Raw genomic sequence first — 72,089 nt, forward strand, 5'->3', positions numbered from 1 at the left:
TAATTTTAATTTATTTGTTAAATGTATTTTATAGGATTCAGAATTTCTGTGTTACCTTAAATTTTGTTCAGCTTCCTCAATGCAGCTATTTTGAATACTTTGTCTGGAAGATCACATACCTCTGTCACTCTGGGATTGGTCTCTGATGCCTTATTTAGTTTGGTGAGATCATGATTTCCTGGATGGCCTTGACACTTTGGGATGCTCATCGATGTCTAGGCATTGAAGAGTGAGGTGTTTGTTGTATTCTGAGCTTATTTTGTACCCATTCTTCTTAGGAAAGCTTTCCAATTACTCAAAGGGAATTGAGTGCTGTGATCTAAGTCTTTGGTCATTGCAGCCATATCTGCATTAGAGGCCTTCCCAAACCCAGTAATGCTGTGACTCTTGCATACTCATAGAGATACCCCTTGGTTGTCTTGGGTAAGATCTGACAGAATTACCTGGATTACCAGGCAGAGACTCTTGTTTTCTTCCCTCACTTTACCCCAAACCAACGGAGTTTCTGTCTCTCTGAGCTGAGCTGCCTGGAGTTGAGGGAGGTGTGAGAGAAGCACCCCTGTGGTACCACCACTGGGACTATGCTGGGTCAGACAGAAGTCAGCACAGTACTGGGTCTCACCGAAGGCCTGCAGTGACTATTGTCTGTCTTCCACTGATGTTTATTTAAAGTCCAAGGGCTCTTTAGTCTGCAGGTGGTGAATCAAGCCTGCCTTGTGTCTTTCCCTTTAGGGTAGAGAGTTCCCTTCTAGCTCAGTGTGTGTCTAGAAATGGTGTGCAGGAGCTACAACCTGGAGGTGAGAATGTCAGGAATCTACTTAGTACTTTATTTTACTGTGACTGAGCTGGTACTCAGGTTGTTAGACAAAGTTCTTTTTTTTTTCCTCTCTTTTCCTCAAGCAGGAGTCTCTCCTCACGGCCACCACTGCCCATGTGGTAAGTACTGACTGGCTACCACTGATGTTCTTTTCAATGCTCAAGGGCTCTTTAGTCTGCACGTGGTGAATTTTGCCAGGCTTGGGTCTCTTCTTTCAGGCAAGTGGGTTCCCTTCTGCCCCAGGATGGGTCTAGAAACGCTGTCCAGGAAGTAAGGTCTGGAACTGGGGATTTTAGAAATTTCCTTGGTGTTTTATTTTACTGTAGCTGAGCTGCTACAAGCTGCAAGAAAAAAAACCTTTTTACTCTTCCTTCTTCTTTCACGAAGCAGAAGGAGTGTCTCTGTGGCCACTACAGCTGGGAATCCACTGTCACACCGGAAGGCAGCACAGTACAGGGTCTCACCCAAGTAAGCGCCCATGGCACTGCTTCTTGGATACTGCTGATGTTTATTCAAGGCCCAATGGCTCCTTAATAAGCAGGTGATGAATCTTGAGGGAACTGGCTCCTCCTGTCCAAGGCAGCAGTTCCCTTCTGGCCGACAGTGTGTCTAGAAATGTCAGGTAGGAGCTAAGGCCTGGAATGGGGGCTTCAGGACCCTGCTTGGTGCCCTATTCCACTGTGGCTGAGCTGGTAGCCAAGTTGCAAGACAAAGTCTTCTTTGCTGTCCCTTCTCCTCTCCTTAAGCAGGGGGAAAGAGTCTTTCCAGGAACTGCGAGCTGTGCCGCCTGGGGTTGGGGGAGGGGTTAAGCAAGCACTCTGTTGGCTGCTCTAGCTGTGTCTCACTAGGTCATGTGTACCCCAAGTACACTATCTCTGAGCCCAGAAGAGCACCAGGACTTGCAGTCCTTGTGGCGTAAACTGCCTTTCAAGTTTACTTAGGATTCTTGATCACTTGGATCACTTAGGATTCTAGCCCATGGTAGTGAGGCTGGCTGGAACTCAGTTCCCAAGCACTGGAACGGGTGATTTCCCTCTGCCTAGGGCTGGTCTAAATCCTCCCTCCATGGGCACCAGCTGTGTTCTGCCCTGTATTGCTTTCTGCTGTAACAGGTGGTACTGAGTTCCAATGCAAAGCCCACAATCACTGCACTTCCCCTCTGTCAAGCACACAGATTCTCTCTCGGTGTTATACTGTGCAGCTGGGAGATGGAGGAGGGATAGTTCAGGAGATTCAAGACTGTCTTTCCTACCCTCTTTAGCGTCTCTTTCCTTAATGTGATGTTAAAACCAAGTACTGTGATAACTCACATGCTTTTTGGTTCTTATAAAGGTGCTTTATGAGACAGGGCCTTGCTTTTTCACCAAGGCTGGAGTGTAGTGTCACAATCTCAGCTCACTATAACCCCTGCCTCTGGGCTCAAGTGATTCTCCCACTTCAACATTCCAAGTAGTGGGGACTACGGGCATGCACCACTAAGCCTGGATGAATTTTTTATTATTTGTAGAGATGGGTTTTTGCCATGTCGTTGCCCAGGCTGGTCTCAAACTCCTGGGCTCAAGCCATCCACCTGCCTTGGCCTCCCAAAGTGCCAGGATTACAGGTGGGAGCCACCACACATGGCATAAAGGTGCTTTCTTTTGTGGATAGTTCCATCTGGTGTTCCTGCAAGGGGTGGGGGATGATCACTGGAGGATTCTATTTGGCCCTCTTGCTTCACCTCTAAATCTCCTAGCACAAATATGTATAGCCATTCACTTGAATCATTGAAGTTAACATATTTTTAAATTATATTCCCATTTTTTTCTTTCTCACCCCAGATTGCCTTTCTAAAACACGAATCTAATCATGTTCCTCTCTTCCTGATAAACAGCCATCAATGTTTCATATATATGTCTACAAGAAGTCTGTGTTCATAAACCACTTGGCATTCCTCAGCCTCAGTATGTGAACTGTGTAATACATATTTTCAAAAAACATCTTCTGCTTGTTTCTGTGACAAATTAGCTTACTGTTGATATACTGAATCAAGAACAGTTTATTTATAAGCTTCTTTTTATCTATTATTGAGCATTTAGGAAAAATCAAAACCTGAACTGAGAAAAATCTTTTTAAGTGCTTGGCTGCCTCAGAAATGAGGACAGTATGAACAATTTGCAATAGAAATGGGAGGAGCCTATGTGAAGATATAGATTTCTAACATGTTATATGTGATTAGAAAATATGGTCTGGTAGCATCATTAATCAAAGCTAAAAATTTACCTAACAGAACCCAGCAGCCCCAAACTCTAGCCATTTCCTCGCTGGTTTCCTATAAAAACACAAACAGTGTGAATTTGATTAACACCTATCCCTAATCTGTCTGTTCAGCCCTACCACCTGTTTTACAAATTATTATCAATCAGGGATTGGGATTGGTTTGTCTTCAGGAAAGGCAGAACCAAAAAAGTGGAGTTTTCTGGCCTAATTACTTGTTTTTTAAACAGGCACACCCACACATTTTGCCTACAAATTGTGACGCTTTGATATGCAGTAAAATTATTTTCACTCTGAAGTAATTTTAGATTGAGCCATTTATCACAGAACATCAAGGGTTGTCTTAAAAAGATAAAATGAATTGTGCCTCAATTGCCTAGTTAATTTCCTAAAAATGAAGGTTCCTTGTTTGTATTTACCGTGAGGATTACTCATGCAAACACTTAGTCTTCCTCACTGGGTGATTCTAAGCCCCTTAAGGTTAGGATTCCTGCCACACTAAAGACACACACACACACACACACACACACACTCACACACACACACCATCTAGCCCAATGTCATGGACTTAGTAAATACTCAGAATATCTGAGAAATTAATAATTCAAGTTCCCTACCTTGTCTTTTTCTTTAGCATGTGCTAGATATTGTATACAATTCCAATGCCCGGTTAATTTTATCTTTCTGGCAATAGCTTGTTAGATTTGTGGAATTATAGAGTCCACAGGAAGCTTCAAGGTTTATTGGATGCACCTCTTTATTTCACAGATGAGAACACTGAGGTTATATGGAATTAAAAGATTGTCTAAAGTCATGCAACTAGGGAGTAGCAAATCTGGAACTAGTCTCATTCCTGAGTTCCAGTGATCTCTTCTCTGAATCACACGGAACTGTCTCCTATCAGAGCAATCTAATTGGAGGTTAAAATGCAACCCTATGAACCTTGCTATATATCTGTTTATTTCCTAGGATACATCCTTTTTGCCTTTAAATGGAAAATATGAATATTTATCCAAGACATACATGGAACAATCTGAATATCCCCAAAGAATGTCATTCATTAAAAAACACCAACAACTTTTGGCATTATCACAATAAATGATGGAGAGAGAGAAAGTCCTTGGAATTTTTCTCAAGTTGATCAGTGCAATGATTTCTTAGCCAAATTTACTATCTTACATATAATTTGCATTAAATACAAAGACAGGAGTAAATAAAAATAATACATTGGCTTCATCTAGTCTTTCTGATACCTTGACAGAGAATTAACTTTGCCAGACTCTACGTGGAACAGAGATAAAGAAACCGGTTTTCATTTTCAAAGAGGTAACATGAGATTTGATTGTTCATACTCTGTGAAGCACATAGGGACATTCATCACAGGCCACTAAAGAAAGAGCGATTTTTGCATTGCCACACCTTGAATGCATAATAGCAACTGAACATTAAACATTTCAGTGTTTAAGTAACTGATAAGCTCCTCCTACTCCCCAAAGTGTTTAACTGAGAAGATAGAAAAACAAAACAAAACATGTTTTCAACTATGGTTATAATAATTATAAAAATCAAAGACAAGCCTCCAGAGCCCCTTAAGCTGGATATCACAGACAAAGCAGACAGTCCTCTGATGAGCTATGATGTGATCTTTGTGCGGCTAAGCTTTAAGAGGAATGATGGAGTTCACAAGCTGGAAAAGTTTGCTGTGAAATTCCTCAACTTAGGGAGAGAGGAATGTCAACAGGAACAATGAAGTCTCTAGGAAAACCAAGGAAATAATTTTCACTCCCAGATACGTTTCTTCTTTTGGAAATCCCAACAAACCTGAAGAGGGAGTTTCTTGTGGAATTCAGAAGAGGTGGTGATAGCAACAAGCAGGTACAACTAATGCACTGTAGGTGTTAAAAATCTACCATGCCGTACTTATGTATTGATTTGAAATCAATATAATTGATTTAGTCAGCTCTCTAACCCAGTGAATTCAAGGCGATCAAAATAGCAAACGCAGATAGCTACACAAATGTGATCATTCTTATTTAAATAAGCTACACTGGAAAATAAAAATAGCAGCAACTATAAAAATGAAAATAACGATAGCTAATATTTGCTGAGACTCTGTCTCAGTTGCTCCCTCTGGATTATATGTTGCATTTAATCCTTACAATACCCCCTCTGAGATATATATTATCTGTCAAAACTCATGCTACTACCTTTTTCTGTTTGCATAAGCATTCTAAAGCACTCTCTTGGTAATCTTTTCCAAGGCATTAAGCATATTCTGCCTTGATTTCTGAGTTATGTGCTTGCTTATCTCTTTTTCCTCATTATAAACACCTTGAGAGCAGGAAGCATAACAGCAAAATAACAGTGCTTGCTATTTAAGTGAGAATCAACAAATATTTACTGGATTGAACTGAATTAATTTGCATTGAAATGTAGATTGCAAATGTGCAGGAAAAATCCAAGTTACTTGGGAGTTAATTAGCAAGTCACTGCTCAAACTCCAGGTGTTTATATCAATTACTAGAACATGGATGTGGTTTTAAATTTAAGCCAATTTGCTCTTTCTACATTTCTATTCTACCATAATTTGAAAGTTTGTCAATATCATCAACTATTGCTATCCTGTTAAAGGATAGGATGACTAGAAATCTGAGACTATCAGGGTATGAAATGAGGAGCAGACCCCAAAGCATATAATTCCATGTAGCCAGATATTGCTATGCAAGATTATTGATGCAGTAATTAATGCAAATATCGCAGGTCATGGGAAAAATTTATTATACTGAATTCATTAAAATGTTACTCTAACAAGCATTTTTGATGTTCTCTTTCTTATTTTTACTTTCATTTTGTAGGTATTGTCCTGGATCATAGTTTTTAATGACTTTGTGTCATAAAATATAGTTTGCTTTGGACTGCATTGAAAAGGTGGATAATTAATTTGTTGGCAGAGAAACATACATAAGGAACAAACGTAACTTTCTCAGGAACTTAACTGAAGCATACTGCTGCGCAATGCTAAATATGCTGTACCCACAAGTCATTCTAGTCATTTTCTGTCACATACTGCAACAATATTCTGAAAAGATATTTACTATTACTTTTTTCTTATATAGTTTTAGATAAAGAGACCTGGATAGGAAGTGTTGATATTGTTATCCTAAGGTCAATAATTATATCATTTTTGGAGCTAATGTTGGAATTATGAACTTTTATTTTGTACATAACTACAGGTCATAGAACAATTTACAGGAGTGTGAAACTTCTTGTAGCTACTTATATAATCTGTTTCCATTTTCTATTACCAACTATTTCTAATTTGGGAGAAAAATTATTCAGAAAATTACTACTTAACTGGAAAATCTTTTTTTTTTTTTTTTTCTGGCAGAGCTACCTGAGGTTTTATTTTGGACAAAAAAATAAAGCAACTAAATTGTTTTGCAGCTGGAGAAATGGGCAAGGGGGGTCCCCAGGCAGTAAACTCCCTGGCAGGTGAGCTGAGGACTAGGGCTGACCCTCAGGTGGGTCCCCCGTTCCCTGTGCTACTCTGCACAACGGCCTCCCTCCCGGGCTCTGGGGCAGCCGCAGGAGCAGTAGTCTGGGAGGGGCTTCCGCACCTGTCACTTGGGCAGGACGTCAGGACGTCAGGACCTCAGAGGACTCAGACACCAGCTTCCCATCGCGGGTCTCAATCTTCCTCACAACCACGCCCCTCGTGGAGCCTGTGCGGCTGAAGGAGCTGAAGCCCGCGCCAGAGCCAAAGCTGGAGCCCAGGCGGTAGCTGCGGCTGGGAGTTGTGAGGCCCCCATAGGCTGAGCTCAGCCCACTTGCATTGCCGCTGGTGGTCTTCCTATGGATGAATACTCATGTTCTGCATCCCAGACTCCAGCCAGCTCTCCTCGCCCTCCAGCAGCTTCCTACAGGTGGCAATCTCAATGTCCAGGGCCAGCTTGACGTTCATCAGCTCCTGGTACTCACGCAGCTGCCGCGCTATGTCCTCCTGCTGGGCCGGCTGCGGGGCAGCCTCCAGCTCGGACAGCTTGCGGTTGGCATCCTTAACGGACAGCTCCCCACTCTGCTCGGCATCTGTGATGGTGGCCTCCAGGGAAACTTCTGGCCTTTGAGGCCCTCAATCTCAGCCTGAAGCTAGCTGATGTTCCGGTTCATCTCAGAGATCCGAGTCTTTGTGCGCTGTAGGTCACCCCCATGCTTCCCAGACAGCGTCTGCAGCTACTCATACTTGATCTGGTACATGCTGTCAGCCTCAGCCTGGCTGCGGTTGGCCATCTCCTCCTACTGCGCCTTTACCTCAGCCATGATGCTGTCCATGTCCGGGAGTGGCTGTTGTCCATGGACAGCACCACAGACGTGTCCAAGATCTGGGACTGCAGCTCCTGGATCTCCTCTTCATATAGCTGTCTAAGGAAGTTGATCTGGTCAGTCAGCCCTTCCACACGAGACTCCAGCTCTACCTTGTTCATGTAAGCTTCATCCACATCCTTCTTGATGAGGACAAATTCATTCTCCGTCTCTGTACGCTTATTGATCTCATCCTCGTACTTGTTCTTGAAGTCCTCCACCAGCCCCTGCATGTTGCCAAGCTCCGCTTCCAGCTTCAGCTTCTCCTGGCCCAGAGTCTCCAACTGCCTCCTAAGGTTGTTGATGTAGCTCTCGAACATGTTGTCCATGTTGCTCTGAGCCATCTTCTGCCGCTGCAGGAGGCTCCACTTGGTCTCCAGCATCTTGTTCTGCTGCTCCAGGAATCGTAACTTGTCTATGAAGGAGGCAAACTTGTTGTTGAGGGTCTTGATCTGCTCCTTCTCCTGGGTGCGCACGGCCTGGATGTTGGGGTCCACCTCCAGGTTAAGGGGACTCAGCAGGCTTTGGTTGAACGTGATGGCGGTGATGCCTCCCATGCCGCTGGCCCCACCATAGCCTCCACCCAGACCACCCAGGAAGCTGCTGCTGCTGCCCACTCAGGAGAAGCTCAAGGAGCTGATGCGGGCACTGGGCCCACTTGTGTAGGAACAGCTGCTGAAGTCCTGGGAGCCAGAGGTGGACACCTTGTAGGACTTCTGGGTCACCCTGATGGACAAGGTGGAAGCAGGAGTGGAGGCAGGCGGGTGGGCTAAACCAGACGGAGATCCCAGAAAGAGCAGAGAAGCTGCTTCTTGGTGGAAAATCGTTTTATACTTTAGGATTTGTATTCCAAAGTATCAGTAGTTTTCAAAAATGTTAACTATGACCCATGATAAGAGGTAATATTACAGCGTGGCCCACACAAAAACAAACATATATAAAACATGAATCAAAAGCTTTATTACATAGTACCTATCCTTGCCGTGCTCCACTAATTTTGACATTTTCTGTTAAACACTATTTTATTTCATTTTAAAAATGCTTATAACACTAAATTAATTTCACAACCATTAATAATCACAGCCTTCAAATTTTTTTAAATGTCATGAACATTAGAACGATTATATAAATTAGAAGTGAGCTTTCTTAAATATATCCTTTTCTCTAGAAATTCCTTACAGATTTCCAAAAACTGCCACTTAGCACCTCAGCTAAATGATTAGATTTGTGGTTATAGACATGAATACTTTGCCTGTAGAGGTGATATAAGTACTTCATCTTTTGGGTGTGTGGTATGTTAGTTTTCATTCAGAGCTGTAGACCCAGACAACTGTTAGGTATGGGCACAAATATTGATATTTTTTCCTCCACAGAGATGAGAGTTCTTGAGAAAAACAGTGAAGTGCAAGATAGAAATAAAAAGGAAGACTATGAGATGCAGCTGAATAAAGATAGAAGTAATAATTAATCTCTCCTTTCCTAGTTCCAGCAAATGGGATTATCTGGCCAGGTCAGTACCTATCTTGACAGAGAAAAGTGAAATTCTTTCTCAGACACCTGCTTGCAGTTTCAAAGCAGAAATTAACAAACAACAAAATCACTGAACAAAACTATAAAGGAGAAATACTTTTATGCATTTTCTTAAAATTTTTGTCTATAAATTCAGAGGATAATAAATTATTTAAACTATTTAAATTAATAATTGCCCCCATGTTGCTGACATTGTGTAAAGAAAGATTAATTGTAATATTTGTTGAATTAAATTTATTAATAATATCTGTCCAACTTACTAAAAAATAATAAAAAATAATATTTTTTAATGAATGAATAAAAATCTTCTAAGTCAAAGATTTACAAGAAATGTTTAATATTACTTGGTCTTCTAAAGTAAGGTTATATTTGAAAATATGTAAAGTCCAGTTTCTCTAATGTATTTGTTTTTTAGTTCATTCATATTTACCATCTGCAATTATTAAATTATTCAAACAATTTATTCATTCCAATGTCTTCTTGCTTCTATTTCATTCAATTCCTAATCACCAGATGAGACAGTATTCTGGAAAACCAATATTTATTTCATTATTCTTCTACCTCATATATCCAGTGCCTTCTAGTTTATATCCAAGGCCCTAAAATTAGAAATAAAGGTTTCCCTAACCTGGATCTAGCCAATCTATCTCACCTAATTCCTTGCTTCACTGTATGTTCAATACTGTGGACAAATGGAAGCCAATGATAATCCCGAAAGACACACCCACGAACACCATAAATCCAAATGTTGAACTCACAAAAGATCAAAATCCTGACACCATAACTCTGCAAATAGTAATTTTAAAAATATTTAAAAGATATTTACATTTTTAAAAGGAGATTTATTTGAGAAACATACAAAAACACAGCAGAACACTTCATAAGCCACTTTACCCAATAACAGGCAATAATAACACAAATTTCAAGTATGAATATTCAGGTATACTGATAGTCACACTGATACAACAGTTATGAGCAGATGAACTATATTCATAAAAAAATAGGTCAAAAGCGAAATGTATGAATACCTATCACTGTGGTTGGTAATAGCGTGTTTTAGGACTGCTGTCCTAAATACTGTGAGGGATGAACTAAGTCTTTTGACATGATTGATCGAAAACTGGAATGGGTCACCACTGTACCAATCACCCAAAGAGCCAAGATCTCAAAAAATTTTATCTTTCACAAACGCAGATGTACAAAAATTGTCTTCATTTACTGAGGAAATTCCAATATTTTTACATACGTGCTCCAATGCTTACACTCGAAGTCAATGTTGTGATAATGCACTTTCATGGAATCATATTTACAAAAAATGCATAAAACAAATTAGACATTTCTAGAAGTCTCTACATGATTTATACTTCCAGTATTGGAAATGATGCAAAGATAAAATACATATCACAGAGAATTGAAAAAGAAAAAAAATGCTGAGAATGTAAAATACTGGGAAAAAAACTGAAAAAAAGAAAAAACCAGATCTACAATGAACTCAAACAAATTTACAAGAAAAAAACAAACAACCCCATCAAAGAGTGGGCGAAGGACATGAACAGACACTTCTCAAAAGAAGACATTTATGCAGCCAAAAAACACATGAAAAAGTGCTCACCATCACCGGCCATCAGAGAAATGCAAATCAAAACCACAATGAGATACCATCTCACACCAGTTAGAATGGCAATCATTCAAAAGTCAGGAAACAACAGGTGCTGGAGAGGATGTGGAGAAACAGGAACACTTTTACACTGTTGGTGGGACTGTAAACTAGTTCAACCATTGTGGAAGTCAGTGTGGCGATTCCTCAGGGATCTAGAACTAGAAATACCATTTGACCCAGCCATCCCACTACTGGGTATATACACAAAGGACTATAAATCATGCTGCTATAAAGACACATGCACACATATGTTTATTGCAGCACTATTCACAATAGCAAAGACTTGGAACCACCCCAAATGTCCATCAATGATAGACTGGATTAAGAAAATGTGGCACATATACACCATGGAATACTATGCAGCCATAAAAAATGATGAGTTCATGTCCTTTGTAGGGACATGGGTGAAATTGGAAACCATCATTCTCAGTAAACTATCGCAAGAACAAAAAACCAAACACCGCATATTCTCACTCATAGGTGGGAATTGAACAATGAGATCACACGGACACAGGAAGGGGAACATCACACTCTGGGGACTGTTGTGGGGTGGGGGGAGGGGGGAGGGACAGCATTGGGAGATATACCTAATGCTAGATGACGAGTTAGTGGGCGCAGCACACCAGCATGGCACATGTATACGTATGTAACTAACCTGCACAATGTGCACATGTACCCTAAAACTTAAAGTATAATAATAAATAAATAAATAAAAATAATCAAAGTGAAAACAAAAATAAAAAAAAAAAAGAAAAAAAAAAGAAAAAACCTCCAGAAAACTAAAAAGAAAATTTAGCATTTGAAAAATTTGTATTACAAGGATAGATTATGGGCAATTGCACTGAGATGATAGTTCATAGGAGCTGGCTGATTTTCACAACATTAACAATATTTTGAACCCTAGCATCACAATGAGCAGCTGATTTGTTTTCTTTCAGGACATGGCTTTTCTCAGACAGAATGTTCACCTTCACTTCCTGCATGGTGCTGGCTCTTTTTGAAATGCTTCTATGATTTGATATACACAGACATGAAGATTTTCTATTACATTTTCCCATCTTCTGTGCCATGCTTCTGTGTTGTTTTGCATACACAGAAATCTATTCCACATGCACTTATATAAGACCACAAATTTGGCAGACACAATACTGGTGATCAAACAGCAACACCATTGCTTAAGTGTCTTTTTATCCTACCATTCATATAATTATTTATGCATCAGTCAGCAACCTCACGAGCTTCTTCAGGCAGCTTCAATTCATTAGAAGCTCCTGGAATATCATCAGCTGAAGGAAATGCCAACGCAGGCAATGACGCATTTTTAAACTGAAGTTCTCATTGTTGCTGTAACATGTGGCCAATCCTCTCATCTGAATTTTCTGCCAAATGCATTGGCTGAATGGAAAAAAAACAAACTTTATTGGTAACACCTTGAAATTCACTTTTAAAGCCTTGATTGCACCTAGTTCTAAATGTGTCATTATAGCTTGGGGATTCAAGTGAAATTCATTTTCTTCTGCAAAAAGACAGTAACAAGGTAATTGTTCTGCCTAACAATGCAACTATCCTGTGATTGTGATTTTCAGGATTTTAGATGTTAGCAATTTTAGACTTTAGGAATATTGATCTTTAGGAAATTTGATCTTTTGGGATCTTATGGCACTCAGAATTCTGTCTTTCAGGATTATGACCCAAACCTGAACAAATCTGTCCCTTTGAATATAGATGTATCTGTGTTTCTGCCTTAAGCAATATTCATCCCTCTTTCAAGAAAGTCTTCTCATTGTTTCAGCACCCAGCCAAATCCCACCCTTTACTTAAGGAGCAATTCAAGTCTTACCCAAACTCTCCTCAGGTCTTTCTATCCTGTGAGTAAAAATGGAGTTCATATTTTTGCATAGCATATTATTCTATAACTTAGTGACTTTTAAAAAAACTATTAATCACACTTATTAGTATTTCTCTTTGTTTCTTGTATTAGGAATTTGGAAGAGGGTTGTCTGAGCAGTTCTGGCTCAATATCTCATGAGGCTGCAGTCAGATATGGGTCAGGACACAGTCATCTGAAGACCTGACTATGTGTGAAAGATATGCTTACTCACATGGATGGCAAATGTGGGCTTTTGGTGGGAGGTCTCAGTTACCCTCCCTGTGGGCCTTTCCATACAGCTGCTTGGTTTTCCTTAAGGCATGAAGTTTAGTTTCTCCCACAATAAAAAAAAACCAGGTGGAAGCTGCAATGCCTTTTATGTCCTAACCTCAGATATTATACACCATCGCTTCCACAGTATTCTACTGGTCACATGGGTCAGCACTAATTAATGTATATGGGCTCTACCCAAGGACGTGAATATCAGAAGCCAAGGACTGCTGGGAGGCCTTTGGGAGGCCAGATACCACAGTTTTAATTGTAATAAATGGACTCTTTAGGGCCTGCTTCTACCCACTATTTGAAATACCTGGAGTCCCTCAAAGTTTCCCTTTATTATTTCTAAAAGTATCTCATATGGATTGAAGCACAGAGCTCTCTCAGATACCACGCAATCACTGCCATTTTTTTCTCTCTTTTGGCTTCAGGCTTATAAAATCCCATGAAGGCCCCTTTCTTCAATATCTGGCACAAATCCTGATCATTGTGACTGAACACGCACTATGCACATGCCCCACTGGGCCAAATCCTCTCTGCTGTGCCAAACATGATGCGGTGCCCAAAGCTGTGAACCTTGGGCGGCCTCCCGTATGCTTGATGCCATCAGGTGGCAGGCACTCTCTGTTGTCTGTTCTCTGCACATGTAGGGGAGAATGAATCCCAGGGAGTCAGCCCACATGGCACAGTACATTATATGGTTATGGAGCTCCCAGTGATTTCAGACCTTTTGATAAGAGAGCCCTTTCATGTGTTACCTCAGTTTTCCTAGCACTTGACCTAAGTCGTTTCAGGCTGAAGGATGAGCTGAGTGATAGGCATTATTCTATATTAAAAACAGCTCTTCACTTCCAGTATCTATCATGTTATTGGGCATAGCTATGTGCCAAATTTCTTTCTCCCCTGTAATAGTTATTTCCCAAGAGGTTTGCTTTCTCATAAAAATCTGTCTCTACGTGTCCTAAAGTGCATTCAATTTAGGTTCAACTGGGACTCCAACTACACTCCTCCTGCTAATATCCTTAAAAGGTCTCTAGTCCCAGAAATGGAAAATCTTTTTTATTGGGATAAACAGAAACTTTTCCTAGGCTTGACTCTGAGGGATGCTGTTACCTACACAATAAATAGCCAAGAGCCACCTGTGTAGAGACTTTCCAGAAGCTCTAATCACAGAAGTAGTGTAATCAACGTTGATTTAACAACTCTTGTGAAAAGTTAATTTAGAATAGCTTTATCCTTTCCCTCACAGTATCACTTAAGGAGGCAAAGAGACTAGTGATATAGTTCATAGGTTTTGAAGAAAAACAGGCTGAAATTAAAAGCCCAGTTTGTCCACATAGCAGCAAAATACACTTGGTAAGTTACTAAGCCTAATTTTCCTCATCTGATATCATATGGTTATCATAAGAATTACCTAAGACTGTTCAAGTCTGTGTTTAAAAGTAAATGATAGGAACATTCACTATTATCATTATCATCCTAATAATTACTGATACTATCCCATAACAAGGCTTCTCTACATTCTGTAAAACTCCCTTTTGTAGCTTAGGGGCTAATAGTGGACTAAGGTCCAGCCTGTAGCTGATTTTCCAGGCCATACCATCAACAGTACCCTCTTTGTCCCCAGAGTCAAATTTTAATTTTGGATCTTCGGGGCACAAGCAAGTGGGAGATTGAATCTCAACTTACCTCCAGTCTTTATTATGGGAACTGGAATAGACAAAACTCTATTGTTAATATCAAATTTGAAATCAATTTGAAGCAATTTGAAAGGCAAGATCATGGAGTTTCTGACTACATTCCCTGCTCTGCACTTCCTTCTTGGTGGTTGTCTTCCTCCCCCTGCCTTTCCTCAGAATTCATCAATCAAAATCTCCCTGGAACTAGGCTTCTCAAAGTACAGTCCCTACAGTACTTGTCACTTCAAGAAGGAAAGCATAATAGTTGAAATTATGATTCCCAGGCCCCACCTCTTTCTCTCTCTCTCTCTATATATATATATACACACACACATAAAACACACGTGTGTGTGTATATATATAACACGCACATAAATATATATATTTTATATATATATATATACATTGTGTGTGTGTGTGTGTGTGTGTGTGTGTGTGTGTTTCTTTCTCAACACACTTCTAAGGTGACTGATGTGCAGGGAGCTTGGATCCAAACTTTGAGTAGCACCACCCTACTGCACAAAAAGTTTGGGAGCTATGGAATCAAACCATCATTAATTAAACCTCATGTTTAAAAGACCAGAAAAGCTAGGCTTGACATGGCTTACCAAGTAAAACTGGACTTTTAAGTTACTAAAATTTTGCTTTTGCTGTGGTCGTGTGCCACAAGAAAAAATGGTATTAATGAAACAGTAATGAAATGGTTGGTTGTTCCAACTCACAGTTCTATATGTTTATTACACACAATATTAGGGAAGAACTTAATGATCGGCCACTAGTTTGGGTCACCTCAAAGATACTTCTAGGATAGTGCCTTGAAATGCTGGATAACTTGGTAGCTGTTCCAATGATTAGTGCTTCCCCATCTTGGGTTTTGCCCATCTTTTTTGCTATAAATGACTTTCTATTTCTCCTCCTCTATCAATTTGTATTAAGTATGGGAATCATACTTTCTTTCCTGTTATCCTAGCCACCATTAAAATATTTTACTATAGCAACCATTTGCTTAGAGTGAACCTCATCTCACCTACTATTTCTATTACTTTCAATAAAAAAGCTTTTTTTCCACAATTACAAGCACAAATGTCCTACAGTCTGATATACCTTTAAAAATGGAATCCATATGGTCGTGGGGCTTTTTCCTTGGTTTAAAACACCTATGTACCCATCACCAAGCATTCCCCCACAATTGTAAGACATTCTTTGCCTTGATAGAGCAGATGTTATTCCCTATGGATCCTGTAGGCTTCAATCAACACACTTTTCTCTCTATTTTCCATCCCTACCTCCTTTTACATAATGCCTTGGTGGAAAGTTCCAGCTAGGGTCAAAACGTTCTTTGCCTAATGCTGGCAGGGACCCTCTGGTCTCCAGGGAAGACCGTCACTTTTCCCTTGGAAACTAAACAGTCTTTTCTACTAGCTGCAACAATATTTCTAACCCAGTTTTCTATTGCTATGCACAGGCTTGGGGATATATAAATAATCTCTGGCAGTACACATTTTCTCTATGCTCATGCTATTATCTGTTTAATACAAGGCAGTTAGTTCTAATCTTTGGGTAGCAATTAGTCCATGCTATAAATAGATGCCATACTAGAGTTACTAATTACCCAGAGAAACCCAAGGAATATAATTTCTGTTTCACAGAGCACACCAGCCTGAGGATTAAGAAAAATCATAATGGCAGTATATTATTTCTCTAATTTGGCTCTGTTTCATGACTGTGGAATTTGCAGGCTTCCTTTTCCTTGGTGCCCATACACAGAAACTTCTGAGCTCTCACATTGCCTCTGCCAGTCCCTCCTTCCCTACTTTGGCTCTGACACACTGTGGTGGCCCAGATGGCTTCTGTCTGTGAAACCCCTTCCAGGCCCCTCTCCATAGGCAGGGAAGGTAGTGCCATTTCACACTTATGCCCTCTGCAGTCCAAGGTACTCCAAGGGAAGCCCCTCTTCCTCATGATAAAGTTACACCCTGGGAGCACAAAGCACAGCTGCTTTGTGGTCAGTATATCATCTCCCAGAAATTTTGGAATACTTGTCTTTTCTAGAAAACTTTATTTCATTTTTCCCAAAGCAGCTTTCTCCACATTCCTGTTTGTCCAGGCCAAGCAGTCCATTTAAGTAAAGCATCAAGCTGTGTTCACTCTTTTCTAACACTAGGACTTGACTAATGTAACAAATCTTTTTAGGAAGAGTTTATTCCCAGGATGCTTTTAAGTGCCCCATGCAAATGTATTCTCAGCATGTCCACTTTGTCAGTGTCATAGGAATACACAGGTCCAACTTTTAGGGTGAACAGAGTTTTGCCTTATGCTCAGCTCTCCCCTTCCTCCACCTCTGCCTTTGCAGAGTAGTCAAAATCCAACATTTGGTTGAAGGTACAGTCTTGAGTAAGTTACTAATTTTTTATGAGACTTTAAGATGCTCAAGGCTGGTGTATTAGTTATCTATTGCTGCCTCACAAATTACCTCAAAATGTCATGACTGCAAACAACAAGCATTTGTTATCTCACAGGCTCTGTGAGTCAGGCACCTGTGAGCAGCTTAGCTAGCTGGGTCTGTCTCAGAGCCTCTCATGAGGCTGCAATCAAGGTGTTGGCCAGGGATGCAGTTATCTCCAAAGTCAATTCAGAGACTTTTTTAAAAAACATTTACAGTGTTATGCCAAATTAGATATTGATTACATATATCATAAAATTAATAAATTAAGCAAATTTTTCTACTTCATAATTCATGTCAAATTTAATAGTCTCTTCACTGATTCTTTGTACTGAGAAAGGGTATTTTCATTTTCCCCTTCATTCTTAAGACTAACAAAGGACATTCTGTAATCTTCGTTTCTTTGGTACCAAGAAGCTCTTATTTATTCCTTATATTTCTCAGCAGCTTTAATTTGGATAAATGTTTTCAGGAATTTTTTTTTTCTAATTGCTTCCAACCTCATGCTCAGGTCATTGCTGACTCTAGACTGAAAACACCAGATTCTCCTCAAATGAGTCTCCCCATAAGAGTTGCTCACAACATGGTAACTGGCTTCCCTCAGAGTAAGGGCTCAAAAAAACAGAGGCAGATAGAGAAAGAAAGAGAGACAGATACAGACAGATGGAGAGAGAGAGAGAGAGACAGAAACAGAGAGACACACAGAGAGAAAGAAAGAGAAGGAAGGAGATGCTCAGAATTCCTATGCCTGGTTACACGGATTTTGTGTATGTGATTTTTTTCCATTGTAATTTGACAATATTTCAGGATAGAGTCATTTTATAGTGTTTATTAGGAAATTCTAATGAGCATTGGGCTCAAGGAGAACTCTTTAGAAATGGCATGTGACAACTATGTGAATATTAATTCATTGAATTCATTGCCATTACACTGAACACAAAATAATAAATATATCCAAAGTAATTGGCTGTTTAAAATCACATTTGCAAAACAGCCTGTGGTTAAACTGCTTGTTAACTTGGCAGTGGCAAAATAGGACAATTTTATACTGAAGTGGTTTTTATAAAAGGTCTCTGCCAGAACTAAGGATTTTCCTGGAAATGATTTGTAAAAGGCTTTGCATAAAGACATACTGCAAATAAGGCCACGAACTTCATATTTCTACACTCATTCTTTATTGTTGTAAGCTGAATAATACCCACACCTCCCCAACCCCAGAGATGTCACATTGTAATCCTTGGGATCTGTGGCCTTATATGGAATACCTACAATGAATAGGTGGCCTTACATGGTAAAAGAGGCTGTAGACATGATCAAATTAAGGGTCTTCAGATGGGGAAATTATTCTGGATTATCTGAATAGGCCCAGTGTAATCACGAGGGTCTTTATAAGAGAGAGAGGTGTGGCCAGGCGCGGTGGCTTATGCCTGTAATCCCAGCACTTTGGGAGGCCAAGTCGGGCAGATCATGAGGTCAGGAGTTCGAGACCACCCTGACCAACATGATGAAACCCCATCTGTACTAAAAATACAAAAATTAGCTGGGCATGGTGGCATGCACCTGTAATCCCAGCTATTTGGGAGGCTGAGGCAGGAGAATAACTTGAACCCGGGAGGCGGAGGTTGCAGTGAACTGAGATCGTGCCACTGCACTCCAGCCTGGGCGACAGAGTAAGACTCCATCTCAAAAAAAAAAAAAAAAACAAGAAGAGAGAGAGAGGTGTCTCAGACTGAGAAAGATGACCAGGTGGTGACACAAGCAGAGGGACAGAGAGAAAGAGATTTGGAGATGATTTACTGCTGACTTTGAAGATGGAGGAAAGGAGCCACAGCCAGGAAATACTATGGCCTCCAGAAGCTAGAGAAGGCAAGCAGATGGATTCTCCCCTAGAGCCTCTAGAAGGAACCAGCCTTGCTGACACCCTGACTTTAGTCTAATGGGACTGATTTTGAACTTCTGGCCTCCAAAATGGTAAGAGACTAAATTCATGTTGTTTTAAGCCCCCAGGTAATTTGTAGTAACTCATTACAGCAGTAATAGGAAACTAATACAGTTATAAAAGAAATAGTGATGAGTCTGTCAGCATTTTTAGAAGTATTCCATGATCGGTTAAATGTCTTGAAGCTTTTTTACCAAACAAGTAGCCAACCCAGTTCTCCAAATACAGAGAGAGGCATCATTTCCACATGATGAAAGAGCTAGACTAAGAGGACGTCCCTCCCCAAGAAGACCTCTCCCTCTTCCAGGTGGAGCTGGGGCTGGGAGCAGAGCCTGAGCATCACCTGGGATACAGATCCTCTACCAAGGGACACAGAAGGGGAGAAACCCTGGCAGCAACTGTTCCCTGGGATCCCCAGTGGGCAGAGCCCAGGGACTGCAAGCATTATCATCTCCATAGCAACCCATGGATTTTTTTTTTTTTTTTGGAATATTATACGGTGGCTCTATTCCTGCAGAAAATTGGGATTATTCACCCATTTCTACAAAGAGGTATAAATTAAGAAATATGAAACATATCCATGTCTCCCATGGCCCAAGTTATGCACTCCAATCCTTCCCTGAACTTTTCATTACATGCTGAATTGACCATGTAATGAAATTTCAAACAAGGTTCTTAGAGCTCATGTTAGAGAGAGTTACTTTTAAGACAAAAGTAATTATTTTACAAAATATATATACCTCTCCCACAAATATTCCATATAATTTCAGAATCAAAACTAATTAATGAGACAAAGCTTTAACATATTTCTAGCCACTGTGGCTTTGTTTTATGTAGAAGACATTTTACTATAGCATTTACAGAACCACTTGTGCATGGGAGATGAATAGTTGGCAGACCTCCTTCTTAAAGAAAAAGAAGTCTTCAAGGGGACTTTGTAAAAATCTCAGAAATGAAAGTGTATGATAGCGCATTGGGGGAATGCCACTAACTGCTGGGGAGTGATGCTGGTAGGCAGAGGGCATTTTCAGTTCATAATTGGGTTTCAATGGCGTGGCTTGGGAGGCTTAACTGAGGAAAAGACTCAGGGATCAATAGGCAAAAAAAAAAAAAAAAAAAAAGTCTAAACGCTAAAAGTAGTGATGTGTACACTGCCTCCAGCTGCCTACCCCTTCTTCTAGCTGACCCCAGAGAGAGGCTCACTGGCAGGGAGGGCTGCTGTGCCTATTCTGTGGCAGGGCAGGAACTCCAAGTGAACACTCCCAGCATGAACACTACTATGTAAACTAAAAAAGATTTCTGTAATTTAATGCTAACAAGAATCTGGCAGAGCCTTGTCCTAAATCCCATGGCACTCTATTCCTTAGTCTTCAAGGGTAAGGAGAAGCCCCTGGTGACTCCACAACCTCCCATGATCAACCATATTAAGCTCAAGTCTCTGCCAACAGCACCTACCTACAGAAGGACCTGTCCCTATATAAGTGCCCTCATGAGGCTGGACTCAGGGGGCCATAATGCCTGTCCACCAAGAGTTTTCCACATTTTCCCTGGTCCTCAATGTCTCCATACTGGACATCCATGATATCATCCTCACCTGAAGGATCCACAAGCTAAACTTCTTTGAGCATTGCTGTCAACACTGCCTGCAACTCTGGAGGAATGCCATCACCAGTTCTTCTCTTCTTTGACCAACCCACTGCAGGGCAGATGCGCTGCCTCCCAGAGGGTATGTTCACATACTCCCCCTGAATCTGGAGAGTAATCACATGATAGACCTAATAGTGATACAGACTTTTTTGGGTTTTGGGTTTTTTTTTTTTTTAACCAGATTCAAGGACCTCTGAAGACACATAGCTGTACCCTCTGCAGGCACAACTGGAAAGGGGTCTCAGGCCCTCTGTCGCTTCAGCTCTTCAAAACCTAGAGAGCTTCATCTATGCAAAATAGCCACAGCCCAATGAGATAACCAAGGGAGAGTCCCCATGTTCCCCATGAGTCCCAGCACCTGAGCCTACTGAGCCCGGGGATACATAAAACACCTATATTGAATAAAACAGTTCAGACTTGCAAAACCATCAAAATAAAGAAGACACTCATGGATTTTTCCCACATAGTTTGAGTAGATTTTCATATACTTTTCATGCAACCTCTAGGTAACTTTAATTGAATGAAATACTATCTTACCTCCTGGTCCATGGCCACATCTAAAACTTAAATGACATTTTAACAGAGTGGATTGATTTCACCTCCCTCAAATCTCTTGTTCAGGCCACTCACTCACTCAAGCTGTACTGAGACATGTATATTCAGGACTATGAAAATCGAATTTCTGCCTTGCAGTGTTAGCGTAGAGATTTACATGCTTGTGGACAAGTTACTAACAGTTCTGAATGCTAAAAACACCAAACAACCAAGGATGTCCAGTGGTTCTTGGATTTGCATTAAGTGACCACCTTAAGTGCTCAATTTATCATGTAGCTCACAGGTTCTTCTGAAAGGGAAGAGATTTATTATATATTTACTCAAAGACAAAATATTTGAGTAATTGGAAACCCTGTCTGCCTCACCCTGATTTTATTCTACTCTGATCCAATCCAGGACACACAAGATGAAACTGTTTGCCCCAACATCAGAGTGGAGGCCATCCTATCTCCTCACTGGTGGAGGTAAACATTGGGCCTGCATCTTCAAGATATTGGCCTCAGACCTGGACAACTGCCTTATGAGAAAGAAAGAGATTCTGGTCATTAGAGCTGCATTGAGACATGAAAGTCAGATGGTCTTTCATGGTGGCACAATCTTATCACTGCAGCCTTGAGTACTGAGGCAAGGGCAGACACACTGAGTCCCCTGCTGGGTAAGATGGGAATAATTTTTAAATACTTCTACTCTCAAATTATTTATGCATCAGAATGCATAAACCATCATGGAAAAGCAAAGTTTCACAAGAGACAAAACAGAGTGGAAGAGGTTGCCCTACAGTCCCCATTTTCTCAATATAATATCCATGGAATATTGTGGCTGCTTGCCATCCTGGCCAAGGACAGAGGTGAAAGCACAAGGGCTAATAAAACTTCTTGCTGTCACTGGTTGTTCCCAGGTGGTATGGTTTAGCTGTGTCCCCACCCAAATCTCATCTTGAATTGTAGCTCCCATGATTCCAACATGTTGTGGGAGGGACTTGATGGGAGGTAATTGAATCATGGGGTGGGGGTCTTTCCCATGCTGTTCCTGTGATAGTGAATAAGTCTCATGGGATCTAATGGTTTTATAAAGGGGAGTTTCCATGCACAAGCTCTCTCTTGCCTGCTGCCATGTAAGACACATGCCTTTCACCTTCCACCATGACTGTGAGACCTCCCCAGTCATGTGGAACTGTAGTCCATTAAACCTCTTTTTTTTTCTTTATAAATTACCCAGTCTCAGGTATGTGTTTATTAGCAGCGTGAGAACAGACTAATACAACAGGATTTGTGTGGAGGATTTGCCTCTCCTCCATGACTTGCTGCCATCTGGGTGGTGGTTGGCCATTCACCAACATGCTGCCCCTTATCCCACACCTTGCCTCCTTCTGATCTAGCCACCACTACACTGTTCACCAAGGAAGTCTCCTTCTTCTGTGTGCCATCCAGACACCTGGGCTATTGCTATGACTCCCAGTTTAAAAACTACTATAAAGAGCATTGTTTGAATTATTTAGCTTTTGTATTCTTCTGGTCTGCTAATGTTTAGATACAAATCTACAGCCAGATGCAGAAAGTTAACCCAAACACGTGGCAGAAAGAGCATCCACTCAAACTAACCCCATGGTCAGAAAAAAAAAAGTAAACTATGTGGCTAGAAAAGCAATTATTGCAGGACTGGCTACATCATTTATGGGTCCAGTGTAAACTAACAATGCAGGGGCCCTGGTTCAAAAACTATAAGAATGTCAAGGTGGTGACAGCAGAGCATTAAACCGAACATGGGGTCCTTCTAAGCACGGGGCCCTGTGCAACTACACAGGCTGCACACACAGGAAGCAGCCCTGATTATGCGAAATCATTTCCCACTTCCCAAATTAGGAGTTTTCACCAAGAATCCACCAGAACATGAGAGGCCTTTCTTCTCAAAAATCCACAAGAAGCCTTGGCACACTCCAACTGGAGAAGAGAGCCCATACATAATGGAACCAGCGTCTGTTATTCTGCTGAGCCTGACCCAATGTGGCTACACCTAGGCTGTTACATTTTTTAAAAGATCCTGATCTGGGAGGAAGTTCTAGACACCTCCCTTCTATTCTCACCTTGCTTGTGCTTGTTCTAGTCTTTGTAGTTTCTGCCTTCCTGGCTCCATAACTCAGCTTTGATATCTGATTCTGGTGCCTCAAGCTTGGTAATCATCCAGATGACCCCTTCTGACTTCTCAGACTCTAGTTTCAGCTCTGGCTGGTTTCAGCTTTCCTGGCTCCTCAGGTTTTGATATCCCACATCTCACATGAGACACCCTCTCTTTCTGTTTCCTCCCTAGTTCATTGTAATCTCACTGACCAGACTAGCCTTCTTTCCCCTATTACACAGGGAAGGCAAAAACTATAATCAGAAGGTGGCATATGCAACCATGACCTAGTAGTTACTTTCTTTAAAAATAGTCACTTAAAAACCTTTACATGAATCAGGGAGTACATTGGTATTCTCTGAGCTCTCTTCTCCTTTCTATGGCCTTTTCCCTAAGTGTCACATACTTTCTATAAATTAATGACCCACATCTCTGACTTCACCCCAAATTTCAAACCCCTACATGAGTTCTTAATGACTATTTTTTAAGAAAGTAACTATTAGGTCATGGTTACATATGCTACCTTCTGATTGTAGTTTCTTTCTTTACTTGCCTGTTAACCTCCTTCTTGAAATGCTGTCTTTTAACTTTACCATCGTACTTTCCTCTTCTTCCTCATACCCCGTTGAAGCGCCTTCTCTTTTTTCTTTTCTAACTAGTCTTCCTCCTTCTACTTTGCTTCCTCCATCTCTAGTACCACAACTACCATGTTCTTACTTTACTTTGCTGTAAATGTTGACATGGCACAACGTCCATTCCTGAGCTCTCTTCTCTTTTGTATGACCTTTTCCCTAAGTGTCACCACATACTTTCTACAAATTAATGACCTCCATCTCTGGTTTCATCTCATATTTCAGGCTCGCATATTTTACTGCTTTTCTGTATTCACGTATTTTGCTTATCAAACTGGCACATATTGAGGTACTCCCTGATTCTAAAAAGACTGTTATTCCCTCAGTCTTTCCCATCTTGGTAAGAGTAAACGTCAAATGTATTAAGCTAAAAACCAAGCAGGCATCAGTTATTTTGCTCTCTTCTTCACTCATTTATTCCTATTAGTAAGGGCTACTGTAGAGTACTACTGAATATATCTTCTGTCAATAGCTTCTCTCCAAAGCCTCTGCTATCTCCCTTATCTGAACCATTATAAAAGAATAAACCTTATTCTTATAAGGTTATTAACTCCGAGGAGTCGAAGTTCTCCTGGCTTTAAGTCTGCTGTTGGAATCATGTAAGAATAGAAGCCTAAATCTTCAGAGTCTGTATGTTTATAGCTTCAATATCATTGGTGGCCAATTGCTTTGATCGTAAGAGAAGTGTTGTTAACCTCGTCTCTTATGTACAGAATACGTAGGGATGGGAGGGCAATTAAAATTAAGATAATGGTGGGTAAAATAGTTCACACAGTCTCAATTTCTTGGGCATGTATGGCGCTAATATGAGTTAAGTTTGTTCTGAGTATTAGGGAAATAGTGTATAGGACTAGGGAACTAATTAGGAAAATAATTATAAGAGCGTGATCATGGAAAGTGAGTAGTTCTTCTATAATAGGGGATATAGCATCTTGAAGGCCTAATTGAACTGGATGAGCCATTAAGACATATAGGGTTTAACCTATAAATTAACTTTGACAAAGTTATGTAATAATCTTACTAATATCTTATCAAGAGAGTCATAGAGGTTATGGGATTGGCTTGAAACCAGTTTCTGGGGGTTCGAGTCTTTCCTTTCTCATTTAGGTTTTCACATAGGCTGGCTCTTCGAATGTATGGTAAAGTGGTGGACAGCCGTAAAGCCACTCTAAATTAGTAGATGGTTGTTCAATTGTCAGTACTTTTCATTTTGAAGCAAAGCCTTCTCAGATCGTAAAGATTATTAGCATAACTGCTGTTAGTGAGATAAATGGGCCTATGGATGAGATAATATTTCAAGTGGTGTAGGCATCGGGATAATCAGAGTAACATCGAGGCATACTGGATAGGCAAAGGAAGTGCTGCAAAAAAAAAAGGTTAAATTAACACCGACGAATATAATGGTGAAGTGGATTTTCGCGTAGGTCTGATTAAGTGTATAACCTGAAAATAGGGGGAATCAGTGGACACAGCCTCCTATAATGGCGCATACCACTCCTATTGATAGAACATAGTGGAAATGGGCTACAACATAGTATATGTCGTGTAAGACAATATCTAGTGATGAATTAGCTAATACGATGCCGCTTAAACCTCCTACTGTGAAAGGAAAATGAATCCTAGGGCTCAGAATATTGCGGAAGATCATTTGATGCTACCGCCGTGCAGGGTAGCTAATCAGCTAAAGACCTTGACGCCAGTAGGGATAGCAATAATTATGGTAGCAGAGGTGAAGTATGCTTGTGTGTCTACGTCTATTCCTACTGTAAATATATGGTGAGCCCATACGATAAATCCTAAGAAGCCAATTGATATCATGGCTCATATTAAGCCCATGTATCCAAATTGTTCCTTTTTTCCAGAATAATATGTTACAATGTGGGAGATTATCCCGGAGCCTGGTAGGATAAGTACATAGACTTCAGGGTGACCAAAAAATCAGAATAAATGTTGGTACAAAATAGGGTCACCCTCTCCAGCAGGGTCAAAAAAAGTAGTGTTGAGGTTACTGTCAGTTAGTAGTGTAGTAATAGTGTAGAAATGCCGGCAGCTAGGACTGGGAGGGAAAGGAGTAGAAGGACTACCGTAATGAGGATTGATCAAACGAAAAGGGGTGTTTGATACTGGGATATAGCTGGGGGTTTTATGTTAATAATTGTCGTAATAAAGTTAATGGCCCTTAAAATAGAAGAGACACCTGCCAAGTGGAGCGAGATGATGATCAGGTCCACAGAGGCTCCTGCATGTGATGGGTTTCCTGCTAAAGAGGGATAAACTGTCCAGCGGGTTCCAGCACCAGCTTCTACTATTGAAGACGCAAGTAGGAGTAGAAAAGATGGGAAGAGAAGTCAGAAGCTCATATTATTTATCCGGGGGAATGCCATATCGGGTGCACCAATTATCAGAGGGACTAGCCAGTTGCCAAAACCTTCAATTATGATTGGTATCACCATAAAGATTATAACGAATGAGTGGACAGTAACAATGACATTATAGATCTGATCATCTCCTAGCAGAGTTCCTGGTTGGCCTAGTTCTGCTCGGATTAGAAGGCTTATAGCAGTGCCAACTATCCCCATCCATGCGCCGAATAGCAGGTATGGTGTTCCAATATCTTTGTGGTTAGTTGAAAACAATAAACGATTGATGAAGGTAGGTGGTGGGGGGGGGGTTATCATATAAAAGAATAAGGTTTATAGGTTTATAAAGAATAGGCTTATAAACCTATTCTTTATAAACCTATTCTTTATTATAAAGAATCACTTGAATGATATCACTTGAATTATATCACAAGTGGTATCACTTGATTTCTGTGTAAAATAATTCTTAAAATGTCCAGGCATGACCCTTTCTCCAGTGTGAAGGCACTCAAGTGATCATGGGCCCTTTTGAAGTTGAACTGGGAGAGTCAAAAATAGGTTTATAAACCTATTCTTATAAAAAAGTAAATCAATTCTTTCCAGAATTGCAGCAATAGCCTTCTAAATGGTCTCCCATCTTAAGTTTTTCCACTAAATCCACTCTTCAAATAGGACCAGAGTTAGCTATTTAAAAAACATAAATCAGAAAATGTAATTTCTCACTTAGAACTCTCCAGTGTCTTCTCATTGAATTTAAAATAAAATTCAAATGCTTTACAATTCTCACACTTTCCTCTCCCACTTCAAGTCCCACCACTCTCTCTTTAAGTCAATTTGTTTGACAACACTGCACTTCACTCTTTTCTCAATCACACCACAGAGACTTTGAATTTGCTTTGTCCCATTATTGGAATATTTTTCCCAGATCTTCACATAGTTGAAACCTTCTCAATTATTACTGAACGTGGAGAAGTATTTGTGGCAATGCTATCAAATGTGGCCTGTCCTACCATCTGATTTCTCTATCTCATCCCCCCACCACTGCCGCCTTTTATTTGTTATTATTTTTTCTTGCTTATTTGCGTGTACATTTTTTGCTTTCTCTATTTCTTTTTCTTTTTTCTGTTCTTTCTCTTTTCCTTCTTTTTATGTGCACTTATTTATTGTTTCTTTGTTTATCAAGGCAGAAATCTTTCTTTGATTGTCTGTTTTGTCCACCAATGTGTCCCTAGAAGAGTTGGCACACAGTATGTATTCAATATATACCTGCTGAATAAATAAGTTCAAAAAATTATGAAGGATACTGTGATTCAACAATATGTGGGACAACAGATCACAACCCATAGGCCAAATGTGGCCACCACCTGTTTTGGTAGTTAAAATTTCATTGGAATACAACTATGTGTATTTGTTGAGAAATTGTTTATAGTGCCTTTTGAACTATGACAGCAGAGCTGTGTAGGTGCAAATAAGACCATATAGCTCACAAAGCTGAAAGGTTTACTATCTGGCCTTTTAAAGGAAAAGTTTTCTAACCTCTGCAATAACACATACCAGGCCAAGTTAACATTCAATTTAAAAGAAACACAAATATTGTCAGGAACTGTTTCTGAAAAGGTATATAATTTTCTGTTGCAGATGACTTTGCCCTGAATCTTACAGGATTTGTGTCCCTTCCTCTGGAGTTCATGTATCTTACCAAGGTCTCCAGGGCGGGCACTAACCATTCCTGCTTATCTAGTGCAGTCTGCATGATGTCATCAATATAATGGATCTATGTGACATTCTGTGAGATGTCAGAGAATCCATATCTCTTTGGAATATATTGTGTCAGAGAGGACAAGCATTGACATAACTCTGGAGCAAATCTGTAAGTGAATATTCGTGTTCATTCTATACAAACTTGAACTTTTTCTAATCCTTCTTTCTAGTTGAAATAAAAAGGAAGGCATTCCCCAAGTCAATGGCTGAATTCCATATACTTAAGTACTTATTAATCTGTTCTAGCAATAATACCACAGTCAGCATGGAAGCTGTAAATGGAATGTGATTTTACTAAGTTTGTGACAGTCTACAACAAGCTGAACAAAGTAAGTCACCAATTTGACTATCAGGCCCCTACATAAAATGGATAAATGCTGGAAAATTAAATGGTGACATAATAAGGACCACCATCCCCTTAACTTTTAGATCTGTAACTGAAGCAGTAATCCCAACCATTTCCTGCAAGGTGTTATAGTATTTTTCAATTGAATATCTTGGTCAGGGGGCTGTGAAGAGCATTTTCAGAGTTTTCCACTTGGCACTGGTATTCACTGTGATAACTCTTACTTCACAGGTCAAAGACTCAGATGGATGTTATCCAACTGCCAAGAATATCATTTCCTATTATACACTCAAAGACCAGGGAAATAATAATTAGGTGCTTCTACCCAGGAACCCAATAGCTTAACTTTTAGCCAGGACTCCATTTATTACTTAGCCCTTGTACTCCCTACTCTCTCAGGGAACAATAATGAGCTTTGAGTCCCGTAGTATGAATATCAACTTGGATTCTCTGTAAAATCATTCTAAAAATGTCTAGGCGTGACCCTTTCTCCAGTGCGAAAGCACTCAAGTGATCATGGGCTCTTTTGAGGTTGAACTGGGAGTCATTGCAGTACATACTGGCAGCTCTTTCCTCTAGAAAATCTGGCTACTTCTTCTGTCAGTAGTTGCTGTATTTGAAAATTAGCTCAGATCTGGAAACTGAGCAAGGAATTATGATTGCTCATTGAAGTGACTCCCTGCAGCCTCCTGCTCTTCCATTCTTACCATGTTCTGGTTCTAGATATTAAGCAACACCCTTGTTGGCTGCCCATCTATTTTTCCTCTGTAGCCATCCTCTATTAACTAGCTCCCTGAATCTTGACTGCCCCTCTGAACTTTCGGATTGTTATAGTTATTGTAACCTCCTGGTTTCTGATTTTAAATGGTACCCCCTGGTGTTTATTATTTTGGTGCCTCATCATCCACATGGTTATTAAAGAGCCCAGGTCTGTGGGCCCCTCACCTGCTATCAGCCCTAACCTAAAGAGAAGATACACTCCTGAATTTCTCAGTGATGCTAAAGACCCTCTCACCAGAACATTCCTCATGGCCTTAGTGATAGAAGATAATCATCTGGTGGGCCTTCTGGCCTTGCACAATATATCCATTCCAGTATGTCCGCATGCCTGAAACATTTTATTCTATTTCTACAACATAGCAAGGAAATTAACGAATTTCTACTTTACTCAGCATGGCCCTTTGATTTTCCATACATTGAGTGGCCACCTCAGCAGTAAGTTTTCCTCATTCCCTTCAGTCCTTGCAAGGTACTAAATCACATCTCCTGAGAAAGTACCACCAAGTAAATGAATTTTCAAATATCCTGCCTTATATTCTTCTCCCCTTGATCAAAAAAACCTCTAATCTAATCTAAAATTATCTTTGACCATGCAGAGAGGAAAGGCCATGTGAGGACACAGCAAAAAAGTGGTTGATCATCTGCAGGCCAAGAAGAGAGCTCTCATCAGACAACAATTCCACTGGCACCCTGATCTTGAACTTCCAGTCATTAGAATTTGAGAAAAAAATTTCTGTTGTTTAAGTCATGCAGCCTGTGGCATTCTATTATGACAGACTTGGTTGACTAATACATGACTCCAGGCTGGTCTTTCTACAGATGAGGAGGGGATTTTTATAAGCTACCAAAGTATTTAACTGTTAATCACCCTCAGTGTCAATACAAGTAGTAGTAACTAGGCAACTCCACAGTCCTTAAAAAGGAGTTGTTCTCCACATATCTCATAAATGCCTGAAACATTGCACCAGCAAAATCATTTCTCTATACCAGGACATTTTCCCAGGGCCCTTCAGGAATTAGGCCATTATTTTGGGATGGGGATTATCCATGCTGCACTTTCCCCTTAAAACAAGCTCATCTTTGTTAGTCAGGTAGAGAGTGACTCATTCTCAAAACTCATCTTATTTTCTAAATAAATCAATCCTAGCTCCATTTCTGTCAGTTCAGGTCCTCCAGTAAGGAAAAATCAAAATACAATTAGACAGTCAAGAGATTTATTGCGGTGGCTCTGTGAAAGATAAAAGTGGGAGTAAGAGTGACAAGAAGAGCCTTTAAACCACCCTATAGGTCTGACACTTGTGAAAGAAGAGAGGGAAGAAAAAATGAGTTAGAAGCAATCTCTGAAAACTGCAGTTCCAAGAACATCTTGGCCAGGCCAGGTCAATGGTGGACTTTAAGAACCAGTTGCTCTTGGAGAAATCTCACTTTGAGCATTAATGGTCTGGTTCTTGCATTCCCACTAAGCTCAATCATTGACTTACATCAGCTTGAGGTATTGACTCAAATGTGTAACAGCTGGGGCTATAAATCAACTATGGTCCCCTCAGCAGGTCCACTTGACAGAGATTTGAATGGCCTACTTCCACGGCCAACATAGTGTGAGCATTAATACTCTGACTTAATTAAAGAGTGAAACTCAAATGCTGCTATTTTCTTACTAAACCCATTTCTTTTTCTGCCTCTCCTGAGCACTATATTCCCCCCCCCGCCCCATCCTTAAAGGTGGTGGGGCCATATGACTCCACTTTGGTTGATGGAATAGGTGCCATTTCAATCCCTAGTCCCTTAAATCTCCCACAAGCTATCCTCCACTCTCTTTCCACTTCTGAGGCAAGCATGCAGGTCATGTGTTGAACAGGCACCAAAAGATGAAGGGAGAGGATGAGCTTCCGCATCACTATTTTGAAGAGATATGCCAGACTGCCATGGACTATGTGATGTGAGCAAGCAACAAATCTTCACTGAAATAAGATCGATATTTAAGAGCTGTTTATTTCAATAATTAGCCGGCTTTTTTTTAATGTTCTAGGAGATAGCCTACTATTTTGATAGAAACATTGCTAAATAGGCAATTTTTTAAATTGTCTTTTGATTACTTAGCTAGAGCCATCATGTTCAATGTGTGTTGAGAGGCTTGAATGAAAAGAAGATGGAACATAGAAACTAACAGTTATTTATTCTTATCATTATTATCTGTCCTATCTTTTAGAGTGATATTCTGTAAAACACAGCCAACTCTACTAAATAATCAAGTTCTTAATAACCAATGTAATATATACTTTTTAATCTCTTAGACAAATTCTTTGAGATCAACTTGCAAAAATATGACTCACTGGTATTCTTTAAAAATGAGAATGACCACAATGTCTAACATCTAAGTCATTCTTGTTCAGATCATGCCTGAACAAAATTAGCATTTTAAAGCACTTTTCATGTTTTCTCCAAATGATGTATTAATGAAATAAGCCTTTACCTTGTATTTCCACAATAACTTGTGAAAATTGTGTGTAATGTTGCAGGACTGTGTGAACAGTTATAGAAAATCTTTTTAAACTCAGTGAAATAGATACAATCAACTTTATCTCCAAGCTTTTAATATGCAATGGTTGAATCATTTTTACATGATTTGTTAATCTGAGAAGTAAGTGCCAAATCACAAGTGAAGTGATTTGTAATCATCTAAAATCTATTATACTTCACCTACCCAAGAAACTAGAATCTTAATACTTCGCAAGTTGCCAGGATGGCCTGTGTTCAACATATCATAAAAGTACAAAAGTTATTATTTCATTTCATGTTTTAAAAATCCATGGTCTGCCTCGCCTATCACCTTAAAGGCACAAATGTCTGCTAATTGTAGTAATTTTTCAGTGCTTCTACTTTTAGCAATTTCCTCTAATAATTACACCTAGATTGACTAACCAATTACTTTGCTTTATGATTTCTTCATTTTGTCCTGGAACTAATCCCCCATAGATACTGAGGAGCTACTCTACACAAATCTTCACTGCTGCTTTATTTGTAATAATACCAAACTGGAAATAAATACACTTCAATGGGTGAATGGATAGATAAACAAATTGTGGTACATTCATATAATAGAATACTACTCAGCAATAAAAGGAGCAAAGTTTTGATAGATACAATAACTTGGATTGATCTTAATGAGATTATGCTGAGTAAAAAAAAAGCCTATCCCAAATGATTACATACTTTATGATTCTATTTATATAGCTCTCTTGATATGACAAAACTATGGAAGTAGACAAGAGATTAGTGGCCACCAAGGATTAGTGGCCACCAAGGAGAATAGAGTGTAAGTATAAAAGCTAACACAAGGGAGTTTTTGAGGTTGATGAAACCATTCTGTGTCTTGATTGTGGTGGTAGTTACACAAATCTACAAATGTGATAAAATTTTATAATATGCCAAAAATAGCTCCAGTAAAAACTCCTGAAATCCAAATTAAGGTATGTAGTTAATAGTATTAAACCATTGTCAATTTTCTGTATTAGATTATTCTTTTAAAGTTATTAAGACGTTATCATTGGGTAAAGCTGGAAGACTAGAATGAAGGAACTCTCTATATCATTTTTGAAACTTCCATGTGAGTCTAAATTATTTCAAGATAAAAAGTTTAAGAAAAAAATACTAATCTCCAGGACTACTCCCAGAGATTCTAATTCAGCAGGTCTAAAGTGGAGCACGGAGATCTCCCCAAGTGGTTCTCATGAGCAGTCATATTTGAAATCCCCCCATATAATGTACAATGTCCTTAAGAGCATCACTTGGCAGTGAAGATGACAGCAGGTTCTACACAACAATTTTCTACAATGCCTCTTATTGCAAGCTGAAGGAATCATGAAAAAGCACAAGATAACAAATCTATGAGGGCCCAAAACAGCATCCAAGGGGGTTCTGGAACTAATACCCCACAGATACTGTACACAGATGTTCACTGCTGCTTTATCTGTAATAACCCCAAATTGGAAATAACACTGCATCCCAGTATCATGGCTTGATTCCCAGTTAGCTTCTAAACTAAGACTAGATGACTTCAAATATTTCAAGCAGCACTCCATAAGCATCAGTTCTTACCCCTAAATGTTTCACATTGCCAATTAGGGGCAGATGAATACAATCTGATATTATGCCAAGTTGGAAGTAATGGTGACATCCTTTTAAGAATATTACAGAAGATTTCTATTTGAAGAGTAGACCTCCCACCTTCAAATGGAGGTAGGCTAAAGGAAAACCTGAGAAAAGGGTCAAGATTTTACTAGAAAAGCTGCATAGAATTTAAAAAGTAATTGAGCCCTAAGGCATTATCTTTTAATTAAAGTCCAAAATGTGATTTATCTTAATGAATATCACTTGCATTCAGTGAATAAGGTCTACAATGTGGTAAGGAGCTCAACACTTCTGTATTGCTTGCATAACATCAACTTCTATCATATGATAATTCTATTATCATGAAGAAAATGACTATGTCAAAATATTATCTCTCAATTGTTTTAAGTATTACCATTAATATAAAAATTAGATGGGTAATATTGGTAATAAACACTTGAAACTTTATGTAAGCATATACATTATAAGAAGGAAATTATTCATTTAATAGATACATGTTTTAATATCTCTACTATATGGAAGTTATTATACTAGATACTGACATTGAAACATATAATATATTGTTTCTTTCCTCAAGAAGCCAGTGTCTATTGGAGTAAATAACTCAACAATTACTATATAGTCCATTGATTATAGTATGGGTGTCTCTTAATCTGAACTCTTGAAAGCTGAGTAGAATGTAGCTAGATGAAGAAAAGGTACATGTGCATTGCAGGGAGAGGAAACAGTTTGAATGCATGGAAGAATACAATTCAATGACGTATTCAAGTAGCAGTGACTATATCCGAAATCAATAAACAATGAGGCATTTGAGTATAGGTTTGTGGGTGGCAGAATAACTACCTGAAAGCAGGTCACGGTGGGTGTGTGGGTGTCTCCAGCACAACACTGGCATGCAAGGCCATCCTGAAAGTATTCAAGCATTTTGGAAACAGCACTCATACAGTAGTGTTGACAATGGACTGGAATATGATTAAACTGAAGGCAAAGAGAAAAATAAAATTATTGAACCAATAAAATGGGGTGCAGAATTATTCCATATGATGATTTTCATTATCATTATAACTTATACTGGTCTTTGCACATTGGAAAGCCACTTCTTTGTTAAAGCAGTGAAATTAATTAGCAAAAATCCCAAAAGTCAGTTGGGTCACACCTGTAGTCAAACCATCTGTATACAATAATTTTAAGGAAATTTTAAAAAAATACATGTGTAGTGAAGTCTCTGTTAAAAGAAAAACAAGTGTCCTTTGGGTTGAAAATACCATCTGGATCATTTCAAACTTACCAGGTACAAAACATAGCACTGAGAAGCCTGAGGTCTGAAATATATAAACAAAAAAATCTTAAAAGAGATCTTAAATCTTTAAAACATTCCCTCCAGAAAGCAGGTTGGCATTTTTCACACTGCACCTGGATTTTCTTACATTAAAATGTCATGTTACTTCCTAGAAGGGATATTGTGAAGATTAACACAATCACGTTTTAAAGCTCTTTGAGTTTGTCAGAGTGAAGTTCTGTAAGTACAAGGTACAACATTCACTGTTCACTGCACAGTTATTTGAATCCTAGTTATGTGGGATATCAGAGTGAAGCAGATAAACTTCCTTTTACCCACATGAAGTAGAAAAATGAAATTCAGTAGAGAATTAGAATTGGTAATGTTTGAATTACTATGCAAAATTGAGGCATTCTTGTTACTTCCAGGTGTCTTAACAGACCCTTCGTAATATGGAAAAAGATTTATACCCAAGTCAAGTAATAAAGGAATTTACTCATTGATTTTTAAGGTTGGGGGAGTGAAAGAACTTTCTTGCAAGTTAAAAAAAAAGTGTAGATTAAAATTTTTTTTTAAATATTGGAAAATCAAATTTACTTATTTTAATCAATTTTAGTCAGTCAACAATACACATTCAATAGTCCTTGATGCTAGGCATTCCAAAAACTTATAAAAAGCAGTAAACTCAACAAAAAAAAATCTGAGTCTTTTTTTATCTTTTAAAATACTTAATTTTATAGAGATAAATAGCTACATACACAAACAATGGAAATATTATCTGGCATTTACTAATAATATAGTCCATGAGATCAGTGCCAAACACTGTTAAAGGTGAAGATCTGCTTTTTTTCCCCTTCCATTCACTCACTTAAACAACTTTTATTGATTACCTCATGCAAATGAAAATAGGGTCATATGGCTTGCGTTGTAATTCATTTGTTCATTCAAACATTTATTGAGACCCAGACACTAGGGCAAATATGAAATATAGTAAGCTCAATTTTATGTCTTAAGATTATTTTCCTATAGTGGTGGAATCAGATATGTAAATATATCATAAGGTCATATTTTAAGGTGGAATAGTAACTACAATGTATAAATAATACAATGAAGCTTAAGTACTTAGGAGTTCTCAAGCCTAGCTGCATTTTAAGATCACCAAAAGCATTTTCCTTTAAATAAAATGCAAAGGCCTCATCCATCCCGCCTCAATTCTGATTTAATTGGACTACAATGGAAAACTAGGATGTTGTGTTTTTGTTTTTGTTTTTTTCTCAAAACTTTCATTGAGTGTAATATGTGCCCAGGGTTGAAGCTTCCCCACTTCCACGCTAAATGGTTTGCTTAAAAAACTAATGAAGAGAGAGTTTAAAAGTTGTGTTGAAATTGAGGACACTGTTGAGAAAATCTGTAGGTGAAAAGTGAGATCACTTAAGACACCTATCACTAAAATTGAATACAATATGGTACATGTATTCTAACAATTCAGAAAAATATAGCAGAGCTGTAAATAAAATCCACTAAACCCAGGAACCCAAACCTAGGACTAAGTATACTATGCAAATATTTATCCTTGGGCCCTCAATCTCCAAATTCTTCCAATTACCCAATTAAATTCAAACTAGTCAAAACCTCTAAGGCAGGTCGTGCCATGTTTTATATTTGGAATAAATGAGTGATGATGTAAAGATGTTACATTCAAGCCTGCATTTCAAAACAAAACTGAAATTCCAGGCATCAACAAGAACAGTGAAGAATCTCATAGGATGATCAGATCTTCCTAGCTACTGAAATGTCAGAAGGCAGTAGTCTACACTGGCAGGGTATTCCATCAGGAATTACAGTTCCGGAATTTGGGGTTCTTGCTCAGTTTTCCTTGGTAATAAACAAAAAATAAATGAAATTTAAAAACCCAAGAGTGTCTTCATTTAAGAGTTTTCCAAGAAGTTCAACTTCCAGGTGTTTCTGAGCACAAGATTTACCATGTCACACAACTACGATGAGAGTACAAATCAGACAAAAGGTGATCCTTTATTGAGCGAGGCAAAGGGAGGCTTAATAGAAATAAAAACTAAGGACCAAAAAGCAGTATATTGAAATTTTCAACCATAAAGTATCCAAAAAAGTACAAAGTTTATAGTCTTTTAAAAATATTTTTCCTGTAACATCACACCTCCATGTAATGTTTTAAAGCATGCCTAGCAAGTTGGATTCAACACAATTAGAGAAAAAGAACCATATAAATGAGTAGGTAAGTTTGTGCATAAGGGGATTTAGAACATAGCCACACATTCTCTCCACTTCACCACTCTTCTGGGGGCTTAATGTCTTACACTTAAAAACAGGGTTCTGTTTTTGTTTCTCTGATTGATATATGTAAATACACCTTTGAAATATATCAATAAGTTATAGACCTAGAATTGTTATCAAATACTCATAATAGAATTTTTCAAATCTAAATCGTCTATGTACCTATAGGCTATTGACATGGTGTTTTCTTGATGTTTGAATTGTTAGAAGACAACACAGAATTATATAAACATGTATAGATAAAACTTATGGTGACTTTTCTATAGCTAACAGAAATGAGTGGTCAAAAGCAACCTTTTAACTATTAGCATTATTCACAGAGGAAATAAAGACACTTTTTTATTTCTTTGGGTTTTCTAAAATAGCAAGCTGGATGACTGAATAAGTAAGCTTCTTGTTGAGTATTGGTTCCCATGAGGTATTTGCTTTTTATTACTGATCTATTCCTATAAATCTTTCTCCGTTTTTTTTTCCATCACTCATACAACCCATACTTACTACTGAGACAAGATCACTACCAAAAGAGATATTGGGAGGCTGGGAGTCCATTTCCCAAGCAGTTATGATCACAGAAATCTCCACGTTAACTCACAGCCCCTGCATAAGGAATTCTACTAGATTAGTAGTCCCCACCCTTTTTAGCACCAGGGACTGGTCTTGTGGAAGACAATTTTTCCATGGTTTGGGGGGAGTGCAGAGGGATGGTTTCGGGATGGATTCAAGCACATTACATTTATTGTGCACTTTATTTCTACTATTATTACATTGTAATATATAATTAAATAATTATGCAAATAATGTAGAATCAATGGGAGCCCTGAGCTTGTTTTTCTGCAACTAGACAGTTCCTTCTGGGGGTGATGGAAGACAGTGACAGATCATCAGGCATTAGATTCTCATAAGGAGTGTGCAACCTAGATGCTGCACATGTACATTTCACAACAGGATTCATGCTACTATGAAAGTCTAATGCTGCCACTGATCTGACAGGAGGCCGAGCTCAGGCACTAATGCGAGTGATGGGAAGCCGCTTTAAATACAGATGAAGCTTTGCTTGCTCACCTGACCCTCCCCCCCATGCTGTGCAGCCCAGTTCCTAACAGGCCACGGACTGATACTGGTCCATGGCCTGGGGGTTGAGACCCCTGTACTAGATGAACTGAGACATTGTTTATCATTTTTAGCAAAAGTGTTAATTCCTTGAAATACTCAGAATAATAGTAATGAGTAAGACACAGAGCAATCGGAAATGCAGAGGCTCTTTTTTGTTAGGCTACATGTAAGCTATAGACAACATCTGACTGCTGAAAAAAAAAAAGACAATCTTTTCCCCGGATATGGCAAGGACACTCAGCCTCACTTTAGTCTTTTTAAAGTTCACCCTATACAAAGACAGAGATTACCATCAGTGGTGGTGTCTTCTGAAACAAAGGGCAGAAATTGATATTTCTCTTAGTGGGAGGTAATGTCAATATAGTAACCCAACCCCTTCTGAAGATGGCAAAAATGTTTTTTCAAGCTGCTACTAAAATCTATTTTGCCTAATTTTCACAAATAAAGAACATGACGGTTTTGTTTCCCTGACAATACTCTTGAATGTAACTGGCCTTCATGCTTTGTCCTCTGGTCTGTGTCCAAGCAACAGTCCAACACCTTAAATTAATCTTTGCATCCAATGAGAAGTTCCAAAGAAGCCCAGACAGATGTTCCTGTGATTATCACTGTCATATATTCTATTAAAGATTATACAGATAAGAAAAGCTATGACTTCTTAGAAGTTTTGGGTTTTCTGTGGCTTTAGTAATAGAAAATGTCTAATTCTTTACGAAATAACAGATACAAGATATTTTATATATACAGGGTTTTTTAAAGATTTTTTTTAATATTGGTCAAGAATATTGCCTTGGATAAATACATAGAATATGTATGTAGAAGTATGAGAAATGGACTAGAAACCAAGCGCATTAACCTCATGATAGATGTTGTCTCTGGGAAGTGAGTATAAATAATAGAATGATGAAACGTGGTTATGGAGACTTTGGCTAAATCTGTAATGTTTGTCTCTTTAAAAAACGATAAGGCAAATATGACTAAGTGGTAAGTTTTAAATATTATGCATTATTATGGGTGTCTTTATGTTGTTATTTAACGTTTTCTGCATTTGAAGATCTCCAAAATTTAAGAAAACAAGACTATTAGCTAATCACATGCCCATTGTGCTTTCTCTTCTGAAGAAAATGATTGCAATTAGAACACCCTTCCTTGTTGTCCAATTAGTAGCTTGCATCGAAGAAATCTTCATTGGGCATTAATCAATTCAAAATCGTGATTTTAATGGTACTAGTCACCCTGCTTTTAAAAACACATTAATATTCAAATTCATGTGTAAGTGCCCCATATAGCTGATTAACTGGAAGTAAGAAAAGCCTTAATATATGCAGAACACCATTCACGTGCTCTAAAAGGCAAATGAAGGCGCTCGGATATATTATGAGTTGTAAGTGTCTGTCTTTTATGAAAATGAAGAAAAATTCCCTCAAGAAGAACCCAGATATTTGGCCGTTTTGACATTTTACAAGGTATAGAGCAAAGCACTCAACCAGGCAAGCATCGGTAAGAAATAAAAATGAGTGCATTCACTTACAATAATAAATTCAAAATAACACTTAAATTATGTACATGCATCACATATAGCAACTGTGTAAGTATGTAGTTCTTTGAGTACTGTTTATAAGAACTTTCAAAAAAAGATCCCAAAATTATTGATGACTGTTTACTTTTGGCCCATGAATCATTTCCTGAATATATTTTACAATTGTGATTCAGCTCAGTTTTTAATTAATTTAATTTTTTGTTTCTTTTTTAACAAAATCACTGTTTCTCTTTTCAGATTATCCACAGGTTTGGCCTATCTCCTGAGGTAACACCAGGCACATCTGTTGATCTCCTCAAACACCAAGACAGCAACAATAATGGACTTACAAAATAAAAGCTAGAGAGAGAGTCTTTTCAAAACACAACGGGAAAAGTAACTCAAAATGAGATAACCAGCAGATGCTCCAGAATATGGAAGTCATCTGTAAGCGTTTAGTGGAATGGAGAATGCTGAAACAGTTCTCCATTTGCCAGATGCCTGAAATAGAGACAGATGAGCTATTCCTCTGAACTTCAACAACAGCGCCAGCTGAAAAAGCAGACCCTTTCTGCCAAGGGTCACTTGTTGGAGCTGTTGACTGTAAATCAGAGTTCTCCTTTTGGACTTATGGTACCCAGAAAATGCAACCAAAATGTTCATATGTGCACCTTACCTTGGGCACAAAGACCATCATCCTTAGTTGCTGAAGGTCTGTGGGGGTGGGCACAAATTGTTTAGATGTTTTGAACAAAGGTACCTTTTTATAAAAACCGCATGTTGTACACAGCATTTCTTACCTTTCCCATGAACAACAAAGGCTCCCAAATAAAATAACCCACATTTCAACTTCATTGGTAAATAGTGGTAAGATATTTAGGTCTGAAAATCTTTATGAAAAGGCCCTTTATGTCTTTTTTTCCTTGCTAAAATAATTGCTGCTATATTACAGTGTCTTCTAACCTGCATTAGTGGGAAAAAAATGCCTTTGTGTGAAATGAACTATCTGGAATCCTTTTTCTCATATTGTTTAGATCAGGAGTCTGTTTTTTTGCACTCTCTCCCAGGGTGTCTGAAACATTTAAAAATAACAGTGGGTAGTCAGAACTGCTCATGCTGGCAGTGGGTGCCTTATGGTTTGCCATCACATAAATGTCAACTTTGCTTTCTTTTATAGAGCTAAGCAGAGATAAATCTCAGTAGCAAAGAAAGAAGTCTTTAGATTTTGTAGTTTCCTTCATTTCTATGTGTGGCCTACCAATCAGCCCAGAGCATCTCTGCACCTCTTCATCCTGTTTAACTCTAGCACCCATTTGTTTCAACTTTTCCAAATCTGCCAGGAGGCTGAGAGGAATCTTTAGTGGGGTTAGAATATAGTGGGGTATACTGGGATATAGACCAATGGGTCTCACAGTGCAGTCCAAGACCAGCAGCAGCAGCAGCATCGCCTGGGAACTTGTTAGAAACACAGATTCTTTAGACCTCGCCTTCCGAATCAGATACTATGAGATTGAGATTTATTAATCTGGTTTGATAAGCTTTTCAGACCATTCAGACCCACACTAAAGTTTGGGAAACTCTGGTCTTGACCACAATGCCAAAATTTCCCGTAGGAACTCCATAAATTTCACTCTTAGATTTCTGCACCTGGTGTTTCCCAATTGTGAAAGCCCAAATATTTTAGATGCCCATTTAGTATCTATACTACAGTGACCCCAAGATACAAAAAGGACACCATCTAAATTAAACGTGGTGTCAGCTTTTGGAATGTGTAGTGGTGAATTAATTTGCATTAAGAATTTGTCTTGGATCAGCAAAACAGTTTGGCTAAGCCATAGCCCCAGTGCCTTCTAAAAATCACACTCCTTTGATTTCCTACCAACAAAAGAGAGATTTAAGAGCCTTACAGAAAACAACACTGCCACCTGTGCATAAGACAAGCACTTGGGTTGGTTGATGAATGGATTACACCTATCAGTGCAGGTGTCCTTATTCGTGGATGAAAACAACTGATTCATTCTCTCTCTTAATTAGCTTTGAATGCACTACTGCACTGTACTCACTGAGTGAGGCTCTGCTGAACATTTTAGGTTACATTCCAAAAGTAGGAACTGTGGAAATATGAAATTGAGGAACTACAAAGTGTTTTATGACATTTAATGTAAAAGCTGATGACATTAAAAACATAAAGAAAATATCAGCCAGGTGCAGGGCATGTGCCTGTAATCTCAACACTTTGAGAGGCCAAGGCAGGGGGATAGCTTGGGCCCAGGAGTTTGAGACCAGCCTAGGCAACAAAGGGAGACCCTGTCTCTACAAAACATTAAAAAAAGCTAGCCGAGCGTGGTGGTGTACATATGCTGTCCCAGCTTCTTGGGAGGCTGAGGCAGGAGGATCACTTGACCCCAGGAGCTTGAGTGAGCCTTGATTGAGCCACTGCATGTCAGTCTGGGTGACAGAGGAAGACCCTGTCTCTGATAAGAAAGGAAGAAAGGAAGGAAGGAAGGAAGAAGAGACAGAGAGAGAGAGGAAGGAAGGAAGGAAGGAAGGAGGGAAGGAAGGAGAGAGAAATATCAACAGACATTTTTTAAATTGATGAAGTTGTTTATGAATCACCTGTGAAAAAAATATCTTGAACTTACGTGAAGAAAATAGATGACTCTATCTACTTTTTAATTGTACTTTCCAAAGGTATTCTTGTGAAGAGCCTTTGAGAAAATTTCCTCAATATCACTTACATGTAATCTTCATCAGGACCTCTCCACACCCCCCATTAGAAATTGCATGCTTTTCTCTCTTCCACCACCTAGCTTGAAGTCCAAGAAAGGGCCTTCCCTCTCCTCATTTGTTAAGTCTGTTAACCCAGGTCAGAGAAAGCTTGCTTTACAGGGGAGAGGCCAGAGGACATGCCTGGAGCTAAGAAGTGCTCAATTGTCAAATAAACCAGGAGTTTGTTTGCTTTTAAAATGGGAACAAGATAATCCTTTCTTCAAGACTTCACCCATGAAGTATTGTGGGAAATGCATTTTAAAATCAAAATGTCATTTTTCTACCATTTTTGGTTTTTTTTTTAAGGGTTAAGAAGACCAAATTCATTGGTTTTGACTGGGTTGCTGAATTCTGGGGTTGGCAGTCCAAAAATGAGTTCAGCTAGTCTCACGGCTAAGTGCCACAGGATAGAGCTGTCTCCTCCAGGACCTAGTGGAACGTGAGGTCCCCAAGCACCCAGAAGCTTTTTTAGCAGGAGCCAGCCAAGCAAACAAAAGAATTTCCAGCCTTCCACAACGATTGGATTATAATATTTACTGTACCAACACTGAAAATATGTTCTTAATTATTAAGCATATACTTTAATGCCTACTGTGTGCAGATATCCTGAGTGCTATGAAAAAGTATGGAAGAGATAAAAAACAAAAGACAAAAAAACAAGCTCATCCCAGGAATAATCTGCAACTTAGCTGAGAAGAGCAAACCTATAGTAATGAAATGGCACAAGGGTGCTACGAAGGAGTCCCACCTTAAATCAGGGTGTTAAGCTCCATTACTTTGCACTGAAGCTCCTCTCTCCAAACTCAATGCTCTGAAAGTGCAAAAAAGGCAATCATGTTAAGTATGCTGCTGAGAATCTGCTATCTGTAGGTCTGGGAGACATTAATAAAACATGGACAAATGTATCAGGCATTAAAAAACTAGAGACTACGACATTTAAATTATTTTTGACAAAATATTCATGTTATACTCTCAGCTCAGAAATGCAGGCTTTGTTGCAAACATAGGGGCATCTCATCCAGTGATTTATCTCAATAGTTATAGCAGGAGGAAGAATTCACCAAGAGCAATCCATACTCTTCTCTCCTACTCTAGAGGTAAATCAGGTATTCAAAGAAATTCTGCCTCTAAATAAAAAGTGAAGGAATTTAGCTTTCTAGTTCTGTGGCTGTTTAAGATGCTATCTTTTCATGTCTTTAAATAAAAAATTTAGAGTATTTTCATGTACATGTAATGTAAACACATGCATGCACACACACACATACCCACATACAGTATTTGGTTGCATTTTAGCAACTAACATTCCTTTTGCGAAATAAATGGTCCTCAGTGTGACATTACATCCTCTAACAATACACTATGGCATTTCTAGAGCATAACATTATGTTCTGAACTTAGAGCTATGTGAACAAATTCACACCCAAAGCAAACCCAGCAAAGTGCCTGGCTTGCTTCCAGTTTCACTTTCCATGTTGTTTTGCAGAAATGAAGAGCAATTTTGTGGTTGAAAATGAAAATGTCTTTTCCCAACTGTGATCGACCCTTTGACCTGGCAGAAAATGGCTTGAAGCCCATGCCTTTCCGGCCCTGGAGGCTTCTACCGTAAAACAATTTCTGCTCAAGAAGACAGTTTCTGGAAGTTTTAAAGCATCTCAAGTGCTGGTCTACACTTACCTACCTGCTTGGTCTTGCCCTACTTTCCTGTATATGTAACTCTTGCTAGAGTACAGTAAGTTCTCTTTTTTCCCAAAGTCTCCCAAAAGGGAAATGTATTATTAGAAGATGAGATGTAGGAGCATATTTAAGAGTTAAGCTAAATCGGATCTTTAAGTTAAAGTGCCTACAGGGCCAAATACAGTACAAAGTGTGCCCCATACAGTATGAAATGAAGGGAGTCAAACTTAAGAGCAGGAGTTCTGATTGGTGTCAAACTTGTTCATTTGGTCCTATTACATATTTTTTTGACACAAAATAGAGTGTTCTGTAGGAAAAAGCTATTCTTGGATTGAAGTAAAATTATTCAGTTTTACAAATTATACACTTTGACAAATTTTTTATGAGGGATTTATGGAGCAAAATGGTGGTGATGTAAAACAATGGAACTAAACTTTGAAGAATTGTGTACCCAACAGTTTTAGGTTGGTATCATATAAGCAACCACATACAGAGAAAAATAAACAATAGGTAAAATTTACTAGATGATTTTTTTTTCTTTTAACTTGTGGAAATGGAGAAACAAATGGATTAAGAGTTCTATGAAAAGTGTTTAAATTAGTAAGTGAAAATTATTTAATCTCAGGTGTTATGAAAAAAACAACATCATTTCAGTTTTAGCACTTATATATGGAATTAAATATATATTTTAAATTGAATTCTGTTTGACAGAATTGAAATTTGAAATCTTCTAAAAACTTTAAAATTTAAAATTACTCAAAATGAGATGCTATATTTTAAAGACTCAATAAAATCACCTACTTTGCAAAACAAAAGTTCAATGTACTTATTTTCCAAAATTTTAAGAGAACAATACTAACCAATGTCTCTCTCACCTTCTCCCTTTTTTTAAATTTCTCTCTCCACTTGTTCACCCCCTCTTAGTGCTTAAATGTTTTTCTATAAGCAGAAGAGAGTGAGTTTTCATTTCTATTTTCATATCCCTCTTTGGTATCCTCAATTATCTTAAGGAATCTCTTAAAAATTTCAGAGCAAAGACATTTTATACTATCTCCCCACTTTCTAACATACATTATTATCATTCAGTGCCATTAGAAATGAAGAGATAAATGGCGGTATTAGAAACCCAAACAAATTATACATTCTTTATGTGCTCCTCCTTTGAAAAAAAAAAGTGTAACTCAATGAAACAAATTAAGGAATTAAGTATAAGCTATTTCAAAATGTGCTGAAAATTACAATTGAGTCTATTGTCTTTTTGAGAGAAGAAAGAACTCACCTGGACCTTTTGACTCTCACTTTTATTACCATATGCACCATTTCTGGGTAATACATGCAATGTACAGAACTTGGAAAACCCTTACCCTGTAGAACAAAGCAAATGCTTAAAGGGAAATAATGACTATGAATTTTCTTCCTTTTCATATTATGGAAAGCCCAGCCATAATAGGTCCCATTGCAGTAAGACTAACCACAAGCATAATATGGAAAGAAAATTTACGTCAATCATCTTTATCCTTGTTTTTCCTAAAATATCAGAAAAACCTAGAAATCTGAAGCTGGAAGGGATCCTAAAGATCATCTAATTGAAATGCTTTCTTTAAAAAATTATGGGAATAAGGTCTGTACGAATTACCTGACATTGAAGATCACACAGCTAAGCTATGAGAAATAGAAATCTCCTAGCTTCCTAACTGTTTGATGTTGCAGGGGCAGTATAGGATTCTTGCCAGCATATAGCTAAAGGCACAGTCTAGTTGCACCATGTCAATGGGAAGCTGGTGCTTTCAGATATTGCAAGTATCCTTCATGACTATCCCAACTTTCTCCAGCTGAAGAAATTGCAAAGAAGAAGGAACAAAAATCTATTTCTGTGGTTAACATTTTTACTTTCTAATTCAAACACGGTTTTTTCCTCTAGCTTAAAAATCATATGTAAATTTTTTTTTACCTATTTGTTGTTGATTTTTAAATAATGGTAGATACCACTTTGCTTCTCACAGTATTGAAACTTCATACACAAGCCTTCAAGCAAGCCCAGTGCTAAATTACCAATGGCTAGATATGTTGGTCCATAAAGCCAAACAGCTGCAGAGACGGATATTTGGTGGACTAAACCTAAAGAAGGGAGCATTCTTCATTTCTTTCAGCTATGCAACACTAATGAGAATGTTCACCCTAAAATTAAAGAGTAATATAATAACAATGTGTACCTACAATGTGGTCAATTTCTATGTTGAGCAGAAGATGCAGAGATGAGTAAGAGACAGACTCTCAACTCAGAGTTTACAGTTGAGCAGGTAAGATACAGTAGTATGCACACAACTGATTACAATTCAAAATAACTCAGTTCCATAAAAGTTGTACAAAACTCTAAAGGTACTCAAAGAATATAGCTTTCCAGAAAACATGAAAAACATCCTGTAATAAGTGAATTTGAGGTGAAACTTGTAGACTTCCATAGGCCTGGGATAGCAGGAAAAACAAAAATTGTTTAGGGCTGAGGTGGCTTGGAAGCCACCTCAGACCTCTCACCTGTTCTTTCTCATTTCCCTACCGCTGTGTCTGTGTATGAGTTTATTCTTCTGAAATACCTACCCCCATCTCTTTGCCCCCACATCCCCTTCATTGCTTGTTTGTGGAACAGATAAATATGAGCTGGACAGCTCCAGACATGCAAATAACTACTTGCAAAAAATTGAACACATGTTTCTGCTTTTAGTGGACTTCACCAATGGAGCCTGACAAAGTGCCACACACATAATAGTTGATCAATATTCATTCATTCAATAAATACTTATTGAGCACTTACTAAACATGAGGCACTGTGTTAGCAGGTTGAGGATATAAATAAGCTTAATGTAATCTTTACTTCTATGGAGTTTACAGAAATTTAAATAAGCAGTTGCAGCAATGTGATGAGCCTTATGATGGTAGAAGCACAAGATGCTGTGGTAGTGCAAGGCAAAGACACCTGCCCAGGTCAGGAGGGTCAAGGAAGCATCTCAAGAAAAACAAGTTAATTCTTCAACAACGGTTATAAGTTAGCAGGTGCCATTGTACAATGGAAACATGAAACTGCTGCCACACTGGGAAGCCTGTGGCCTTATAGGAAGGCACGTCTGAAGGCAGCAATAACTGGGAGCAGCCAGCAAAATGACTGTTGCCAAACATTTCCAAGTGAAAAGCTAACCATTTCAGGCAAATTATGAGGCCACTGACCAAAGGTCAAAAGAAGGGGAAAGGGAGCTGAGGCTTTCCTAGAGTCAGTGAAAGGTAGGACTGCCATTGAGGTTAACAGCAAGGAATGTATCAGATAAAGGGAATGGAGCCTAAGATAAAGGATGGGGTATTGCAGCCTTTTGAAGCTTCCGCATCAATAATTACGACTGGAGGTCAATCCGTCAGAAGTTCAAACAGCTAAAGCTTCAAATGAAGAGGATTTGTTCTCATGCAAATGTCTCTTAAAATGCAAACTAAGGAAAAAAAAGGTAAGAGAATGTGGCATGAAAGACAGGAGAGTGTCTTATTCAACAGCAATTTCTTTAAATTAAAAAAACAACTTGCAAATGGATGGGAAAAACATCTCTTTACAACAGCAAGTGGCTAAGTATGTTCCATGTAGATGGCATTCTGCTACAACTCTCTAAATTCCACCTTTCGAAACATTACTCTAAATTCTTTCTTTTAAAACACTGATTTGCCAAATAGAATAAGGCTTAAGAACATTTCACTCTATAATTTCAATAGAGCAGGCATTTGGGGTCCACCAATGCAAAAGAAATATTCTTTAAGTAACAGATTGACTGTGCTGTGACCACACTGGATGAGGTCTCCTGCTTAAGGGTTTTGACAAAAAAGAGTAGATTTAAAGATAGTGTACTTGCCTCCAAAAACGGTGCTGCAAGACTGAATATTACTTCATTGTGGGCTGTAGGAAATGTGTTTTGCCTGCTCTGTTTAATTCTGGGGTTAAAAGCAGTAGTCAAATCATGACAGCAAGGAGCTTTCTGCTCTATTACAGCTCACTTATTTCCCTCCAAATATTAAACAATGCCAAAAAAACTTTAAGTTATTTGGGATAGGATCCATTTTCATTTTACTCTTGTCCTTTTTTGGTTGTGAGATGACAGTTTAATATTCCAGGCTCCAAAGCAGAGTTTCGCAAATGGATTTTTTTAAAAAATAAAGTTCAATGCTCTAGGGAAGAAAAAATGTGTGCAATTAATTTTCCATAAGAAATTGTATAACTGGTATTATACAAAGATGACTGACTATGTTTATCATCTATTTATCTCATACAATTCTTTGAATTTTCTAGGATAACATAGCATATTCATAATTTTACTAACATTGATTCATCCTTGGTTTTATTATATAAAAATTGACTCTTATTTTGTTCTACTTGAGGTTTTTTCAGTTGGTGTTTTATCATCTGGATTCAGTGTAGGATAATATAGGGATTACAAACACAAATTTGAGAATTAAATTCAAATTTGAATCTTCACTGAACTCTACCCTTAGAAATGGTGAAGGTGCTAAATTTTATAAGTATAATGCACCTCAATTTTAGTAAAAAAAAAAACTAAGAAGAAAATAAATAAATAAAGCAAATTAATACTCAAAAATATAGTTTGAGTCTCACTCATGACTCATAAATTGTGTCACCTTAGGAATGTTATTTAACCTCTCTTAGCATTAGTCATCTTTAAAAATGATAATATTAATAATTCCAAATTCCCTGTGCTGTTCACAGGATTAAATAACATAAACCATATGAAGGAGCTGATACATAATAAGCTTTCAGTAAATTAAAATTTTGTAAAATTTCAGTAAATTAAAATTGTCATTAAATGAATGGACTGTTCTGAAGATTTGAAAAGCCTTCCTTGGCAGGGTCACCATTTTGTTCACACAGAATACAATATTTTTCTAGGTATTTCTGTATTTTATTAATTCATTTCAAAAAAAAAAATGCCACTCCAAATATGTAGGTAACATCAGAGCTAGCTCAAAAAAATGAAATAAAGCCATTTGCTCAAATGAGTATTCCTAACCTGATTAAGAGCTAAACGTTGACCACAAAGACAATCTCAGAAACTCCTTCACCACAAGAGAAATCAAACGCAGAAAGACTCATGTGCCCAGTTGCCTTGTTTACTACCAAACATAGTAGGAAAAATAGTCTGTTTTTTTCCAAGGCTTTCTTTTAAATCCAAGTTTAAAAAATGAATATAACTGAGAAAAAGTGCAGTTCTGAAAATGCCAGGTGCTATGAAGAAATGTTACCAAAATAATGAGAGGATAAGAGGTTGAGAATATTTGATATCATAATTGTCAGGCCTCTGAGCCCAAGCTAAGCCATCATATCCCCTGTGACCTGCACATATACATCCAGATGTCCTGAAGCAACTGAAGAACCACAAAAGAGGTGAAAATAGGCAGTTCCTGTCCTAACTGATGACATTCCACTATTGTGATTTGTTCCTGCCCCACCCTAACTGGTCAACCTTGTGACATTCCCTCTTCTGGACAATGAATCTTAGGAGCTCCCCCACCAAGCACCTTGTGACCCCTGCCCCTGCCTGCAAAAGAACAACCCCCTTTAACTATAATTTTCCACTATCTACCCAAATCCTATAAAACTACCCCACCCCATCTCCCTTTGCTGACTCTCTTTTCGGACTCAGTCCACCTGCACCCAGGTGATTAAAAAGCTTTATTGCTCACACAAAGCCTGTTTGGTGGTCTCTTCACATGGAGGCGCATGACAATTGGTGCCAAAGACCTGGGACAGGGGACTCCTTTCGGGAGACCGTTCCCCTGTCCTCACCCTCACTCCATGAGGAGATCCACCTATGACCTTGGGTCCTCAGATCAGCCCAAGGAACATCTCACCAATTTCAAATCAGGTAAGCGATTTCTTCACTCTCTTCTCCAGCCTCTCTCGCTACCCTTCAATCTCCCTGTCCTTCCAATTCCAGTTCTTTTTCCTCTCTAGTAGAGACAAAGGAGACACATTTTATCCGTGGACCCAAAACTCTGGTGCCGGTCACAGACTCAAGACGACAGTCTTCCCTTGGTGTCTGATCAGTGCGGGGATGCCTGCCCTGATCATTCACCTACCATTCATCCACTGGTGTCTGATCACCACGGGGACGCCTGCCTTGGTCATTCACCCACATTCCCTTGGTGGCAAGTCAATTGTGGGGATGCCTGCTTTGGCTCCTCACCACCCCCTTCTCCATGTCTCTACCTTTCTCTTTAAACTTACCTCCTTCACTATGTGCAATCTTCCACACTCCATTCCCCCTTCTTCTCCCTTAGCTTGTGTTCTCAAGAACTTAAAACCTCTTCAACTCACACCTGACCTAAACCCTAAACAACTTATTTTCTTCTGCAATGCTGCTTGGCCCCAATACAAACTTGACCATGGTTCTAAATGACCAGAAAATGGCGCTTTTGATTTCTCCATCTTACAAGACCTGGATGATTTTTGTTGAAAAATGGGCAAATGGTCTGAGGTGCCTGACGTCCAGGCATTCTTTTACACATAGGTCCCTCCCTAGTCTCTGCTCCCAATGCAACTTGTCCCAAATCTTTCTTCTTTCTCTCCTGGCTGTTCCTTCAGTCTCCACCCCAAGCTCTGAGTCCTTTGAATCCTCCTTTTCTATGGACCCATCTGACCTCTCCCCCTCCTCCCCAGGCTGCTCCTCACCAGGCCCAGCCAGGTCCCAATTCTTCCTCAGCCTCTGCTTCCCCACTCTATAACCCTTCTATCACCTCCCCTCACACCCGGTATGGCTTACAGTTTTGTTCCATGATTAGCTCTCCCTCACCTGCCCAACAATTTCCTCTTAGAGAGGTGGCAGGAGCTGAAGGCATATTCAAGGTTAACGCTCCTTTTTCTTTTTTTTCTTTCTTTTTTTTTTTTGAGACAGAGTCTTGCTCTGTCGCCCAGGCTGGAGTGCAGTGGCGCAATCTCGGCTCACTGCAAGCTCCGCCTCCCAGGTTCACGCCATTCTCCTGCCTCAGCCTCCCAAGTAGCTTGGACTACAGGTGCCCGCCACCACGCCTGGCTAATTTTTTTTTTCTATTTTTAGTAGAGGCAGGGTTCACCGTGTTATCCAGGATGGTCTCAATCTCCTGACCTTGTGATCTGCCTACCTTGGCCTCCCAAAGTGCTAGGATTACAGGCATGAGCCACCACGCCCGGCCAATGCTCCTTTTTCTTTATCCAACCTCTCCCAGATCAGTTAGTGTTTAGGCTCTTTTTCATCAAATATAAAAACCTAGCCCAGTTCATGGCCCATTTGGCAAAAACCCTTAGATGCTTTACCGCCCTAGACCCAGAGGGGCCAGAAAGCCGTCTTATTCTCAATATGCATTTCATTACCCAATCCGCTCCTGACATTAGAAAAAGCTCCAAAAATTAGATTCCGGCCCTCAAACCCCACAACAGGACTTAATTAACCTCGCCTTCAAGGTGTACAATAATAGAGAAGAGGCAGCCAAGCAGCAACATATTTCTGAGTTGCAATTACTTGCCTCTACTGTAAGAGAAACCCCAACCACATCTCCAGCACACAAGAACTTCAAAATGCCTAAACTGCAGCAGCCAGGCATTCCTCTAGGACCTCCTCCCCCAGGTACTTGCCTCAAGTGCCAGAAATCTGGCCCTGGGCAAGGAATGCCTGCCGCCCAGGATTCCTCCTAAGCCAAGTTCCATCTGTGCAGGACCCCACTGGAAATCAAACTATCCAACTCACCCAGCAGCCACTCCCAGAGCCCCCAGAACTCTGGCCTGAGGCTCTCTGACTGACTCCTTCCCAGACCTTCTCGGCTTAGCGGCTGAAGACTGACACTGCCCAATCCCCTTGGAAGCCTCCTGGACCATCACAGATGCTTTGGGTAACTCTTACAGTGGAGGCTAAGTCCATCCCCTTCTTAACCAATACAGGGGCTACCCACTCCACATTACCTTCTTTTCAAGGGCCTGTTTCCCTTGCCTCCATAACTGTTGTGGGTATTGATGGCCAGGCTTCTAAACCTCTTAAAACTCCCCAACTCTGGTGCCAACTTGGACAACATTCTTTTATGCACTCCTTTTTAGTTATCTCCACCTGCCCAGCTCCCTTATTTGGTTGAGACATTTTAACTAAATTATCTGCTTTCCTGACTATTCCTGGGCTATAGCCACAACTCATCGCCACCGTTTTCCCCAGTTCAAAGCCTCCTTCGCACCTTCCTCTTGTATCCCCCAACTTTAACCCACAAGTATGGGACACCTCTCCTCCCTCCCTGGCGATCGATCACACACTCATTACTATCCCATTAAAACCTAATCACCCTTACCCCACTCAATGCTAATACCCCATCCCACAGCACACTTTAAAAGGGTTAAAGCCTGTTATCACCCGCCTGTTACAACATGGCCTTTTAAAGCCTACAAACTCTCCTTAGAAGTCTCCTATCCTACCTGTCCAAAAACCTGACAAGTCTTACAGGTTGGTCCAGGATCTTTGCCTTATCAACCAAATTGTCCTGCCTATCCACCCCGTGGTGCCAAACCCATATACTCTCCTATATTCAATACCTCCCTCCACAAGCCGTTATTCTGTTCTGGATCTCAAAGATGCTTTCTTTGCTATTCCTTTACACCCTTCATTCCCACCTCTCTTCGCTTTCACTTGGACTGATCCTGACACCCATCAGTCTCAGCAACTTACCTGGGCTGTACTGCCACAAGGCTTCACAGACAGCCCCCATTATTTCAGTCAAGCCCTTTCTCATGATTTACTTTCTTTTTGTCCATCTGCTTCTCACCTTAATATTTTAATGACCTTCCATCTTATAGCCCCTCCTACAAATCTTCCCAACAGGACACCCTCCTGCTCCTCCAACATCTATTCTCAAAAGGATATCACATATCCCCCTCCAAAGCCCAAATTTCTTCCTCATCCATTACCTATCTCAGCATAATTCTTCATAAAAACACACATGCTCTCCCTGCTGATCGTGTCCAGCTAATCTCCCAAACCCTAACCCCTTCTACAAAGCAACAACTCCTTTCCTTCCTAGGCATGGTTAGGTACTTTTGCCTTTGAAAACTTGGTTTTGCCATCCTGACTAAACCATTATATAAACTCACAAAAGGAAACCTAGCTGACCCCATAGATCCTAGATCCTTTCCCCACTCCTCTTTCCGTTCCTTAAAAACAGCCCTAGAAGCTTCTCCCACACTAGCTCTCTCTAACTCATCCCAACCCTTTTCATTACACACAGCCAAAGTACAGGGCTGTGCGGCTGGAATTTTTACACAAGAGTCAGGACTGCGCCCTCTCCAAACAACCTGACTTTACTGTTTTAGGCTGGCCCTCATATCTGTGTGCAGCGGCTGCTGCCACTTTAATACGTTTAAAGGCCCTCAAAATCACAAGCTATGCTCCACTTACTCTCTACAGTTCTCATAACTTTCAAAATCTATTTTCCTCCTCATACTTGATGCATATACTTTCTGCCCCCTGGCTCCTTCAACTGTACTCACTATTTGTTAAATCTCCCACAATTACCATTGTTCCTGGCCCAGACTTCAATCTGGCCTCTCATCTTATTCCTGATACTACATCTAAACCCCATGACTCTATTGCTCTAATCCACATGGCATTCTCCCCATTTCCCCATATTTCCCTCTTTCCTGTTCCCCACCCAGACCACACTTGGTTTATTGTTGGTGGTTCTTCCAGGCCCAATCGCCAATCACCGGCAAAAGCAGTCTATGTTATAGTGTCTTCCACATCTATCATTGAGGCTACCGCTCTGCCCCTCTACAATACCTCTCAGCAAGCCGAACTCATTGCCTTAACTCAAGCCCTGATTCCTGCAAAAGGACTGTGTGTCAATATTTATACCAATTCCAAGTATGCCTTCCACATCCTTCACCACCATGTTGTTATATGGGCTGAAAGAGGTTTCCCCATTACACAAGAATCCTCCATCATTAATGCCTCCTTAATAAAAACTCTACTTAAAGCTTCTCTACTTCCAAGGAAGCTGGGGTCATTCACTGCAAGGGCGATCAAAAGGCATCAGATTCCATTGCTCAGGGCAATGCTTATGCTGATAAGATAGCTAAAGAAGCAGCTAGCGTTCTAACTTCTGTCCCTCATGGCCAGTTTTTCTCCTTCTCATCGGTCACTCCCACCCACTATCCCACTGAAACTTCCACCTATCAATCTCTTCCCACACAAGGCAAATGGTTCTTGGACCAAGAAAAATTCCTCCTTCCAGCCTCACAGGCTCATTCCATTTTATCATCCTTTTGTAACCTCTTCCATACGGGTTACAAGCCACTAGTCCGCTTCTTAGAACCTCTCATTTCCTTGAAGACATTTGCCCCTTGTTCTTCAGACTCTCCTCCCAGCCCCCCTTCTTGTTTACTTATACCCAACCCCATGAATAGCAATGAAAGGTTGCTTGTAGACACTATGTGCTTTCTTGTACACCATAAAAATCAAACCTCCCTCTCTACCCAGTTGCCCCATCAATCCCCATTACAACCTCTAATGGCTGCTGCCTTCGCTATATCCCTAAGAGTCTCGGTGCAAGACACCTCTTTTGGTGCTCCCTCTCATCTTTTCACTTTACATTTCCAGTTTTGCCTTACAAAGGTCTCTTCTTCCTCTGTGGCTCCTCCACCTACATGTGTCTACCTATTAATTGGACAGGTACATGTACACTAGTTTTCCTTACCCCCAAAAATCAATTTGCAAATAGGACCGAACAGCTTCCTGTTCCCCTCATGACACCAACACTTCACCACTATTTTGTTTTAATTTTCTCATTAATATAAGAAGGCAGGAATAGGCCTTAATTTACTCAGTGCTGAAAAAGGAGGACTCTGTATATTTTTAAATGAAGAGTGTTGTTTTTACCTAAATCAATCTGGCCTGGTATATGGCAACATAAAAAACTCAAAGATAGAGCCCCAAAACTCGCCAACCAGGCAAATAATTATGCTGGACCTCCCTGGGCACTTTCTAATTGGATGTCCTGGCTCCTCCCAATTCTTAGTCCCCTAATACCTGTTTTTCTCCTTTTCTTATTTGGACCTTGTGTCTTCCGATTAGTTTCTCAATTCATACAAAACCGCATCCAGGTCATCACCAGTCATTCTATATGACAAATGTTCCTTCTAACAACTCCACAATATCACCCCTTACCCCAAAATCTTTCTTCAATTTAATTTCTCCCAACCTAAGTTCCCATGCTGCCCCTAATCCCGCTCGAAGCAGCCCTGAGAAACATCACCCATTATCTCTCCATACCACCCTCAAAAATTTTCGTGACCCCAACACTTCACTACTATTTTGTTTTGTTTTTCTTATTAATATAAGAAGACAGGGGCTGGGCACGGTGCCTTGTGCCTATAATCCCAGCACTTTGGGAGGCCAAGGCAGGTGAATCACAAGGTCAGGAGAATGTGACCATCCTGGCTAACACAGTGAAACCCTGTTGCTACTAAAAATACAAAAAACTAGCCAGACATGGTGGTGGGCACCTGTAGTCCCAGCTACTCAGGAAGCTGAGGCAGGAGAATGGCATGAACCTGGGAGATGGAGCTTGCAGGGAGCTCAGATCACACCACTGCACTCCAGCCTGGGCAACAGAGCAAAACTCTATCTCAAAAAAAAAAAAAAAAAAAAAGACAGGAATGTCAGGCCTCTGAGCTGAAGCTAAGCCATCATATTCCCTGTGACCTGCACATATACATCCAGATGGCCTGAAGCAACCAAAGAACCACAAAAGAAGTGAAAATAGGCAGTTCCTGCCTTAATTGATGACATTCCACCACTATGATTTGTTCCTACCCCACCTTAAATGATCAGTTAACCTTGTGACATTCCTTCTCCTGGACAATGAATCTCAGGAGCTCCCCCACCAAGCACCTTGTGACCCCCACCCCTGCCCCCAAGATAACAACCCCCTTTAACTATAATTTTCCGCTACCTAACCAAATCCTATAAAACTGCCCCACCCCTATCTCCCTTTGCTGACTCCTTTTTCAGACTCAGTCTGCCTGCACTCAGGTGATTAAAAAGATTTATTGTTCACACAAAGCCTGTTTGGTGGTCTCTCCACATGGATGCACATGACAATAGTGAGTTTGAGCTAATATATTTATAAAGATGTATCATATGTAAGTGTGAAAAGTACTGTATTAGTCCATTTTCACACTGCTGATAAAGACATACCCAAGACTGGGCAGTTTACATAAGAAAGAGGTTTAATGGACTTACAGTTCCACCTGGATGGGGAGGCCTCACAATCATGGCAGAAGGTGAAAGGCATGTCTCACATGGTGGTAGATAAGAGAAAGAGAGCTTGTTCAGGGAAACTCCCCTTTCTAAACCATAAGATCTTCTGAGACTTATTCTCTATCACAAAAACAGTACGGGAAAGGCCTGCCTCCATGATTCAATTACACTCTACTGGGTCCCTCCCACAACACATGAGATTTCAAGATGAGATTTTGGTTGGGACACAGGCAAACCATATCATTTCACCCTGTCCCCTCCCAAATCTCATGTACTCACATTTCAAAACCAATCATGCCTTCCCAATAGTCCACCAAAGCCTTAACTCATTTTAGCATTAACTCAATAGTCCACAGTCCAATGTCTCATCTGAGACAAGGCAAGTCCCTTCTGCCTATGAGCCTATAAAATCAAAAGCAAGTTAGTTACTTCCTAGATACAATGGGTGTATAGGCATTGGGTAAATACAGCCATTCCAGATGGGAGAATTTGGCCAAAATAAAAGGACTACAGGCCCCATCCAAGTCTGAAATCCAGCAGGGCAGTCAAATCTTAAAGCTCCAAAATGATGTCCTTTGTCTCACATGAAGGTCATATTGATGCAAGAGGTGGGTTCCCATGGTCTTGGGCAGCTCCAACCCTGTGGCTTTGCAGGGTGCAGCCACCCTCTTGGCTGCTTTCACAGGCTGATGTTGAGTGTCTGTGGCTTTTCCAGGTGCATGGTGCAAGCTGTCAGCAGATCTTCCATTCTGGGATCTGGAGGACGGTGGTCCACTTTTCACAGCTCCACTAGGCGGTGCTCCAGTAGGGACTCTGTGTGGGAGCTTGAATCCCACATTTCCCTTCCCCGCTGCCCCAGCAGAGGTTTGCCATAAGGGCCCCGCCACTGCAGCAAACTTCTACCTGGACACCCAGGCATTTCTATACATCCTCTGAAATCTAGGTGGAGGTTCCCAAACCTCAACTCTTGACTTCTGTGCACTTGCAGGCTGAATACCACATGTAAGCTGCCAAGGTGAAGGGCTTGCACCCTCTGAAACCACAGCCTCAGCTGTACCTTCGCCCCTTTTAGACATGGCTAGAGTGGATGGGACACAGAGGACCAAGTCCCTAGACTGCACACAACACAGTTACTCTGGGCCCAACCCATGAAAACATTTTTCCTTCTAGGCCTCAGGGCCTGTGATGGGAGGGGCTGCCATGAAGAACTCTGACATGCCCAGGAGACATTTTCCCCATTGTCTTGGGGATTAACATTTGGCTTCTAGTTACTTATGCAAATTTCCACAGCAAGCTTGAATTTCTCCTCAGAAAATGGGATTTTTTTTTCTATCAGATTGTCCAGCTGCAAATTTTCCAACCTTTTATGTTCTGCTTCCCCTATAAAATTGAATGCCTTTAACAGCACCCAAATCACCTCTTGAATGCTTTGCTGCTTAGAAATTTCCTCCACCAGATACCCTAAATCATCTCTCTCAAGTTTAAAAATCCACAAATCTCTAGGGCAGGGGGCAAAATGCTCCCGGTCTTTTTGCTAAAACATAACCACAGTCCCCTTTGCTCAAGTTCTCAACAAGTTCCTCATCTCCATATGAGACCACCTCAGCCTGGACCTTATTGTTCATATCACTACCAGCATTTATGTCAAAGCCATTCAACAAGTCTCTAGGAAGTTGCAAACTTTCCCAAATTTTCCTGCCTTTTTCTGAGCCCCCCAAATTGTTCCAACCTCTGCTTGTTACTCAGTTCCAAAGTTGTTTCCACATTTTTGGGTATCTTTTCAGCAATGCCCCACTCTACTGGTACCAATTTACTGTATTAGTCCATTTTCATGCTGCTGATAAAGGCATACCTGGGACTGGGCAATTTACAAAAGAAAGAGGTTTAATGGACTTACAGTTCCATGTGGCTAGGGAGGGCTCTCAATTATGGCCTAAGGTGAAAGGCATATCTCACATGGTGGCAAACAAAAGGAAGAGAGCTTGTGCAGGGAAACGTCCCTTTTTAAAGCCATCAAATCTCATGAGACTTATTCACTATCACAAAAACAGCACGGAAAAGACCTGCCCCCATGATTCAATTACCTCCCACTGCGTCCCCCACATAACATGTGGGAAGTCCAGATGAGATTTGGGTGAGGACAAAGCCAAACCATATCAAATACTGAGGGTTCCAAAGGAGCTCAGAGCAAGAGAAAGAGTTGGGAATTATCTGATGCAAGTTGAGGTATGAAGAGTGTTGAGATTATATCAAGAAGGAGTATACAAGAGAAAAAAAGTTGACTGTCACAAATTGAGTTCCCAAGGAAGCAGGCTCTAAAATGAAGATTAGTGAGCATGATGATGACTATGGAATATGCTTGGGATCAACAGATTGGGCAAAGGGAGAAGTCAAGGTGAAATGCAGTCTCAATGGAAGCTTCAGCTAGCCCTACAGGATGTTCTACAGACAGTATGACCCTTTAGAGCTGTCTCAAATTGAAGTAGAGTCTGGGCTCTGTACCAATCAGCCATGGGAAGCAGCTGCCTTGGAAAGAAAGCATTCTCTTTGGATAGGTGACTCTTTCTCTCTCATCTGAGGTAACTCCTGAGACGTGCTGACAGTTTAGAGTTTTCTTCTGGCAGTACACCCAGCAGCAGGGGTATTAATTACTTCTTTCCTGTGCTCTTGGTGGTACACCACACATCCACTAGGATGAGTAAGCACAAAATATTGCAGGAAAACTATATTGAAGGATCTGAATAGGGAAGAATGAAACAGAGCAAAAGTTTCTGAAGATGTAAGAGGAATACTGAGATACAGGTGCACTTTGGAAACCAAGATTCAAGAAGGAAGAGAAATATAACAGAGGCAAAATTTGTAGAAAGTTTAAGATTAAAGAACAAGAAGAGGACATTGGGTTTAACAAAAATAAGTAATGCTTTTTAATGCTACCATGTAATAGGGGAGAAAGTAGGGGGAAAGTGGGAACCATGTTTAGCCACTAAAGATAGATGAAAGTAGAGAAATAAAGATGGAACACCAATATGCTGAGAAAAAGATAATAGGCATAATATATTCTATTCTTTCTATTAAAAAATTCACCTGCCACTAAAAATCTCCTACACTGATCTGGTTTTGTCAAACATAAAGAACTACAAATGCCAAAACCCAGAAAAAAAGATTAATCAAACTGGTTTGGCACATATATGCTCATTTCATAAAAGAAAGCCTATCCAATGGAAAAAGTCATCTTTATTCATGTAAATTTTCAGTATTGGTCCCCTTAAAACATTTCAAATTACGTTTTATTCAAGATGTTCAAGAAATGTCTTTCTAGATATACACTTAAGAGTCCTAAAATTCTCCAAGCAACTTAAGGGTACTGAATCCGATAAACTCCAAGCTATTTTCCAGATTAAGTCTTGCATAGTGTGAGTAACTTTGCCTGGTTGAAAGCTCGGTTCTATGGTATTGCATAAATAAGTACCCTTATGTAAAATTGCATATTACTTGACAGATCTATGACAGCGTATTGCTGCAAAGAGCTGAAATGTCTTCAAGAAAAATAAAAGACATAAACTTTTATTGACCAATTATTATGCTCTAGATATTTTTTCAGATGTAAACAATATGCCATTTGTCTTCACTCCAAATCTGTGAACGTGTCTTATAAATAACCTTTCTGTGTTTCAGTTTTCCAAATAACTTGCCCAATATTATACAATCTATAAGGAATGGAACTAGGATTCATCAAATGACTAAATGATTTACTGACTCTTTCATTAATTTAACTTATAAGAAATATAGCAAGGATTCATTAAATGATTGAATGATTGATTTTTTCATTAATTCAACATATATTATCAAATATCTGCTTTTTGCATTATTGAAACTCAAATCTGCTTGGTTACAAAGCCCATATTTTTAAATTTTTATTTATATGAAAATTTTATTTTTATGCATTATCATATTATAAAAACAAAATTCAAATCACTCAAGAAGACTTTCTGAGATAGTAATTCAAGTTGTACCTGAGTGGAATGACTGAAGTGGATACCACTGCTCCTCAGGGGGCAATTGTTCCATAGTATGCACATCGGTAGACACCAAGAACAGTGCCTACAACTGGTGAATAAAAAATATTGCTTTTCAAATAATTTATATATTATAAAATAGCAACTCTTTATTGAACATCATGAATAGCTTTTTCCTCTTTTTTAAATCCAGTTTTTCCATCTAAAAATCAGAAAATAAATGGTTGAATCATGGCATGTTTCAAAAAAATAAACAACTAAAGAGAAAACAGAGATATTTCTCTCATTTTCCTACATATTGGCTATAGAACTTATGTGAACAGGAAAAAAAGTATTTTATGCTAAATGTCTACATTTCGTTCTTGTTTAAACTACTGGAGAATTTATGTAAGGTCAATGGTTTCAAATTAAATCTTCTTTTACATTTACATGCTGAGTAACTGAGGTGACTTCTTATTTTAATGTCTATGTAGTAAAACTATAACTATCTATATAATTATGTTTTTTTTTTTTTTGAGACAGAGTCTCGCTCTGTCGCCTAGGCTGGAGTGCAATGACGTGATCTTGGCTAACCGCCTCCCACGTTCAAGCAATTCTCCTGCCTCAGCCTCTCAAGTAGCTGGGATTACAGGTGACTGCCACCACGGTTGGCTAATTTTTTAAATTTTCAGTAGAGATGGGGTTTCACCATGTTGGCCAGGCTGGTTTCGAACTCCTGACCTCAAGTGATCCACCCACCTTGGCCTCCCAAAGTGCTAGGATTACAAGCATGAGCCACCATGCCCAGCCTATATAATTATGCTTTTTGAGACATATAATTCTTAAGTAAATCTGAAGAATGAATTGCTGAAGGGAAATATGCTGTTTTCAAAATAGTATTTTAATATCAGTTGTTGCAGGTGGAAATGAGTTAGCAAAGTCTATACTTAATGAGCTTTAAGCAGGAAATTTTATCTCATTAAACTTGTCTGGGTATTTCTATAGGGGAAAAACATTTATAAATTAATAAAATATCTATTTTTGGACGATATTTGGTATATTATACTCTGTCATTTGCCAATGGCCTTTTCAGTTGCACCTGAACACATAGAGGTTAATTCCAATAATTTAAAATATTCTTATATAAAAAATGAATGTGTACTTCTGCATAAAACTGAATTCTTGCATGCCTGTAATCCCAGCTACTCAAGAGGCTGAGGTAGGAGAATCGCTTGAACCCAGGAGGCAGAGGTTGCAGTGAGCCGAGATCGCGCCACTGCACTCCAGCCTGAGTGACAGAGTGAGACTCCATCCCCCTGACGGAAAAAAAAAAATTCTTACAGACATTTATATGCATGTTCTTTTGGATACTATGTAAGAACTGACTAATGTCAGTCAGTGATTTAACAAATTAATAGCTTGTGCTTATGTTATCACTCTATCTTCTGATTATCTGTTTCCTTTACAAATGCTTTTTTAAAAGCAGCCATTAAAAATATTTTAGTGCTTCCTAAAGGCAAAACAGGAGTAATTAAGGCAGATATAGATTAAAGGTTAAACTTACAGACTAACAGGTGTAATTATGATCAATAAATAACTCAACATTTTTCCCCAGGGAATGAGACACATTTGCAGAAATTGAGGATAGGATGTTCTTGAATCTGCCCAATTTGATACAAGACTACCTGTCAGCAGTACTTTCCCTGGGAGACTTAGCTGATCTGACTGGTAAACCTGGTCTCCTTTCATTTTTCCATGTGCATCCTTCTCAAACCCTCTACTCATTGAAAACTGACAAGTAGAGGAGAAGCATTATGCAGCTAACAATTTAAAAATGGTTTCACTCTCCTAGTAGAAATATCTGCAAATAAAATCCATTGAATAAACAAACTTTATTTTTTTAATTTAGCATATTTAATAAATATGTAAATATTTTGCAAGGTATAGAAAATAAAACATATATTATTTCCTAGGTACAGAAAGTAAAGTGAAGTTGGTCTAAACAAGATAAAATCATTGGCACAAATAGTTTCATTAGATGAGCTTCTCACTGTTTCTTACAGATCTCTAAAGACAAGTTTTCAAAATTTACTGGCTGATTTGAAGAAATTGGAGAAAACTTTTTTGCCTGCGTGTACATATCTGTATATCTATATATATTTATTATGGCTCATCTCCAGCCTACAAGTGTATGTCTGCATTATAATTCTGAGAAATAGTCAAATGGTTCTAACGAGAAAGCTAAGGCATTGATGGTGAGACTGTTAAAATTGTGGGCCAAAAAAAAGCTAAAATATATTTAATTTTATATCATTGTTTCAATATTTTTAAGAAAAGCTTCTAAGGTTTTTTTTAGACTTTAAAATTTTTAACAGTTTAAAACACTACACTTTCAAAGATGGAAGAAATCCTTAAAATTGCCTAGTTTCTTTCTTTCTGAAATTATGCATATGGACATTCTCTGGGCTCTGTGGAAGGCTCCCAGGACAAAAGAAAGAATGATAAAGAAGGAAAGGAGGGAAAAGATTCAGGCTTGCCTCTCTGACCTTAAGATAAAGATAGGCTGTTAGGGTGGGGCAAGATGGCAGAATAGGACTCTGGCAATCATCTCCCCACAGAAAGATCAATTTTAAAACTACTCACACACAAAAATACCTCCACAAGGACTAAGAAAACCAGGTAAGAAATCACAGTACCTAGTTCTAGCACAACGATTTTTAAAAGATGCATTAAACAGGGTAAGAAGGTTAGTTTTATATAAGCCACATCACCCTTTCACAACCCCAGGGAGCACACAGCATGATGAAAGATACTATCAACATGGGGAAAAGAGAGAGAAGTGAGCATAGGACTTTGCCTTGACTCCAACACTGAACCTGTTACACTAAAACTCAGCACCATGCAGACCTCCAGAGCTCCATATTCTGGGCTGGTACCCAGGACTAAGCCTCTAGACTTGCTCTGGCATCAGTGGGACAACATAGCTCCAGGCTTCAGACTTGTGTGGTAGACTTCATCTATGCCTTGTACCAACACTACGCTGACTTCAGTGGCCCTGGGCTTCAGGCAGCCTTGAATGGCAAGTAGCCAGCCCTCTGTGGTCCTGAGCTTCTGTCATGCCCCAGCTCCACGCCCACCTGCATCTGCCCAAAGCTTCTGGCCTGCCCCAGTGTTGCACCTGTCATAGTAACAATAAGTACCTTAAAGTATTTAAGGTAAGAGTAAAGACAAAGTCAAATTCAAAATACATTAATACTTTAATGGTGATGTATAAAACATGGATATCTTTATTATGAAGGCTAAGAAACTAAACTATTAAAAAATAACTGACATAATGTGTTAAGGAATATCCACTATAAAACAATGTAATATCAAAAACTCAAAATTTAGGGGAAGGAATGGAGTAAACATATGAAAATTTTTTGTGTGTGACCAAAGTTATTAGCTTAAAGTAACCTGTTATAACTATTAGATGTTTTTTGCAAGCCACTTGGTAACCATGAAGCAACAACCTATAATAGATACACAAAAAGTAAAAGGCAAAGAATAAAAACATATCACAAGGGAAAAATCACTTAGGAAGACAGCAAGAGAGGAAGAAAGGAACAAAGGAAATTAACAAAATGGCAACAGCAAATTCTTATCTATTAACGGGTACCTGGGATGTGATTGGATCAAATTCTTCCATCAAAATACATAGATAACAGTGGCTGAATTGGCCAAAAAACAAGACACGACTACATGCTGCCTACAAAATACTAAGTTTATCTGTAAGGACACACACAGACTGAAAATGATGATATGGAAAATGATATTTCACATAAATGAAAACCAAAAGAGAACAGGAGGTGCTATACTTAGATAACATAACCTTTAAGTCAAACACTATAAAAAGAGACAAAGAAGCCATTATATAATGATAAAGGAGTCAATTCAGCAAAAGGATATAACAATATAAACATATATGTACCTAACATTGGAGCACCTATATATACATAAAGCAAATATTAATAGATCTGAAGAGAGAGATACTGTAGTACAGTAATAATAGTGGACTTAAATGCCACACTTTCAGCAATGAACAGGTCATCCAGATAGAAAATCAATAAGGAAACATCGGATATAAGCTACACTCTAAATCAAATAGGCTTAACAGACATACAGAACATTCCATGCAATAGCTACAGAATGTGCATTCTTCCCAATTGCACATGGAACGTTCTTTAGGTTACAATATATGTTAGGACATAAAACAAGTCTTAACAATTGAAGAAGATAAAAATTATATCAAGTATCTTTTCTTACTGCAATGGTATAAAACTAGAAATCAGTAACAGAAGAAACTTCAGAAAATTCACAAATACATGGAAATTAAATATGTTCATTTAATGGAAATTGGACAACATGCTTCATTGACAACCAACGGGTCAATTAAAAAATTAAAAGAAAAATTTAAAAATTTTCTTGAGATTAATAAAAATGGAAATACAACATACCAAAACCTATGGGATGCAGCAAAAGCAATCTAAGGGAGATGATTACAGCAATAAATGCCTACATCACAAAAAGAAGAAAGATCTCAAATAAAAATCTTAATGTTGTATCTCAAAAAACTAGAAAAACAAGAACAAATTAAGTCCAAAGATCACAGCAGAAATAAATGGAGACTAGAAAAAAATCTAGAAAAGATCGATGAAACTAGGAGTTGTTTTCTGAAAAGATAAACAACAATAAACGCGTAGCTAGATTAAGAACAAAGAGGCTCAAATGAATAAAATCAGAAATGAAAAAAGAGACATTACATCTGATACAATAGCAAGTAAAAGAATCACAAGAGACTACTATAAACAATTACATGACAATAAATTGAATAACCTAGAAGAAATTGATAAAATTCTTGGTGCATACATCTATCAAGACTGCATTATGAAGAAATAGGAAATTTTAATAGAATATTAAGGATATTGAATTAGTATTAAAGTCTCTCACCAAAGAAAAGCCAAGGACCTAACGGCTTCACTGTTGAATCCTTCAAACATTTGAAGTACTAATACCAATTATTCTCTGATTATTCTGAAAAAAAAAATGGAAGCAGGGGAATACTTTCAAATTATACTATGAGGCCAGTATTACCATGATATCAAAGCCAGACAAAGGCACTACCAAAGAAGAACTAGAGGCCAATAATATTGATGAACATGATACAAAAATCCTCAAATAAACACCAGAAAACTAAATTCAACAGCACATTAAAAAGATCACTCATCATGATCAAGTGGCATTCATCCCAGGGGTACAGGTATGTTTCAAAATATATAGAGCAATAAATGTGCTACATCAAATTAGTAGAATGAAGGACAATAATCATCCACAGATACAGAAAAATCATTTGAAAAAGTCAACATCCTTCCATGAGAAAACTCTCAATAAATTTTGTATAGAAGAAATGTTCCTCAATACAATAAAGGTCATATATTATAAACCCATAACTAACATCATATTCATCAGGGAAAAGTTGAAAGTTTTTTCTCTAAGATCTAGAACAAGACAAGGATGCCCCCTCTCATCACTTCTATTCAATATAGTACTGGCAGTACCTAGCCAGAGAAATTAGGCAAGAGAAAAAAATAAATGGCATCAAAATTGGAAAGGAAGTATTAATAAAATTGTCCTGGGCCGGGCACGGTGGCTCATGCCTCTAATCCCAGCACTTTGGGAAGCCGAGGCGGGTGGATCACCTGAGGTCAGTAGTTCGAGACCAGCCTGGCCAGCATGGTGAAACCCCGTCTTTTCTAAAATACAAAAAATTAGCTGGGTGTGTTGGTGGGCACCTGTAGTCCCAGCTACTTGGGAGGCTGAGGCAGGAGAATAGCTTAAAACAGGGAGCCGGAGGTTGCAGTGAGCCGAGATTGCACCATTGCACTCCAGCCTGGGTGACAGAGTAAGACTTCATCTCAAAAATAAATAAATTAATTAAATAAAAAATAAAATAATAAAATAAAATTGTCCCTGTTTACATATAATAGGATTTTAGATATAGAAAATTCTAAAGATGCCATCAAAAAACTGTTATTTTTTGTGTTTTCACATTAACAATAGCTAAAAAAGAACAAAAATAAATAAATTTAACCAAAGAGGTGAAAGACCTGTACCCTGAAAACTATAAAATTTTGATTAAAGAAATTGAAGAAGACAAAAGCAGAAGGGAAGACAGCTGTATTTATGGATTGGAAGAATTAATATTGTTAAAGTGTTCATACTGCCCAAAGTGATCTATTGATTCAGTGCATTACCTCTCAAAATACTGATGACGTTCTTCACAGAAATAGATAAAACAGTCCTGAAGTTTGTATAGACCACAAAAGACTCCAAATAGCCAAAGCAATCTTGAGCAAAAAGAACAAGCTAGTGGCATTACACTATCTGATTTTAAAACATGCTACACAGCTATGGTAACCAAAACCACATGGTACAGGTATAAAAACAGACACGTAGACCAATTGAATAGGATAGAGAGCCCAGAAATAAATCCATGCATATAAAGCAAACTGATTTTCAGAAAAAGGCATCAAGTACACACAATGGGGAAAGGACAGTCTCTTCAATAAATGGTGTAGGGAAACAATTTCCACAGGCAGAGGAATGAAACTAGACTCTTCTTTCTCACCACATATAAGAAATAACTCAAAAATTGATTAAAGACTTAAATGTAAGACCTAAAACTATGAAACTACTGGAAGAAAACTTAGGAAAAGAGCTCCATGGTACTAGTCTAGGCAAGCGTTTTTTGAATAAAATTTCAAACTCATGGGTAACAAAAACAAATACAGATAAATGAGATTACATCAAACTAAAAGCTTCTGCACAGCAAAAGAAACAATCAACAGAGTGAAGAGACAACCTACAGAATGAAATAAAATATTTGCAAACTATTTACCTTATAAGAGGATAATATCCAAAACATGTAAGAACTGAAGTAACTCAACAGTAAGAAACAAATAACACAATTGAAAAACAGGCAAAATATTCATTTCTCAAAAGAAGACATACAAGAATATTAGGTATGCAGACCAACAGTATATTAAAAAATACTCAATATCACTAATCATCAAGGAAATGCAAATTAAAATCACCAAATATCACCTCATACCTGTTAGAATGGTTATTATCAAAATGGCAAAAGATAATGAATGTTAGTAAGAATGTGGAGAAAAGGGAACCCTTGTATACGGTTGTTGGGAATGAAAATCAGTACAGCCATTATGAAATACAATATGGAAGTTCCTCAAAAATCTAAAAATAGAACTATCATATGATCCACCAATCCCATTACTGGATATATAGCTACAGAAAATGAAATCAGTATGTTGAAGAGATAGCTGCATCCCACCTTGATTGTAGCATTATTCACAACAGCCACGATATGGAATCAACTTAAGTGTCCATCAATGTATGAATGAAGAAAATACAGTATATACACACAATGGAATACTATCCAGTCATAAAAAAGAAGAAAATCCTGTCATTTACAACAAGCAAACATGACTAAATATATCCATAATAGGAGGCAGTGAATAAGACAATCAATGCAAGGGGAAAAAATGCTAAATCCTATAATAAAACCCCGAAATAAAAAAGATTCAAAATTACATATCAAAAAAGCATATTATATATGCTTTTATCCAACTTATAACAACCCAGAATGACCAACTTCAAGACATATTTTAAAATTTTTTTGAGATTAAAAAAAGGCAAGCTCTTCTGGACAACAGACTTAGAAGGAAAGAAAATTGGGTCATCACTGAATTTTTCTACAGCAACACTTTATGGCAGAAGTAAATGGATTAATACATTTAAGATAATCAAGAGTAAAAACATAGGTCAAAGATTTCATACCTAGCAAAGGGACTTTCAAGAATAAAGAGCATTCCTGCCGGTCTAGTGGTTAGGAAAAAAAGGAAGAAAAGGCAAATTTGCAAGTTATCAACATTCAAGAACTCTAGAAATATTGTTCCCATGAGGCCTTCTTGAGAAACCTACCAGAGAGCAAACTTCACAAAACCAAAATGACTAGAGAAACATTGACATAAAACTAGTGGTGAACACTAATACATAACTACTTGTAAAATTAATACTAAAAGAGAGCTAAAAATGAGAGATTATAATATTTAATATTATATGTAGATACAGGACAATGTAAGACAATTTATTTAAAAAACAGATGAGAGTGGGGAGAGCAAATTAAAAAATTGTTTTTTCTAAATAATATTGGTGGTAATAGAATTGCTATCCTGAGACAATTATGCAGGTGATGTAGGATAAAGGAAATGAGAAATTTTCAGAAATTCTAATTATATTATCCCCTGTGTCCTTGGGAACTGAGTTTCTTAATGTGAAAGAGAAGAGATACAGATGTAATATAAAACAAATTAAGTAAAACCTTTGTACTCCAAAATTTGTATAGGAAGTACCAGTGTGAGTTTACGAGGTATTTTATCTTTAATATGAACTTATTAAATATAAAATATGCATATATGTGTGTGTGTATTTTTATATATACACACATGCGCACACACACACATGCATACAAATTGCATTAGCTCTGTCCACTGAAAAAGATCAGCTCTGAAAACCTTAACTCTGTCCATCGAAAAGATCTAGAAATGATGACCAACAGAACTGCAATGAGCAAACCAAATATTATATTCCCACCAAAGAAAAAACAGATTACCATTGTGTGGTCTTTCTTGCTAAAACTATCAAACCTAAGGTAGGTTTTGGATAAAGATGACGAGTTTGACTTCGACATGCTGTGTTACACAAACGGAACAGCACAGGAATTGAAAATAAAATGAAAATAAACATTCAAGTGTTATTCAATTTGTTAAGAAAAATAGCAGAGGTCTAACTATGAGAAATCAAGAATCAAAGCACGGATAAATAATAAATATCCATCACAACATTTAGAGAAGTGAGAGATGTTTAGAAGAGGTAATAAAATAATGGGAGTCATATAAGGAGAAAGTTTAGAGAAGCAACTTCTTGAAGTATTAGTTTTCAGCCAAAGACTTAAGTGTACAAGATAGTCATCAGTTCCCTGGCCTTTTCATAGTGTAGTTGCAATAATAATTGCATCATAAAATTACAAAACACACACACAAAAGCTGGAAACTTCATTTGCACTTCAAATTTAAATCACACAGCAAAAATAAAATCTTTGCAACTGTACATTGTGCAGTTATTAACATCTTCATTTTCTAAAGGAGAAGACTGATACACAGAGATATCAAAAGACTATGGAAATCTTAGTTAATTGGTGGAAGAAGAAAATGAAGCCAGTTTGCTGCTGTTTCATTATCAATATCAGGGTCTATTTTGGGGGGATCCTGTCTCTATTCTTGAACATTCTAACTAGAATATTGAAAGACTGTCTTATGTGTGTCATTTATCACTATGTATTTATCAATATTCAGCTAAGAAGAAATTTCAAATTTATAGCTTGATTCTGTATCTTGGAAAACATCAAGGCCCTATCATAGCAAGATGGACAACAGAGGGTGCCCTTCACTTTGAGCATAAGATGCATTGACTAATCATTTCCTGAATCATTACTAAGTGATGCTTCATACAATTCTTGGCAACCGAGTCTTTTAAACTGCAACAGATGTGAAGTGGTGAGTAATATACTTCCGTATTTTTCTCCCTAAAGGCAGTTGAAATCAAATAATCATAGTCAAAGTGAAGGCAAACTCACGATAGTTAATTAAATTTCTATGCCAACGGAAAGCCTTATATAATACCTGGAGATGTTAACAAAGAAAGCTTTGCAAAATGAAATCAGAAGCTACTTGGTGTTAACTGATTTCCAGCTCAAAAGAGAGGGGGACAAGTAGTAGGAAAACTTTCATGCTGATAGTAACAACGGACTTCCAGGAAAATGTCGTTAGTAACAAACAGTGCCTTTGCTAATTGCTTTTTAGATTTTTCCACTGAGTAGAGTTATATATTCCCCATACAACTTATTAGGAAAACATTTACTTAAACCCTCCTTGACTTTTCACTGAAACAACAGTAAAGGGCATCACCTTCTAGTACTTGAGTTGAACAAAATGCTTTCAGCAAAGTCATTCTATATTTGCAGTAAACTAATTTCTCACAAAGAATGAAAGTTCCATACAGGGAAAAAGTAACAATTTTCACCACAATTTGTAAGAGATGCTTTCACAAGAAAAATGAAGCATAGAATCCACAGGTTTCAAATGAAAAACTTGTCTGAAAATAAGGTGAAGGGCTGGCAAACTTCCTGGTTTCCCCAAGAGTTTCAGGCTGAGAAGCCCATTGCAGCACGTGTACATCTCTCCTAATCCTTTTAACCCCAACCCCACACACTTACATGCAAAGCATTGGAATCCTTAAAAATCGCTAGAACTGATGACTAAGACTTGATGTTGTTCTAGGAGCTTCTTCAGAACTCCTGGTAACATTTTTCCTGTCTGGATGTGCAAACTTTATATTATTAACTACATCAAATGAAAACCATCCCCCTCCGATCCTTTTGCTTTACATTCAAAGTAAAAGAATGAATTTCTATTTTATTAATTTCAGGTTCCTTCAGATATGTAATTTAATATGCCAGTGATATAAATAATTCTCCAGAAAACAAAGCGCAGATTCTCAGGTTTTCCAAGGAGAGGATTTTCTCACTGTATCCCCCAGGCTGGAGTGCAGTGGTGCAATCTCGGCTCACTGCAACCTCTGCCTCCCAGGTTCAAGTGATTCTCCTGCCTCAGCCTCCCGAGTAGCTGGGATTACAGGTGCCTGCCACCATGTCCGGCTAATTTTTGTGTTTTTAGTAGAGACGGCTTCACCATATTGGCCAAGCTGGTCTCAAACTCCTGACTTCAGGTGATCTGCCAGCCTCGGCCTCCCAAATTACTGGGATTAGAGGCATGAGCCACTGTGCCCAGCCAGGGTTTTCTTTTTAATATCAAAAGCTTTGCAGACCCTGTTGGTGGTAACGGTTGTATTTTTATTATAAGGTGATTAAGAAATTCTAATGATGACAAGAAGTTACTAAGTATGCAGTATCATTTTGTAATGATTTATATTTTATCTACAATATCAACATCTACATATACTTGAAAAAATAACATGTTTACTCCATAATAATGAGATTTATACCCATAGGAATTTGTAAATATTATCAAATAAATAACTCTCTACCCACTGCTTTTCCTTTTCCCTCTTGAGAGCACCACTACTGTTTTCCAGAGGGCTCATTTTTGTCTTAAGATCCTTCACATGTATCCATAAAAATTAAGAATAAATGTATAAAATAAAAATTCTTCATGTGTTGAAAGAGGATTCAATACACACCCGAGTATTATGGTAAGAAGCAGTGCTGTTTTCTCACTCAGCTGGCTCCACTACGTCTCCTACAGACCTAGGCTGAGGTGAAGCAGCTGGCGCTTTATGGCTCCTCAATGTGCTACCTCTCTTACCTTCTCAATTTCAACTAATGACATGCATCTTTCCTTTACCTGTCTAAGCTAGGCACCTTGGCGAGGTCTCTTGACCCATTTAATCCAACACAAGTTATGCCTGCTACTACTGTTCCCGTTGAGCTGTTCACATTTTCACATCTGGTTAATGCTAGAGTCATTGGTCATATTACTGCCTGAGTTGTTTTTCCTAGGCACAGACTGCAGGCTATCACAGAGCCCAACTCTTACCTCACACGAGGCCTTCCCCTCTACCTTTTCCTTCCTACTTCCCACTTGAAGTCTTAACCACCTTTTGAACACTGAAGACTCAGCGAAAATGTAACTTCCACTGTCAGTTACCTCGGTTTCTCTAAAAGTGTTTTATCTTATTGAATTTACACTTAATGCCACCTAAACAAATGATTTCAAAATAATCTAACATCTCCTATCATAGTTTGCAAGCAACACAGGGCA

The 72,089-nt window shown here is 38.8% G+C and overlaps 4 pseudogenes, besides 1 other annotated feature; all 4 read right to left on the minus strand.

Moving 5' to 3' along the window:
- On the minus strand, nt 6,456-8,250 carry KRT8P32 (keratin 8 pseudogene 32; annotated as a pseudogene).
- Nucleotides 17,183-17,361, minus strand: MRPS35P2 (mitochondrial ribosomal protein S35 pseudogene 2; annotated as a pseudogene).
- On the minus strand, nt 24,315-24,740 carry MTCO2P24 (MT-CO2 pseudogene 24; annotated as a pseudogene).
- On the minus strand, nt 24,875-26,432 carry MTCO1P24 (MT-CO1 pseudogene 24; annotated as a pseudogene).
- Nucleotides 46,836-47,693: an enhancer, noted in NCBI's record as "OCT4-NANOG hESC enhancer chr5:97767900-97768757 (GRCh37/hg19 assembly coordinates)". NCBI's record gives its function as "activates a minimal SCP1, AML or CMV promoter by ChIP-STARR-seq in naive and primed H9 embryonic stem cells {active_cell/tissue: H9 hESC(naive and primed)}" and the evidence as "EXISTENCE:reporter gene assay evidence [ECO:0000049][PMID:30033119]".

Source organism: Homo sapiens, chromosome 5 (genome assembly GCF_000001405.40).
Source record: "Homo sapiens chromosome 5, GRCh38.p14 Primary Assembly".
In the NCBI taxonomy this organism is placed as follows: Eukaryota; Metazoa; Chordata; class Mammalia; order Primates; family Hominidae; genus Homo; species Homo sapiens.